The 72,089-nt window shown below is 28.9% G+C and overlaps 4 protein-coding genes across 4 annotated transcripts; 2 read left to right on the top strand and 2 right to left on the bottom strand.

Moving 5' to 3' along the window:
* Positions 1–21,864: 21,864 nt before the first annotated feature.
* On the bottom strand, positions 21,865–24,471 carry LOC113849980 (cytochrome b5, seed isoform-like). Its single transcript, XM_027480265.1, has 3 exons — positions 24,232–24,471; positions 22,590–22,656; positions 21,865–22,356 (listed from the first exon to the last, which is right to left on the bottom strand). Exons 1-3 carry the CDS (start codon positions 24,319–24,321, stop codon positions 22,106–22,108), a joined length of 408 nt encoding a protein of 135 aa, XP_027336066.1. The 5' UTR covers positions 24,322–24,471; the 3' UTR covers positions 21,865–22,105.
* Positions 24,472–41,804: 17,333 nt separating this feature from the next.
* LOC113850759 (proteasome subunit alpha type-1-B-like) lies at positions 41,805–42,335 on the top strand. Its single transcript, XM_027481304.1, has 2 exons — positions 41,805–41,847; positions 42,025–42,335. Exons 1-2 carry the CDS (start codon positions 41,805–41,807, stop codon positions 42,333–42,335), a joined length of 354 nt encoding a protein of 117 aa, XP_027337105.1.
* Positions 42,336–43,658: 1,323 nt separating this feature from the next.
* On the bottom strand, positions 43,659–46,751 carry LOC113850471 (putative pentatricopeptide repeat-containing protein At3g01580). The gene is made up of 2 exons (XM_027481030.1): positions 46,606–46,751; positions 43,659–46,046 (listed from the first exon to the last, which is right to left on the bottom strand). The coding sequence occupies exon 2, from the start codon at positions 45,864–45,866 to the stop codon at positions 43,773–43,775; it is 2,094 nt and encodes a 697-aa protein (XP_027336831.1). The 5' UTR covers positions 45,867–46,046; positions 46,606–46,751; the 3' UTR covers positions 43,659–43,772.
* A 20,200-nt stretch (positions 46,752–66,951) lies between these two features.
* LOC113849336 (60S ribosomal protein L13a-4) lies at positions 66,952–69,089 on the top strand. Its single transcript, XM_027479188.1, has 4 exons — positions 66,952–67,311; positions 67,891–68,007; positions 68,288–68,375; positions 68,651–69,089. Exons 1-4 carry the CDS (start codon positions 67,040–67,042, stop codon positions 68,792–68,794), a joined length of 621 nt encoding a protein of 206 aa, XP_027334989.1. The 5' UTR covers positions 66,952–67,039; the 3' UTR covers positions 68,795–69,089.
* The last annotated feature ends 3,000 nt before the right edge of the window (positions 69,090–72,089 follow it).

The raw sequence follows: 72,089 nt of genomic DNA, 5'->3' as shown, positions 1-72,089 counted from the left end.
TAACATCACACTTTTTTTAAAATATTTATTTTTTCCTAATTCATTCATTTATTAAATAAATTAAAGAAAAAAATAATAGACTAAATCAAAGGTATTTCAAATTACATTCACTTCATTTAAACTTCTCCAAAATGGAGAAATTAAAAAAAAAGTTAAGAAAATTTTAGAAGTTTAAAAATATACCTAACACTTTTTTTTATATTTAATTAACTTTTTATAAGAATAAGTGATTACTAACTTCTCTCATCCTCTTCATTTTCCTTCTCAACATAAAATTTAAACAAAACTTTAAATGTTACAATTTTTTTTGGTTAATTGAGAAACAACAGGAAAATTGAGACACCGGTGTTTTTAGACAAATTATTGATTATTATTAAATTATGATTGAATTATTGTTTAAAAATGCATTCATGCAAGTGAATTATTAAAATTATATTGATCAATGAAGCTTATATTAGATGCAAATGAAATGAAAAATAAAAGAGTGTTGATTTATAATGTTGAATTTAGGAATGGAGTATTATATGTAATTAATAGCATGCTTGGATCTGATTTTAAATATTTTTGGATTCATATTTAGGTTAATATTATTAGCTAATTGTAATTTTTACATTAAATTTATTAATATTTTAACGTAGATCGGAAAACATTTAGCTGATGATGGTTAAAGATTGCTTCTCTAAGCCGCAAACCTGTTCTTCTCACAGGACTCCATTAACTGAGCGTGAAATAATTTTATAACACTTTTGTTTTAGTAGAACAATTACGTTCATCTGTTTGAGATATTCTTTATGGGGTAGTGAAAGGATACAGCCATCATATCATACACTGCATTCCCATAAATTAATATATCACATTGCTAATATCTTTTTTAACACAATTGCAGTGATTTTCTCAAAATTTACCTAATTATTGCATCAATGTATACACCGATTTCATAATTTTTTTAACATTTTACACTATAAAGTGCTAAATTTTTATTTTTTACATTTTTTTAAAAACTATGGTTGTTTATGATAATATCGAAGGCGTTATGTTAAAAATTTGAAAACATTCTCACATTATAAGAGTAATTATACAATAAATTAGTGTAAATTTTACAAAATTGATTGAAGTCATACCCATTGAATTCAACTTATTTCAGTTTTTTTTTTTTAAACATGTCCTGAAAACTATTTACATAAAATCTGATTGAATAATTTTTGATAATTTTTTTAAAAAATGCACTGATTGAATAATTTGAGAGGGAAACTACAAGGTAAAAAAAGCTATCTATAATTGCTACATGTTCTATTTTACGCACATTTTAAATTCTTATCTCTTATTTGTTTGTTACTAATTTGTTAACATTAATTTGTATTTGAGAACTTGGAATTTTTTACACAAATATTATTAAAAAAATAAAAAATTACAGAAATAAACCTAAGAAGAAATTATTTACCAGATTAAAACCATTTCCTGTAGCAAAAAATAGAAGTGTAAAATTCGGTTCCCCGAGAACCGAATTCTGCCTTAGTTTTTTTTTCCGTTTTTAAAATTTATTTTATGATTTTATATAATAAAATAAATATTATTAATTAAAACATATTTATATATTTATATTTTGATAAAATAAATATTTATAATATGTTATTCTAATAAATATTTATAAATAATTTGTTAATTATATGTAATAAAATAATTTTTATTATTTGAATTATGTTCATATTTTTATATTATTTAAAAATAAATAAGTAAAATAATAATATTAATTTAAATATTTATTAAAATATATTTGACATATTTAAAATAATAAATAATATTTTTTCTTATTATATTATTTAATATAATTTTGATTTTTTGAAAATGATATTAATATTATATTTTAAAATTATATTTTTAGTTATTTAATAATATATTATTTAAAAAATAAAAATTACAATAATAATTTATTGAATTTTAAATTTGTATAAAATAAAATTATAATAATAATTTATTTAATTTTATATGTTTATAAAATAAGTAAAAGTATTAAATAATAATTAGTTTATTTATTTATTTTGAGATATTAAGGTTTATTAAAATTTAAACATAATTATTTATTTAAAAAATATAATATTAATATTGATAAACATAATTAAATAATATTATGTAGTATCTTATATATATAATTATATATTTAATATAAATTACAAATACTAAAAATTAAAAAGTTGCAATAACATTCATAAAATTAAAAATTACATTAAGAAAATTTCAAAATAATAACAACAACATAAATCAATGGCGGGAATTAGAAGCTTGAGCGATGTTTGAACATATTTTTCTTGTATGACTAGGAGTATGACAATAAGAACAATTTTTTGCCCGACTTTGTTGTTCTTTAATGTCCATCTCTGTTCTTATCCTACTTGACTTCAGTCGACCCTTTGAAGTTCTTTTCAGCTCTGAATTTGGATACAAAGTTGGGCCTGTGTAAGTTGGCCAATAGTCTTCATGTTTGAGTTCTCCAAACTGACATTCGTATACCTTAGAAACTTGTTGTAAGGTATACACGAGAGATATGTAAATGTCAAAGTTATGATGTGTGTGTAAGCATGAAGCAAGTACATGTGAGCATGAGATATGAACTTTTTGAAACTTGCCACAATCATACCACATTTCATCTAACCGTACTATAAATCTTCCTACGGGTCAAATTTCTGTTGGATGTTGCGTTTCTTCGACTAAAAATCTAGTGTTTGTTCTGTCAAAGGAGATGACTCTATGAGTGTTTGCCTTTGACTGTGCATCTTGAATTACTTTATTTGCAACTTTCGAGTACATATGTCCAGCATTAATCATTGCATCTACTTCCCTGCTTCTATCAATGAAGAACTTATTGCAACGGGTGTATGTTGCCATGACCATTGAGCAAATTGGTAGGGTTCTAATTTTTTTCAAGACCGAATTGATTGACTCCGCTAGGTTTATTGTCATGTGTCTCTAGCGTCGTCCGTTGTCCCATGTCAGTGTCCATTTTTTTCTTGGGATGTTGTCTAAACATTGTGCAGCTTTAAGATTATTATCTTTTACTATATTATAATAGTAAAAGAATCTCGGGTCAGTCATCCCATATGCTGGAAACAAGATTACAAATTAAATTAATATAACTAGCTAAGCAATTGTATAAAATATTAATGATAATATAAAGTATGTAAGAAATTAAAATTACCCATATTAACGACATCTTTCTTCAGTGCAGCATTTTTTAATCGTTGCATAAAGTTTTGTGCAATGTGTCTAATGCAATAGACATAGACAGAATTGTTTTCTGTCCAACCACTTCCATTTCTAGAGTATGCACTTCTTATGACTTCATGACGATTTGAAATGAGGCACAACCCCTCTTGCGGGGTTACGTACCTCTTTAAGTTTTTTAAAAAAAAAAGAATCATGCATCGGTAGTTTCACCTTCAACCACAACAAAAGCAATGGGAATTATGTTGTTACGGCCGTCTTGCGCAACTGCCACTAATAAAGTTCCTTTGTATTTGCCATTCAAAAATATTCCATCCACTTGAACAATTGGTTTGCAGAAGGCAAAACCATCAATGCATGGCTTTAAGGTCCATAACAACCTCTTGAAGAACACATCCCCCTCGTCAAGCAAGCTACTCTTGTATGTCGGTTGTGTACTCAATTTCCATACGAAGCCCGGAACATATGCAACTGTCTAGGTAACTTATGGTATGACTCTTCCCAATTTCTGAAGATATTTTCAATAGCATGTTGTTTCTCCAATCATCCCTTTTTATAGTTGATTGTGTAACTCATTGTGGACTTTATGTGGGCCAAGATGGTTGCGATGGGTGTGGATGGATTAGTCTCAATAATTTCACAAATGGTTTGAGAAATCATTCGTGATGCCGACTTGTTATGATCCTGTGAAATGAGCGGGGATACAGATCAATGTTTGATCACATTTAAGCTAATCAGGTAACTCTTCATAACAAAAATTTAAATTTATATTTATTTTCTTATCTTTTACATATCATCTTAAGTAACAAAGTTAAATTTATTTGTAGTTTTTATGGACGCCATATCAAGACTTGCAAACATCAATACCCATGGAAGCATATAGAGATGTCCAGGTGTGGACTTCATCTACTGTCATCCTTTGTTTTGCAATTGTTGAATGACACCAAACAGATAGAGTCAAATTACAGTTTCGTCTCTTTCAAGAAGTTCCTTCTCTACCGAATAATTTGAATGACCTCCACAAAATTGACATGAGAGGAAGACAAGATGAAAATTGGGTTACAAGACATGCTCAATGGATCGAGATATGGAATAACAGACGTGAGCTAACAATAACGGGTCATCTAATGCAAGGCCCATTATGTCACACACAAGAATACATGGAATGGTATATTGTCAATTCCATATATTTTCTATCTGTGCCACCACTATTACAAGATCCAAAGAAGAGCGATCAACAACTAAGAACTACCAACACATTTGAAATCGGTACGACTTCCACACCATCGTACCATAAGACTACATCAATTCCTCCGAACATTACGCCACAAGCAAACATAATTAACACAAAACATTCGTTTGCAATAACATCAGAAGATTTTTTTTTACAAACTTATTTGGAGTTGATTTTACAACTCCATCTTCAGCACAAACTTACATGCAATCTCTTTACCAACCGAATTTTGCTAATGAATCTGGTAATTCATCAAATGTATTATAACAACTAGACATTCATGATGATCCAAATCCTCCACAAGTTCATCTTGAAATTCCAGAGCAACAACCATAACGACGAAACCTACTACGTCACAGACGTCGCTTTCGTTGTGAAACTGACCATCATTACGAAGATAGTTAATTATTAATGTTGTTATGAATTTGTTATCATCTTTATTAATGCACTTTGTATTCATCAAAGTTACCTTAGTAATATGAAAACGTTCATTTTAAAATATTTGTCTTAAGTATAAATAATTAACTTATAATTTAATATTTTATTTACATTTTAAAAATAAATTTTTTATTTTAAATTAAATTTTATTAAAAATTATAATAATAAAATTTTAGGGTTTAGGGTATTAAAAATTATAATATTAAATAATGTAATTTAAAAAAAATAAATTTAATTAAAATAAATTTTTTATTCAAAATATCATTTTATTACATTAATATTTGAAAATACTAACTCAAAATTATATATTTAAATAAATAAATAAATAGAATAATATTTAATATATTTTTTTAATTTTTACAAATATTATTATTATTATTCTTTATGTATAAATAATTTAAGCATTAACATTACTATCTAAAATAATATACTTATTATTTAAATGTTTTAATTAATTTTAAAAATTATCTAAAATAATATACTTATTATTTAAATGTTTTAATTAATTTTAAAAATATATTTATTATTTTTTCTAAAAAAATATTATTTATTATCGTAAATATATTTGTAAAATTAATATTATTATATTTTTATTCATTTTTAAATAATATAAAAATATAAACATAATTCAAATAATAAAAATTATTTTATTATATACAATAAAAAAATTATTTACAAATATTTATTAGAACAACACATTATAAATATTTATTTTATCAAAATATAAATATATTTTAATTAATAATATTTATTTTATTATATAAAAAGATAAAATAAATTTTAAAAAAAAGTTAAATCAGAATTCGGTTCTTTGGATTTTTGTAATTTTTTATTATTTTAATAATATTTGTATAAAAAATTCTGAGAACTATTTATTTTTCAGCATATTCTTTAATAAATGGAGCACTGCCAACATCAATCATCATCCAATAGGCAAAGGGAAATGGGACATGAGGCTAGAAATTATCGTTAATAGGGGTGATTATAAGCTTAAGTAGGCATAGCGTCCAAAACCAGAAACACCCCTTCTGCCCCTATCACTCAAGTGCCGGCTGATTTATATCTTTAATGATTTTTGAAAAACAAATTTTTAAAATAATGTTTTTTTAAAACATATTCTTTACATTTTTATTTTTTTTTTGTCATTACCTATTTCTTTCACAGTTTAATGAGATTTCTTTTTTTATTTCTTCTTCGTCAAAAGAGATGAAACTCACATAATGTCATTATTTAATAGTTTCACTTCAAACTAGTTTGATAATATGGGTTAGGCATGAATTTTTTTTATAATTTTATATAATAATTATATTTTTTATAAATATTTTTATTTATAGATATTTAAATTAAAAATAACAAAATCTTAACACCATATTTTTTTAATATACACTTTGAATATATTTATAGTTATTAATTAAATTAATTAAAAATTATGTAATTTTTATTTTTATTTTTAAATTAAATATTATAATCGAAGTTTTTTAAACTAGTTTCATGAATTGACTCATATATGACATATAATACAGTTAGGTGAATTTTGTCTTTGAAATAGATGAAATTTACCAGATAAAAATACATGACTTAATTATATGAGTTTTATCTTTACAACAAACGAAATTTATAATATGATAACATATAACACAGTTCTATGAATTTTATTTTTATTAAAAAATTTTAAAAAAAATATTTTATCGAAACAATAGACAAAATATGCAATGATGTAAAAAAAAATCTAAAAAATACGTTTTTAAAAAATATTAAAAAATTAAATCAGCGCTCAAGTGCCATTATGTTTCTGCCTTAATTAATTTACTATGTGGTGATGTAATATGGGAACAAATTATTATTTTTGCGTGATGATTCTGTTAAATTTATTTATTTTTACTATGGTCTCATTTTAACTTAATTTTACATATTTCTAAAATTTAAGTTTAATCTGCTCTTTGGAAGCCAACAAAACAAGAAATTAAGAGTACTAATGAAGTAGGACACACCCATAAGGTTATTAAAAAAGACACACCCTTTAGGAGAAAACTCAAACAAATGGAGACCAAATGACAAAGGATGCGACATGTTCGTTATGCAATCTGCCACTGTATTAGCTTCCAGATAAGCATGGGTTATTTTTTGAACCCAATTTAATATAGTTTTAATAATTAATCAATCGTAATTTATATATTTATTACTAAATTTCTTCCACTAAAATGTTACATAAAATTATTTTTACATTTTTAAATTTTTAAACTATTCTACTTAAAAAGTCGTGTATAATTTTTTATTTTTACTTTCATTTATTACTTTCATTTATTTTTATAAACTTATTTACTTTAGCTTTATGTTTCTTAATCTTTTGTACTCGTTACCTTTTAGCTTTTTTTTCCTTTCTAATTATTAGATATTTTATATTTTTAATAATTAAACTAATATCAACAAATTATTTAGGCACAAAATAAATAATTTAATATGTATTTTTTAAAGTAACTTTTAATACTCTTTTTAAATATATGTTTAACATTAATAAAAATATTTAATATTAATTACAATATAAATGTGCTTAACAGTATATATATATATATAATTTAAGATATTTCATTAGAAGAGTTGCATATTTTTATTTTTATTTTTATTTTTTAATTTTTAAAATTATTTTAAGTTATTACCTTATTAATTTTATTATTATTTATTTATTTATGTTTTAAATTTTCTATTTTTATTCAATACTTATGTTTTTAGTAATTAAGTTAACATGACTAAATTTTAGATACTAAATAAAAATTTAATATTTCTTTCTTAAGTAAATTTTAACAATTTGTATAAAAGATATTGGTCAATTTCATACTTGGTCAAATAAAAAGTAACTTAAATACAGTAATTAGAAGAAAAACTTAGGTCATTCTCTCAAAAACACTTTTATTCATATTCCACTTGGTTTATGGGAACAATACAAAGAGTGTGTTTATTGATAGATAGCCATAAACACAGTGAGAATGATATGAATGAAGATGAAGACATGAGACGTGGGCTTGAGGATGACGAGATGGATCCCATTAAGGAGATAGCAGATCAATACCTTGAGGCCCAAAGGGAGAAGAGGCCCAAGAGGAATGTTGGACAACCCAAGTGGATGGGTTCCATTCGTGGTGGACATTCCAAAACGCAAGAGAAGAGGCAAAGATAGAAAAGATTAGTTAGATTTTAAATTGTTGGGACGTTGCAATTTACCAATTTTTATCTGTTTGTTATATTTTTTGTCTTTTTCTCTTGTAACCAACTATATATGTGCTACTCACTTTTGGTGTGAGGTCATGAATGAATTGATTCCAAATCTTCTCTCTGATTCTCTGAATTTCTCTCTCCCTCTTCCTCGTTTCTTTTTTGGAGGTTACCTACCCTCGAAGCTAGGTGTATCAATTGGTGCTTTCATTGAGAGAATGGTTGGTTCCTCTGCTGAATTCTCCACCCTCGACACCATTGTCGCTGCCATTAAATCCTTAAACACCCATTTCGATACCTTAGAAAAACAAGTCACAGAAAACAAAAATCATGAACTTCTCCACATTGATAATTCCGAACACCCACTTCGACTACCACCTCCATCAAGCTTAACGTGCCCAAGTTCGATGGAACCGATCCTCTTGGATGGATCTTCAAGGCCACCCAATTCTTTGACTACCATCAGACGATCGGAGCTGAACGGTTGCGTATTTCTTCTTTCTACATGGAAGGGGAAGCACTTGCATGGTATCAATGGTTGCATAGCAACAATCAACTCACGAATTGGACGACATTTCTGCGGGAGCTAGAACTTCGATTTTCTTCGTCTGAGTTCAATGACCCTCAAAGGGCTCTGTTCAAGTTGAACCAGACCAGCTCTGTTCGTGCTTACCAGGCTTAATTTGAAACATTGGCAAGTCGAGTAACTAGGCTGACGACGCTGTTTTACCTCAGTTATTTTCTCTCTAGGTTCAAACCTGAAATCAGACGTGAGGTAATCCCTTTTCGCCCTAGTACTCTTTCTGAAGCCATCAGTTTAGCTAAATTGCAGGAAGAGAAACTCACAGCAATGAAACCTAAAATGGGTTATTCCATGGTGAGCACCGCTACAAACAAGGCTCCCACAGCCGGATTGCTTCCTACACTAATGGTTGCTAAACTGTTACTTCCACTACCGAGCACCATCAGTACCCAGATGTGTCAGCTCACCGCCGCCAATTTGCAAGCTCGCTGGGAAAAAGGGCTTTACTACTATTGTGAAGACAAGTTCGTCCACAGCCACTGTTGCAAGAAACAATTCAACTTACTGATTGCTGCTCCAGAAATTCCTTCAGAGGATGATGAAATTCACAGGTTATTTGAGCGTGGCGAACCCAACCTAGTTGCCCCGAATAGACCCGCACCAAACTCACCGAATGCCCAAATCAGTATTCATTCTCTTACGGGTCAAACCACACCCCAAACTTTTCGGATTCGGGGAATTATTAGGCCGTCTCCGGTTACCATCCTTGTGATAGTGAGAGTACCCATAATTTTGTCCAAGATAGAGTAGCTAAGTTTTTGGGCCTCCAACTTCAAACGGCCCACCCGTTTTCAGTGCTAGTGGGAAATGGTGAGGAATTGGCTTGTGACTCTTTTTGTCCAGGGGTGGGCTTAAAAATTGGGCAACACCAGTTTAATGTGGACTTGTATGCCCTACACTTGAGTGGTGCAGACCTTGTCCTTGGCATTCAGTGGCTCAAAACACTTGGGACTATCCTTACGGATTTTAACACCATGACCATGAAGTTTATTAAGGAGGGGCAAATAGTAGAACTCAAGGGAGAGAAGAAGCCCGAACCAACAGAAGCTACAGCGGCCCAGTTCAAGTGTTTAGCATCTACGAGAGCAATTGCAGAGATCTTCCACTTACAAGTCATTCCCTCACCTTCTGATCTTGGCACCGTCACCACTCCTGCGGAACCCATAACCACCTTACTTAATCAGTATCCCAAACTTTTTGAAACACCCACCACCTTACCCCCATCTCGGGCCACAGACCACAAAATTACCTTACTCGAAGAAGCAAACCCCGTCAACATAAGGCCTTATCGCTACCCCCATTACCATAAGCAAGAAATTGAGAAGATGATTCGAGAAATGATGAAGTCTGGCATCATTCAACGCAGCAGTAGTGCGTTCTCTTCGCCAGTATTATTGGTGCGAAAGAAGGATGAGAGTTGGTGTTTTTGCGTTGATTACCGTGCCTTGAATGCGCTCATTTCTAAAGTCCGATTCCCAATTCCTTCCATAGAAGAGTTGTTAGATGAGCTCCACGGCACTCAATGGTTCAGCAAATTGGATCTCAGAGCAGGATACCACCAAATCCGAATAGATGATGCTGATATTCACAAAACGACCTTCTGGACACATGACGGGCACTACGAGTTCCTCGTCATGCCCTTTGGCTTGTGCAACACGCCAGCAACCTTTCAAGCCACCATGAATGTTCTCTTCCAGCCATATTTACGCAGGTTCGTCATTATTTTCTTCAACGACATCTTAATCTACAGTAAAACTTTTGAGGAACATCTCACTCATTTGGGATTGGTTTTTGAATGCTTGTTGTCCAACCAATTCTGCTTGAAACAATCCAAGTGCACCTTCGCCCAAGGCGCAATTGAGTATCTTGGATATATTGTGTCTCGCGACGAAGTTAGGGCTGATCCTGAAAAATTAAGGGCAATGGTGGAGTGGCCAGTTCCTACCAATCTGAAGCAGCTTTGTGGGTTCCTGGGTTTAACAGGATTCTACCGCAAGTTTATTTAAGGGTACGCCTCTATAGCTGAACCACTAACTGCTTTACTGAAGAAAGACTCTTTCAAATGGGGAGAAGGTCCTCAATAGGCTTTCAAAAAATTAAAGCAAGCCATGGTGACTACCCCTGTCCTTAAGTTACCAAATTTTGAGGAAGAATTTGTTATTGAGACTGACGCATCTGGTGGTGGAATGGGCGTCGTATTGTAGCATAATGGCCATCTCATAAGCTTTTTCAGTAAAAAATTCTGCCAAAAACTGTTAAATTCTTCTACTTATGTGCAAGAATTACACGCAATCACCGAAGCAGTGAAGAAGTGGAGGACTTATTTATTGGGGAGGAAATTCGTTATTTACACTGATTAGAGAAGTTTGAGGGAATTGATGAGTCAGGTAATACAAACACCGGAGCAATAATATTATCTCTCGAAGTTGTTAGGCTTCCACTGTGAGATAATGTATAAGCCTGGATCCTCTAACAAGGTGGCTGATGCCTTGTCAAGAATGCCAGTAGAGGATAGGCAATTCTACGGTATTATTGTTCCCCATTTGGACATTTTCTCTAAAATATAGAACCTGTACAATAAAGATCCTCAACTTCAACGATTGCTTGAAGGGGTCAAGACTGATCCGTCACAGTATGAAGACTACAAGGTCATTCAAGGGGTGCTCTTCTATAAAGGGAAAATTTATTTACCATCTGATTGTGAATTCAAGTCCTTGTTGCTTGAAGAGTTTCACTCAACCCCTATGGCTGGCCATGTGAGGATCCTAAGGACGTTTGGTCAGTTATCTGAGAATTTTTACTGGAAAGGTATGAGAGCAGATGTTACTGCTTTTGTTAACAACTGTGCCACTTGTCAATGGGTCAAAAACCCGACACATGCTCCTTGTGGACTCTTACAGCCTATACCAATTCCTTCTGGCGTATGGGAGGATGTCTCCACTGATTTCGTGATAGGACTCCCTTCATTCCAACAACATACGGTAATTATGGTAGTCGTTGATTGCTTGTCAAGGGCGGCTAATTTTGGCACTCTTCGAGGCTCTTTCACTTCTGTTCAAGTAGCCCAATTGTTCTCTACTATGGTTTGCAAGTTACACGGTATGCCAAAAAGTATCTTGTCTGATCGAGACCCTATTTTTGTTAGTCATTTTTTGCGTGAACTATTTCGGTTGAGTGGCACGAAATTGAGAATGACAACATCATACCATCCTCAAGGAGATGGACAGACTGAGGTGGTCAATCGAATACATCAACAGTATTTGAGAGCTTTCTACCATAACCAACCGACTCAATGGGGAAAATACCTTCACTGGGCAGAATGGCACTATAATTCTACTTATCAAACTTTAGCTGGAATAAGTCTATATCAAACAGTATACAGAAAACCACCACCCTCTCTTCCTCAGTATCTGATCGGTTCTAGTGCGTTGGAAGCTGTTCAAGAGGAGCTTAAGAACCGAGAAGCTATACTGGAAAAGTTGAAGAAGAATTTGCTCAAAGCTCAATCCCACATGAAAGAAAATGCGGATAAGAAACAGCTCCCTCATCCTTTCAAAGTTGGTGACATTGTGTTAGTTAAACTCAAACCTTACTGTCAAAGTTAAGTGGCGAGTAAACGTATTTAGAAGCTTGCCGCAAAGTTTTATGGGCCTTATTTGATCACCAAAGCTGTTGGTGAAGTTGCATTTGAACTCGAGCTCCCAGCAAAATAAAAAATCCATCCCGTTTTTCATGTGTCCAAACTTCGACCATTCCTTGGAAATGCTACTGCTGCCCCCCTTTCCTTACCACCCACTACTGCGGCAAACCATCCTCAAATTCAACCAATGGCCGTCATTGCTTCCAAAATGGAAGGAGATCCACCAACTGAGTTTGTGTTGGTACAATGGCATGGACTTTACCCAGAGGACTCTAGTTGGGAGTCACTTACAGAGTTATTAGCTGAATTTCCAGAATTACACCTTGAGGACAAGGTGTTTGTTCCACGGGAGGGAGCTGATATGAATGAAGATGAAGACATGAGACGTGGGCTTGAGGATGACGAGATGGATCCCATTGAGGAGATAGCAGATCAATACCTTGAGGCCCAAAGAGAGAAGAGGCCCAAGAGGAATGTTGGACAACCCAAGTGGATGGGTTCCATTCGTGGTGGACATTCCAAAACGCAAGAGCAGAGGCAAAGATAGAAAAGATTAGTTAGATTCTAAATTGTTGGGACGTTGCAATTTACCAATTCTTATCTGTTTGTTATATTATTTGTCTTTTTCCCTTGTAACCAACTATATATGTGCTACTCACTTTTGGTGTAAGGTCATGAATGAATTGATTCCAAATCTTCTCTTTGATTCTTTGAATTTCTCTCTCCCTCTTCCTCGTTTCTTTTCTGGAGGTTACCTACCCTCGAAGCTAGGTGTATCAGAGAATATAGCAATTATGGAGACTAAGTCCTTGATAGGCAGCAACATTGATATCCACGTTCAGTGCACGTGCCACCCTTAAAAGGATACCCCAAATGGGCCAACCTTAAACAATATTGGAAACAGGCTTTGTGATCTAGACAACTCTCTAACTCTTCGCAAAGTGACCAACCATTCACTCCTCTTACGCTCAATAATTTACATATTTTAGTTTTTCTCAATAAAGAAGTAATGTCAATTGTCACTTGACAGATAAATAAAAATAAATGCAATAATTTAATTCTTTTAATTAAGGAAATTTTTATTAAAAAAAATGAATACAGTAGACAAATTAGAGGTGTCTTATAATAGAATCAAAGTAAATTTTTCCCAAAACTATTTAGAAAAAGGATCCGAGTAGGATAAAATTGAAATTAAAAACAAAAGACTTTTAAGAAGTACATTAAACAATTTCTAAACCATGGAAAGAATTCAAATAAATTGGGAAACTTCTAGTAATCAGGAAAAAAAATAGCAAAATAAGAAATGGTTAATTTAAGAACACCAACACATTGTGCTAAAACAACTTGAATGAAAAATAATTTGTTTTTCTAGTTGATGGGAAAATCAGAATCCTATATAAATTACTGTATATTTCAATAATAATGCAATTTAATTGAGTTATGGACCTAATTTTCTTACCTGAAATAAAAATGAAAGCAATGCATATAATTGCTAAGAATGAGCTTAGACGGATGATTCTCATAATCATTCTGTGAAGGAGACGGATGATTCTCATAATCATTCTGTGAAGATCTCCTTCTTCTTTCTACTTATGTGGGGTAATGTGGAATAGAGCAACACCCTGCTTGAGGTTATTTAAGAACATGTGGGAAATAAATGCAATATTATTAGGGTCAAATCCTTTATTATTATTATTTAATAATTTTAAAGTCTAATTTGGTATATTAGTATTTTTAATTGCTTATTTTATATTAAAATATTTAATATATTATTAAATTTCTTTATAAATAAGTTATTAAATAATATAAATAAATATATTTTTATAAAAGTTATAAAATTTATATTTAAATAAATCATAAAAAAGTAAGATATAAAAATATTAATAAAAAAGATGTATCAGATAATAAATGAAAAGTAATAAATATGTCATTAAATCTTTAAGATGATCTCTTTATGTTACATATCAAATAGTTAAAATAAAATTTTAAAAAATAATAAATAGACTAGCATTATATATATATAGAGGGACGATCTTTTTACATTAGTGTAAGTATAAAAACTATTATATTCGATCTAAGCCTTTTATTTAACTTATATCTAATGAATTATAATTTATTATTTTACTTATATGATATATATCGTCTATGTTCAAGCATGAAAAAATATAAACACATTTCAATGAATTAGTGAGCTTTACTTTTACAATAAACATTTAATGTGATTAGTTATATCTACTTTAAAATTGAATAAAATAAATGTGATTATTACATTTTTAAAATTGTTAACTTACTACGATTTATTATCATTATAATCCATTAAGAAAAAGGACTGAGAATGTATAGTGAAAATAAAATATAACATATGTTTATATACTCTCTTTCACATTAAAAATAAAAACTTAATTTTTTCTTAGATTTAATGTTGAAGATTGCTTATATTATTGCTAAACATTCGATTTACCCTTTAAATGTGTACTGGCATTCATTTTATTCATTCCCAAACATTCATTTAAAAAATAAAAATTCACATTTTTTTAGGTGACTTAATTTTTTATAAACTCATTTATTAAGATTTATATCATCCAGTTTTAGGCATAGAAAATAAATAAACATGTTTTCATGAATTAGTGAGTTTTGCTTTTACAATATTCATTTTATGTGATTAGTTGTAACTGCTTTAAATTTGGACGGATAATAAAAAAGATGGTGCATATATAAGGTGATTATTATATCAATTTTAAAAATTTTAAATTATATTAAATAAGATTTATTATAAATAATTATCTATTAAAAATAAGCAACTCTAAGACATTGAAATTATACAAATATCAATATATGGTGCACTTGATTTATGACTTATTAAAATCGTACACATGGTGTCAAGACACATTTATCACACTAATCTCCTTAACTATTAGAGGAGAAAGCTAATGTGCATAATCTATCCACCAAGAGTAAAATTCACATATAGGAATCAAGCACATCAACATGCTATGAATTAAAGCATCATCTATTTTAGTACTTTACAATACAATCCCTTCTTTTAAAGGTTTAATCAAATCTCATATAGAATACATGAATATGGCGCTTCACTATGATTTTCTTGCCATCAATAGTTGTAAAAACAGCCATATATATATATATATATATATATATATACTTAAAACAAATTCAACACATGAAAAGTGGGGTACATTCATTAGTTCAATCGTTCAAGTAGAGCAATTCTAACGCATACAATATATCTATATTTCTATCTCTACTCGTAGCACCTATAAACATGATCACAGTTAAATAATTTCCTATAACATCCACGTTCAGTAGTTATTTCATCTCAATTTGGTACATCATAACACATATTCATAATATAGTTAATCATGTCAACGACCAAACTCGCATACAAAACTGGCCACATAACATTATGATAAAATATCAAGTATTCATACATAATTTGTAATATCCCATATTTATTGAAATTATTTTTTTAATATAACTATAAAAATATCATCAATTATTTGAGTAAAATAAGTAAAAGATAAATGAATGTAGAAAAGATTTCGTGTATGTAAGATTTGGATTACTGAAATTGAGTAAACTTTTAAAAATTTGCACATACACATTAAAGATTTTCAATTCACAATATAAAGAAAAGTTGAAATGGTTTATTGACAATTAATTACTAAATATTACACATACATTTCTGAATAATTCATTTCAGTAAATTTATCAAAACACTTTAATTTCTAATTAAAAATTTTCATTAGAATCACATATAATTACATATGACAAATAATTTTGAATAAAACTTTTTCAATAATATTATTACAATTCTTCCTTAAATATATTAAACTCTGCAGAACAGTTTCTTTTCCTACCATTACTTGCAAGTATAACCCTAGAATTGATCAACCTTCTTTACCTTAAAATAGTTGTAAGGGTGAGCATCCCTTACTATGAAGCACGGTTGTGCTTACCAGGAAGTATGAATGTGCTTACACTGAAGCATTATTATGCTTCAATTATGCATAAGTGTTGTTATAGTCTAGACTTTGGAAACCTTCATGTTCATCACTTTACAGATTTAATACCTAACATTTTTAACTTCTAAAACCTTAGGGTTTTTATTTATTAAATCCTAAACTATCATACAACATCAAATTAATGACAATCAATCTCATAATTATAGTCATTGGCTAACTTTAATCCTCAAAATTCCTTTCCTAAGGTTAATGCAATTTAGGGAAAACTTCAATGGAGAACTAATCCTTTACAAAGAATCACAAAATTCACAACAAGACTTTAGTACCAACTATTAGATTTTAATCCATTATAAAATTACTATTCTCATTTATCTTGAATTACATGGTTCTCACACAACATACAAGTTCTCTCACTATCAAGGGTTTAGAGAGCACTAACCTAATTCATTATGCTTTAATGTGATCTCCTTTTTGAGGTTCTTGAGCTCTTGATATTTTTTTCAACTTTTCTTTCCTCTTTTAGCTCCCCTCTGATGGTTGAGAGAAAAGTTCTTTTTTGAATACCGTAAGACCGTAAGATAGAGAATTAATGTAACTCTTATTTTGATAACCACTCTTTTATTTTGAATACCGTAAGACAGTAAGATCGTAAGATAGAGTTTCCTCATAATTGTATTTCTAATTATATCCTTTACAATTCTAATATTTTATATTTAACAATCATCACTTTAAATTTTTAATTGTAGTCGAATTATAAGTTACATAAGCCACTACATGAATTATTAAAATAATCCAATATTATAATGCTCAAAGAGTGATACAATAATACCTTAATACATAATCATTACATAGTAGAGCATGCACACTCAAAATAAGTAAACAATATTAAAAATAAAATTTTGTACTAAAATAGTAAAGTAAGACTTTAAATAAACACCAATAAAGGTATATTTTGTCATGAATCAAAGTTAAGAATGATCTTAACAAACTTTAAAATAAGAAAAAAAAAAGCATAATTAAAGAAAACTTGGTGAGATTATAGAAAAAAAAAGTAGAAGGAGAGTAATTGTAACATTCTCATTTTGTAATTTATAATTATTGCAATTAATGTTAGTTGTTTGTGCATGTTATTTGAAATTAGAAGTGTTTAACTGATGTGAACTGTAGAATATCTCGCTGTAGCGAGACAAATCTCACTGTAGCAAGAATGAGACGGTGAAAATTGAACCTTCTGGAGCCCTCTCACTGTAGTTAGAATGACAGACAACAAAGGAAGAAAGTCGCGAGTTTAAGAGATATTTAAAGAACTCTCGTCCTAAAATCTTAATTTTCAACCAAATCACGTATCCCTCTCCATCTTCTTCGTTTTCTCCCTCTCCCTTCTCAGAGAAAACTTCCAATAACTTTGGATCTCCTTCAGATTTGAGTTCAAATATTCGTTCTTCTCGGATCTAAGTAAGTTTCTAGAGCTCATCCCTTGGATCTCCTTCCTATTTCTCTTTTCTCTTTTCTATAATAGAAATATACCTTGTGATGTTAAGAATAACTCTAGTCTTTGGTAGTATGTTAGATCAAGACGTGGAATTTCTCTTTACAGCACACGAAGAACATAGTTTTTGAAATCCATTTCCAGGTAAGGGGAGTATTTCTGAGCCATACTTTTAGTTTTATATGTAGTGACCCCATGAGAGCTAAAGCAACCTATTTAGTAATAATCTATAAAAAAATTTATAAAACTATATGGTAAAAGTGGATTTTTTTAGTATAAAGAAAGGTTATGAGTTTATTTGAAATTACTATAATCAATTTTTTTTTATCAAAAGTCATGAGCTACAACAACATTAAGAAAATTTATAATTATGTTACTTGAGATGTATAGGAGTTAAGTAATAAAAGACAGAAAATACTGAACTCTAAGTTAGAAGATTCTATTGACACTGAGAAAATATGACCTTTGGTGAATTATTATAAAATTGCACGAGTTGGATTGAGTCTGAAGGTGTCCAACCTTCAGCATATTGTTTGGTTGTATGTTGTGAGATTTGTGGTAGACTAATATATTGTACTGACAACTTTCTATGTTAGACTGACATGATGCAATAAGTATATATATGAATTGATAGTTAGAATGTATTCAGATTAATTAAGTTCACATGAATAATTGAAATGTTGATTGATTTTGAAAGTATGTGATGTATGAAAGAGAAGTAATGAGATGCATGATTATGAGGCGTGAGTTAGAATTACTTGAAAGGGTAATTACGATATATATTATAGTACGTTGAAGGTGTATTATAGAATATATTGTGATTCACGGATTTATATAAATCAGAGCTCACGTATTATAACATGTTGATTGATAAAAGAATATGGAAATGAGAAATGCTAAGAAAGAGAAAAAGAACAAGTATAGATAGTATAGAGATACACTGGAGGTATAGAGTTCGGAGAAGATTTGGAAAATCTTGAGGAAATGAGGATGGTGAATGCTAATGATAAAAGGGTGCATAATAATTTGATGAAAAATAGACATTCACAGGCCACACCCTCATTTCCTGATGAAACTCCTGATTATACCTTTGCTAAAAAGGGCCGAGACGGCACACGTGTATCTGTGATATTTCGGCTAACCAACAGCTATCCATACTAGGAAGTCTTCAAGGGCTCCCAGGGACAATTATTATGAAAAGTGTTATAGATGTGATATGGTATAGAATATGTATGATTATAATATATGTATCGTATGTTGTTATAATATATGTTGTAGTACATCGACGGGTGTGACTGGGACACTTGTATTGTGACATATTAATTAAAATGATATGATACGTGTATAATAACATACAAGTCAATATAGAAATGTATGTATAATGATTGAATTGTTGTATATGCTCTAATTGATGGTTGCCTTATTGCATGTGCTTGGATATGATAAGTTTCAATATAAGTTGTTCACTATTAGTAATGAATTTGAATAGGATATTAGGCAATAACTTTAGTTCTTTTAAGATAATTTATAATAAAAGAGACTTAGTGAGACGAGAAATACTCACCCTTACTAATATTTTCAAGTAATGAAAGAAAGGAGACAGAGATGGTTGATCCATTCTAGGTCATACTCGTCAAAGATTATAGAAAAGGAACTGCTCAGATATAATTAAATTAAATGTAATAGATGTATAAATCTTTTGATGTATCTTATTTCATTGATAAACAAATTTTGAATTTGATAAATTTGCTAAATTTTATTAATTGGTATTCCCATATTGTACCATTTTTGCAAAGTTATACAAATTATTACTAATTTTTTTAATAATATTTTAATAATGTAAATTATTTAAAGGAAATTATTTAAAGAAAAAAAGGATATTATAGTAATCGTAGTAGTGGAAGGAAAAAAAAAGTGTCCAAACAAAAAATATATAATAAATAAAACCTCTTAGAATCCTCTTTAGAATTAGGAGAGGGCCTATAAATCCATCTATAATGTATATATTTTTATTATTATATGTATGGTTAAAATGCATTAAATTAACAATATTCGTCGACCTTGTAGCACTTTTTTCTTTGTTGGTCTCAATTAGGTGTTTCAAGGAATAGATGGGACCTCAATTTGCATGAAAATTTTAATAAAAAGATACAAGATCTAACATGATTAAAACATACACTCAAGCTTAAAGATAAACAAATTACATTTCGTTTGGTTTTATTTTTATATAAAAAATCATCGAAACTAAATGTAATATTGAAGTCAAACTAAACTAATCTTTTAAATCAATTTTTACATAACATTTGTTTTCTAAATTTAATTTTTATATCAATTTTTACTCAAACCTTTTTACTTTATTTTTATAATTGTTAGAAAAACAAAGAACAAGAGAAGAGACATTAATCAAAGTGGTAAAATAGTAAAAAATTGATGAATTTGTTGATAAAAAATAAAGAAAATATATTAAGAGGGTAAAAGTCTAGAATAGATAAAAGCACCACATATTTATGTAATTTATAGTAAAATTAAAGAAAAAATATTGTTTATTCAGGAATATTATAGGAAAATTAATATATGAATATACAAGTATGGTTCAGTTTGATTTTATCCGATTTTAACAATCAGAACTGAAAACAAAAATCAAATTACAGTAAAAAATGATTTTTCAGTTCTTAATTATTTTGGTTTAATTGAATTTATTTATTTATTTTGATCAGTTTGGCAGTTTGAAAATAATTTAGTTCAATTTTAACACTCATAAGGAAATGTGCTATCACTTTAATATACTTTTTATTTTAAGCTAAAATTTATTTAAAATCATGAGTCTCACTCCTAATTTAATAATTTTTACTCATATATTTTTAAAATTTAATGAATTTTAGTCAATAAAGAACTGTGCCAGAGAAATGTGTTCTTTTAAGTCTTCACTTAAAATATGCGTAACTCAAAGTTCAAAAAATAGAACTTTTTTCTTAAAAAATAAAAGCAATTCCTAGAATGAAATCTTTTAAGCTTAAGGATAAAATCAAATGAAAATGTGGAAATTAAACAACTAAAACCATATTTGTAATTAATTTAAAGGTCTTGCTAGTTGTAAATTCTGACTAAGAAATAGAAAATATTAAAAATAATATTAAGGATATGAAATAAGTGTATTAACAATAAATTTAGCAAAACTTTGCACGTGTAAATTTTTAACCAGAACACTAGTTAATATTTGTAAATTCTGACTAAGAAATAGAAAATATTAAAAATAATATTAAGGATATGAAATAAGTGTATTAACAATAATTTTAGCAAAACTTCGCAGTGTAAATTTTTAACCAAAACACTAGTTAATATTTACCTTAATTTAAGTGAGTTAAGTTGATAAAGCATTTTATTTCAACAAATTTTTCACTTTAAAAGGATTAAATACAAAAGAAATAATGATATACATAAGAATATTATATAAGAAATGGTAATATACGTGAAGACAGTGGATAGTAGGACTTCTAATCTAGTAGAAAACAAGTTGAAAAAAAATATTAAAAAAATAGATAAATTTATTCAAAAACAATTTTTATCAACCAAATGTCTAAAAATTTAATTTTTGACTAAGCTCTATTACATTATAGATTCATATAATCAACCTCACTTAATAAAATAAAGTTTAGTTGTTGTAGGAGTTAAATACAAATTATATTATCCACTAGAAAGAACAAACTTCAAGAGACTAGAGCATGCTGAGAAGGAACCAAATAAAATACATTATTGCAAAGAATGTCTTCTCCTTTATCCCCTTTATCCCGGAAACACACATGTATCCTGGCTTTTATTGGCATAGTATGCTTATTTTTTGTTCCTTTACTTTGTTTTCTTTTGTGATTCTTAAGAGAGTGTTAAGATTCAAAGAGGATCAAATCCTTCATTGAGCATGCCAATGTAATTCAGAAGTTTACTAAAATGAGTGAGGAAGAAAATAAATGAAAAAAAAAAAATCACAAGTTTCTTACAACCATTAGGATCACAAGTTCACGCTGGAAAATGAAACTTAATAACAAGATGTTTTCAAAAGATAGGTTATTAGTTTATTGAGAACCACCAAAAATTTCCGAAGTTTAAACTGCAGAAAACTGCTCCTTCAGCAAATCATTGAGAGAAAGGCAATCTGATAACAACAAATTACACTGAAAAACAAGCACAATGTCATATGGCATATCCTAGCAACCCCTCATAATTGTAGCACAGAAGAATAAAACAAGATGGGGTCTTTCAACACCAACAAATTATTGCAAATGCCTATATTCATGTGCTCTTGCAGTTTAAATGATCATGTTGATTTGGTGTAGAAGCGAATACCAACTGCCAAACCCAAGATAAACAAGGGAACTAGAAATTGGAGAATCTTGATGATGAACTCTGGTGTCTTGTCCTGATTATAGTGAGGTTGTTTTGGAGGAGTGTACTTAACCTTGGAGGGGATGGTTGATGTGTCGATGTCTCCAACGTAGAACTCGTCCATCATGGCTACCGCACTGGTGCTGTGACCAATGTCGTCAAAATCATTGCTTGCATCTTTCCCTGCAAACACGAGTCATTTGGACCAAATTGAGACATTTACAAAAGTCTCATTTTGTTGAGATCATGAGGCATGATGAAAGATTAGGTGCATGTTTGGTTTAGCTTATTTACAGGAAATAATCGCTTGTTTTTGGCAGTTTTGTGAAAGACCATTCAAAAAATAAGCAATTATTTCCTTGAAAAGAAGCTCAATCAAACATGCACTCTGTGCATTCAGAGACAAGGTTAGATACCTGTGGAAGACAACAGGACCTCATCCCCACCAGGGTGGTCCTCCAAGAACTTTGTCACATTATAAACCTGCACGAAAAAAGATATGATGAGGTAAAGAAACAGAGGCCACCAGCATGACATGGTTCCAAATCCACTAGCATATCAAAAACCCAGCACTCCCAATTTCTACAATAGTTGACTAATCTCTAATTTACCTCAAAAGCTCAAAAAGTCTATAAAATGGCACAATGGTATTTTCTTAAACCCCACTGGCACAAGACTCAATTCTCTCTAGCATACACTCACCACCTGATCATGATCTATGAGAATGAGAAATGAATTCCAACCATTCTGCATCTCATGACTGCGTGTTTCAATGGAGAAAGACATAAAAAATTGATAAATGAGACATGCAGAAAGACAATGTCACTCAAGAGTGAGTACATCCTAGTCACAATTCCAAAGCATTTTTTATTCCTGTATAACAAACAGGATGTGCAACTTGAAAGATGTGAATTACAAAGAAAATCAATGCAAGAGATCTGGAAGATTTTTCTTATTTCCAGAGTTTACAAGTTAACCATGAAGGAAAAGAAGCACAAATTAAGCATGTTTGTTTGCAATTTTTAAAAGAGTTTTCTCTTTTTAAAAACTAAAAATACATGTAATTTTAGTTTTTAATTTAGTTTCTAAAAAGAGAAAAAAATTTTAAAAATTGCAAACAAACATACTTACTTCCTCCTATTTTTCAAAACTACTCTAGTGGTTTAAATTGCAGTCCACAACCACAATTGCAGGTCCAAACATTAAGGATTTTATAATCTATGGTATGCAACCACATTGCGACCGCATGAGCTGCACTTATCTGCAACTTTTTGCACTTTCAAGGGATTATGACATAACCACAACCGCAATTTAAAACCTTCAAGACAATGAATTACTCAGGTATAGTATGAAAGCAGGGTCAACATCCATACCTAACCATTAATTAGTCATCACTCCATATGTCAAATATTCCACCCAAATTCAATTTTATTTCATAGGGTAACCAAAAATCCTCAACATTCCACCATTCAATCACAATCCAGAACACGAAGGTAGGTATCAATTAATTTAATCAGAAAGAAAGCAATAAATCTATTTCAAAAACTTAATCTAATGTGAAATATGGCTACAATATTCAGATTAACAATTCAAAAACTGCACTTCAAAAAACATAAAATAAAATATTATAGCCTTCAGACAACTAAAACCATCAGTCAGTAACCGGGTCAACTTCAACTCAGTATTCTTTCAGCAATAAAAAATATGCTTTGGAAGAAGCACTTTATATTATATGCTTCAAACAAACAATGCTAGCTGCAAAACACAAAATAAAAGCACTAGCAATTTTTCTGTAATTTTCAAAAAAAAAAAAAACTTTACATGCCTGGAGATAAAATAAAATAAAAAAATCACAGCCCTTAAATAGATCTAACTAATCCTACTCCTCTAAGGAAGTGTAGCTCTAACAAAAAGAAAATGAAAAAACCACGTGAATCTCAACCAGTTCAAAAGAACCTCCAATGGTTGAAATATAACTGGTTCCACTCAACTCAAAAACACAAGAACCTCAAAACAATGAAAGAAAAATGGAAACCCCACAAAGCAAAAAGGCAATACCTTGCCATGAATGACAAGCCAACAGTCTTTGGCATTGTTGTGCTGAGAGACTTCGGCCAAAGTGAAAACCTTGCTGCGTTCCCCAGCCATTGTTGTGCTGAAAAATGCAACACTTGTTAATTGTGTGACGCCAAATGCAAATTTTGAAGAGGGTTTGAATAAGAACAAATTGGTGGTTGGTGAGAAATGAATTGCGAAATTTGGTTGTTTGGTTGGTTGGGCGATCGACGATGGTGATGGGGTTGGTAAGGGTGGAAAGGTTTTGTCATACCAACCCCCTAGCCACTTTTAAGTCCAATTATCATTTTTTTATTATAAATAAATTTATAATTTAATTATATTATTATACCATATAATTAAAAATTATTAATTTTTATAAAATCATTTGAATAATTATATTTAAGGTAATTTTTAATTAATTTAGAGTATAAAAATATTTGTGTTGACATTATATCAAAATTAAAATAATAAATTTGTGTGAATTTTATTAAATAATAATAATAATAATAATCTTATTCTTTTTTAATAATTCTTGTTGCTTATTTAATAAATTTATCGTAATTTTATTTAATAATAAAATTTATTATTGTCGAAGTTTTTCCTAGTCAAACTGTCAAAGAGATAAAGTAGTGGTGCAAATTTATTTTTTTTACAAAAAAAAATAATAATAATAATAAATTTATTATTGTCGAAGTTTGGCTATTAATGATGTGTTTTCCGTTTTCCATACTTGCTTTTAATAATATTTTTAAAATTTATTTTGGGTCAGATTTAATAAATATAAATATCAATAAAAAATTCATTTACATTTAGTTTGCGTCAGTTTTAATAATTTTTTTTATTGTTCTTGGCACTCCTTTTCATAACGGGTAACACTGTGTTAAACGAATGAAAATTATTGTTTTGCACCAGCTTGGGAGTTTTTTTTTGTCTTCTTTTTTTTTTGCATCCTATTAAAAAATAATGATTTTTTAAATATCTTTCATGATACAAAAATAAGTTCTTTTTCATTTTTTTATTATTTTCAAATTTAGTTCAAAAATTTATTTCAAAATTCGTTAATAATTCGAAAAATTAATTTCCAGAATGAAAAAGTAATTCTAGAAACTAATTTCATGCTATAAACTGTCAAAATTAAACATGCTCTTGATTTTTAAAAATGTAAACTATTAATTTTGGAAACTTATTTCCAAAAATATAAAATTTTAATTTTAGAAAAATATTTTTTAAAAAATTAATAATTCCATAAATTAATTTCTGAAATTGTAAAATCTTAATTTTGAAAACTTATTTATAGAAACATAAATATTTGATTGTGGAAATTTATTTCTAAAAATAGTTAATAATTCTAAAAATTAAATTCCAGAAGTGTCAAAATATAAATTTATAATTTATTTTAATTTTAAAATTTTATTTTAAGAATCTAATTTTAGAAACTTATTTTTTAAAAATATTAATATTTCAAAATTAATTCTTGAAGGTGGGAAAGTCTATTTCAAAAAATAATTTTGAAATTGTATAATTTAATTTTAAAAACTTATTTTGTTTAAAATGTCGAAGTTAGCATATTGAGAAATAGTGACAAAAAGTCATTTTTAACGGTAAATTAAATTTTTTGTAATACACTTAATACAATTGGCGTATTTGAAGAATAATTATGCTTAAATTACAGCCGAAGAAGGTGGAAATAAAAAAAAAACTAAAACTTAGAACGGTAAGAAGAAGAAAAAAAAATATTATATACATATATATATATATATATATATATATATATATATAATAGAGATGAAATATGAAAATTAATAGAAAAATATTTTAAATTTAAAAATAAAAATTATAAATTATTTAATATAAAAAATATTTATTATTTTATTTAAATAATTTAAACTTTTGTTAGAAATATTTTTTAAAAAATTATTCTCTATATATAGGCTAAAGCATTTACGCAATTTAGTTTTTGTAAACTATTGTATGCTTTCCATAAATTATTGAGTAAGATAAATTGATTTTTTGTATTTCTGGGTGGTCTAAAACTTTTATCTTTTTCAAGGGGTAAAACAAGAATTTTTTACATTGCCAAATTCTTTATATTCCATTATGCAAAACAATAAACAGTTAATATTGAGATATAGAAATTTCTTGTAACTTATTTAATTCTTTAATTTTTGGTGCATTTAAAAATTTAAATTCTATTATTTTTCTTTTATTGCATGACTAATAATTCTTTCATTACAAAAATTACATGGATATAATAATGTTAAAATGGTGTTCTTAATATTATTTGATTTGTCATATTTTTTACCAATACAAAAGATATAGTAAAATATATATTATCTTTACAAATTTTTGCATATGGTAACTTGTATTGTATATTCATTTTTTGAACCATTAACCGAGGCTAATTTTTTTATTGTTTTTGTATAATATTTTGTTGGTATAATTTCTTCTTGTATATAATATGCTCCTAAATCTATTAAAGATATCATATTGAATGTTTCTTTTTCTATTATTAAACTTATTTCACAATACCATCTACTTACTGTCATAAATGTTAATAATTCCATTTTAAAGATTTATGTATCTTTTGTTTGTTGTTCTTTGGATATTTTATTATTTTGTTCTTTTAATAAAGATTTTTCTTGTAATTCAAGTATTTTAAATTCTAATATTGTTTGATTTTGTTTTAATTCATGTATTTCTATTTTTAATACTTTATTTCTTCTTGTAAATCTTTTATTGTAATTATAGGTTGTTTGAATTTTTCAAATACATATTTCATTCTTATTGATTTAATTTCTATAGGCTTTTGTTCTTCTTTTGTAATTAATTCATTTAATTTTTTGATAAAATTATTTCTTAAAGGACCATCTTCTAGTTTTTCTATTAATTTTATCAGATTATCAATTTTATCTTTTGTTAATGTATTAATTTGGGAAACTAAGCAATCCTAACAATTACATATTCTTAGTCCTAGACAATAATTTTCATATTCACTTTCTAATTTTTCAGTTATATTATCTAATTGATAAATTTTATTTTTTTATTGTGTTTTCTTCATTAGAAATTTCATTATCTGATTCCTCTAGTTCAGGACTATTTAGTACTGTAGTTAATACTTGTTTTAATTCTAAGTTTTCTAAGGAATTAATTTTTTGTTCTACTTTATAATTTTCAACATGATGTCCATATTTCTCATATTTCCAACAATTTCCTAAAAATTTGTTTTTATTTTTGTTTTCTTGACCTTTATTTTGATTATTAGAGGGAGTCATGTATATTTTCTTCTTATTATTATTCTGAATTTTATTTTGTTTCTTTATTTGTCTTTTATATTTTCTACTAGGAGCTTGTATAGACTCAATTTCGTATTGTTTACAAACGATTCTTAATTCTCTCTTATTTGTTAAATTTTGTTTTCTTATTTGATTTTGTAATTTAGCATCATTACAAACTTTTAGTCTTGTATCTACTATTATATTATGTATTTGTCCAAGGGTTAATGTTTCATAGTTTATTCTTCCGTCTGATCTAACTTCTAAGTTTTCTAATACTTTTTTACTAAATAGAGTTGGTAAAGCAGTGATAAACCTTTCTTTCCAATAAGGAGCTGTTGCATCTTCTCTAATCATTACTTTTGAAAAAAAATATATATATCTTTATACCATTGATAATTTGACATAGTGGGACATCTTAAGATTGGTAATTGTATTCTTGCTCTTTCTTTAATAATGTAGGATCTCCTATAAAGTTTTGTATTATACTAAAAGTTATTGTTATTACTACATCTGATTCTTGATCTTCTTGTTTTACATGAGATAAAATAAATTCTTTATCAATAGGACTAACATGATTATCTCACCATCCTCTCAATTGTCCTGTAAACCCTTGTATTAAAGCTTCTGCCGTAGCTCTATCTTATAGTTTTTTCAATTTATAGGCAATTGCTGTCATTATCATTTGTTGTGTTAAATATGTAATAGCTTGTTCACTTAAGGCATCTAGATTCCATTCTACTATATCACTTCCTGCGTAAGAGTTTTGTACAAAATTGGGTCTTTATTCTAATAAAACATCTGGTAATGTTGGTCTATTATAATAGAGCTTAATTTTTTTATAACTATTGCTAAAATTTATTTTGTTTATATTTGATTTGATTTCTATAACATTTATTGAAGGTTTTTCTATACTTAGATTTGATATTTTTTTGTTTTAATTCTTCTATATCTAATTCTAGACCTCTTTTTTGTTCAAATTCTTTCAGGGTTTTTGGTGAAAAAGTAGTTATTTTTGTTAGAATTTTCTTAATCCATTGTGTAATTTTCATTATGTAAAATACCTATTATAAAATTACCATTTCCCTCCAGATCTTTAATTACGTTGTTCTCACAATACAATACATGGTTCTCAAACAATTAAGGGTTTAGAGAGCACTAATCTGAATCCATTGTTCCTTGATGTTACTCTCTCTTTGATGTCGTTGATCCATTTATATCTTCCGCAACTCTTCCTTCCTCTTTTAGCTCTTCTCGGATGGTTGAGAGAAAGTTCCTTTCTTGTCTTTACTGTGAGCACACTTAGAGACCGTGAAAGTGATAGAAAATAGAGAATGTTGTAACCCTTATTTGGTAACCGCTCTTTTATTTATCTGAAGGGAGTGAGGAGAGTTTCCTTATAATTGTATTTACAATTATACCCTCTATGATTCTATATTTTATATTTAATCACCATCACATTAAATCATTAATTAGAATCATGCTATAAGTTACATAGGCCACAATAATAAGAATATTAAAATAATCTAACAATTTTATACATTAGTTTTTTGAAATAACTAAAAATTTTGTTATTAGATTTTGAACTACTACTCCCTTCTTCTTTTTGCTCTATTCTTGTTAAATATTTGGTCATGACTTCTAATACTGTATTAAAATAATTTAATTGCTGATGTATTTTATTGATATCTATTTTATCTACAGTCTTATCATTTGAATTTGTCTTTTTAAATGGACTTGCTTCTACTTCTTCATTTTCTATTTTTAATTTAATTTGTTCTATCGGAGGATATTCTGATTCTAATATTTTTCCTAATGTAGTTTTTCATGTCTTAGAGATTTTTTGTAGAGGATTTATTTGTTTTGTGTAAAAATATTCTATATTATTTTTTAAACAATATTGTTCTAACCATGGGAAAAATGAGTATTTATTTCTATTTCTTCTAAATAATTATAGAATCTTGTTTTGATTTTTAATCTTTCTTGTTCTGAAAATTTATTAAAGAACCATTCTTTTAATTCTTGATTATATTCTGCATCTATTTCAGCTTGTATCCATAGTTTATCTATTATGAAAGCTTCTACTTTGGTTATGGTATTAAGTATTTGGGATGATGTTGGACTATAGTTATCTTCACTATTGTTTTCTAGAAATTTATAAATTAGTATTGATATTCCTAGTTTTGACATATTGTCTAATCCTTTTAATTCTATTGTTGAGTTATCTACATAATATCTAGCAATCATCTTCATTATTGTCAGCTAAATCTTCAGTCTTCTAAAAAATTAGGACTGTTATCTTTATCTTCAGAATTATTATTAGTATTGGTGGGAGATAATAAAGCCAGAATGTTATTAAATTCTTGTTCATTTCCTACTGCATATAATTTTGTCAATATTTGGGTTTTTTGAGCAAGGAACTCTTGATTAGCTTTTTCACCTTCCTATATTTTTCTTCGGAGTTTGTCCATGCTGGATCAACCAATGGGCTATCTTTTGTGTATTGAATAAGTCCATATTAAAGTTATTCCACCATTATATTTTGACAGTTCTGACTAGCATTTGTATTGTTAACTTTTCCTCTAGCTTAGCTAAGTCATATTCCTACATTGTAATCCAAGTTACTCCAAAACTTGCTACAAAAGATATTAACTGACATTCTGAAGTAAAATGAGTGTTTTTGATGAAATATTGTAATGAGATCTGTAACACCTTAATTTAATTTTAATAAATACAAAATTTTGCAAATTTTTAAAATAATAAAATTTTCATTTTTAATCCAAGTTTTAGCAAACATTTCGAATAAAGAAAGGAGTTACAAGCTACATCAAACAATTGCTACAAGACTTATTTAAATACAACAGTTTTCAAAATAATATCCTAAGTCCTATAGCAGTTTCATCCACCCCTTCACTGAGTCTGATGCTGATCGTCTTGATTACCTGAAAAATGAATGTAAGGGTGAGTACTCTACACTACCCAAAAACACAGTCAACATAGAGTCTCACCTCCAGCACATTTTCAATACATTAAACAAATACAATTACAAACAGATTATCACATAATTCATGTCAATTTAACACTGATGCACTCGCGGCATCGGCAACATTTCACATCCATGAGTACAATACACAAACCCGTGCATATGTACACTAGCCACACTTATTGTGGCACTGTGATAACAGATTTACACTATAAATAGTCACCGGTTATCCCCCCTCTCACGGATACTACATGAACAGTCACGAGTTGCTCAACAAAGATAGTGGTCAGAGGTCTAGTCAGGAAGAGAGTGTGTGGCCCGTGGTACACCTGTTCCGCAGTCGGTGTCACCACTACTCCCTTTTCCCCCATGGTACTTTTATCGTCCTCATCTCCCACATCCTCAGTGTATCGCTGAACCATTTACAGCACATTACAACGGCGCTAACATGCCCATTCACACATATTCCATCCACACATGCAATATTCATGCTTGCACACGGCACACAGCCTATATTCAATTCACATTACACGGCACATAGCCCACATTTTATCCACAATATACGGCACATGGCCTTCATTCATTCACAATATCATTAATTCATCAATCAATGGCATTCTATCACACACAATCACCCCACGAGGCCTAACTATTCTAGCACACATTACATTATACATCAATTTCCATCAAACACACAATTTCTACTCCTTATCTTAGCCACATAGCACTAATCAACAAAACACATAAAAATTACAACATATTGAGATAGGGTAAAGTCTCCCCCTTATCTCGGATTGACGTCCCACACGCTAATTTCACCAAGAAGTGCTCCCCCTCACATATTTCGTCTTAAACACATGGAGAAACTCCATGAGAACCCATGGAAACCACGAAAATAGAGAAAAGGGGGTGAAAAATCAAAACCCTAACCATTGAAACTCACCTCCAAGCGTTCTCCACTTAATCCAACCTTCAATCAAGCTCCCGAACGGCTTTGGAGGCAATGTAATCAGTGGAAAAGGGTTTGGGAATGAAAGAATCGAAGGGAGAGGGAGAAATAACTCTTCCCGAACCCTAACCCTCTTTAAATTATTTTCTGGTCGTGACACTCTCGCTGCAGTGAAAATCTCAGACGAAACTGCACTTTGGTTTCTGCAAAATCTCGCTACAGCGAGACTGCACCCCAAACTGTCGCTCTATCGCTACAGCGAGAAGGCAACAGTTCTGGTCCTTCCTCCCAATGCCCTCTCGCTGCAGCAAAGACAGCCCAGTGTTACACACTGCCCTTAGGCACTTAGCCCATTTTCAGCCCAACCAGTCCAATCCAATCAATCATACATCCACACATACACACACAGATATATATATATATATATATATATATATATATATACACACACACACACACATATTCATACTCATTACACAGGAAAACACCATCATTATGCATTTAATGCAAATTTACAACATTCATTTACACTTATATACACATATATATGAATTTAGATTTATATAATTAACAATAATTAATATTACAAAATTCAGGGCTTTACAAGGTCTTAGCTGTTTCAGGAAATATTTGTAAAGTTGGTCTAAAATCATGGAACCAATAATGAAACCATCTTAGAAATTAAGAGAAATTCCTTTTCGGAACCAAATAAACTAAGAATGGCTTGTTGGTCATAAATACATTATATTTCTCCAAGCATCGATATAATTAAAGTAATTATATTGTGCTGGTTGATAATTTATTGTAAACAACTTGTAATGGAAAAGAGGACAACCCTAATCCTGTATTGTTAAAATCTTATTTATTTTAAATTTTGAAAATATTATTTCTTGTGTTTGCTCATCTCATTAATGAGTTAGCTCAATGGAGTGGGTGTATACCAAAATAAGCTCATAAAATTCCCTCCTTTGTTGTGCCGAAGAGGGGATAACATAACAATTTTGAGGGAAGATCTTTTTTGCTATTTCATTCTTAGGCAATAAAAATCATTCTGGTTCCATGGCCATTATTGGAATACCTCCTTCTTTTTCAACCTATTGTTTCTCTTGGAGTATATGCTTTGTCACACTAGGAGATCCTAGTACTGTAAATTTATTGGCTGATTGTACAATTTCTAAAGGAGTAATTGGTTTTATAGATTGAGTTGAAGTTTGTAGAACTTGTAAGGTTGTCATCACCTTTTTCCCTTATTCTAGTTTTGGTTTTGAAGGAGTAGGAGGAGAGGGAGGTTGTGAGTCCTCCTTCTTTTTTGGAGTACCATAATAGGAACTAGTCATTTTGGACATATTTATCCTATAAAAATTCTCTTGTAAGATAATCTGGTAAATAATTTTTATTTCCTTTAATATGTTTCTATTTCAAAATCGAAATTAGATAATAAAGCTTGTCACCTGTCAAAAATATGTTTTGAAACTAGGTTCTTGACATCTTTTTGTAAAACTAAAGGGGCTGATTTAAAATCAGTTCTGATTAGAAATTTTTTGTTATATAAATCATCTTAAAACTTTTGCAAACATAAAACAATTGATAAAATCTCTTTTTTTTACAGTACAATATTTCTGTTGTGTAGGATGCCATATTTCTGAATGGTATTGAACTATTTATTCTTTTTCTTGTAATGGTATTGAACTATTTATTCTTTTTCTTGTATTTTTTGCTTTAACACACCCTCATATCCTAAATCTGAGGCATCTATTTCTACTATTAAAAAGGCTTTTGAATCAGGAATTCTTAAACAGGGAAGGGTTTGTACTAAAATTTTTATTTGTTTGACAACATTAGTCACTTCTATAAATTTATTCAAATGTATATGTTGAGAAATATTTTTTAAAAATATTAACACATCATGTAAATAAACAATACAAAATTCTATATATGGATAAAAAAATATTATTTATAATTTCTTGGAACTTACTAGGAGCATTTTTTAACCCTTGTGGCATAATGTCACGGCCTTTTAAAGTAAAATAAAATAAAATAAGATAAAAATTGACAATATGTCCCCTCAACTATGAGACAAAAAATTTATTATTATTTTTTTTTGTAGCCTGTATTGATACAGATAAAATTTTCTAAAAGGACATAGTTCATTTAGTATTACCAATCATAGAATCATTGACATACAACTCAACAACTCCAACAAAAGTAATAAACCAAGCATATATAAAAGCTTATCCAGTACATCAATTTATATCATAGTTTACTCAATATGAAGCTCAACAAAATTTCATAAAAAAAAAAGAGGTACTCAGAAATAGATTACAAAACAAAATACTTTACAACTAGACTGAATTTGTAGCTAAATAGTCTAGGTTAAACCAAAACCAGACTACAAAACATTAAAGCTACAAAGTTTCCAAAATAATGACTTCATTTCTCCAAGCATAGTTGGATCTCCGAACTAAGGAGCGTCCGTATTACCTGTTAAATCTACTTATGTATCCCATACAATCATCGTAGTACACACCCACACCACATAAACAACAATGCAAGGGTGAACTTATGTAAATAAAACCACCTAATGATGATATAATAAAGCATAGTTCAAACCATAATACAGTAGAGAATTCTATTCAATCCAAACCAATATCAAATAATATATATATATAGCCTAAACAGCCTATCTAATTTCAGCATCTCAGTTCCAATTGGTTCCAGCAGTTCAACCAAAAGGACTTACAAATAGTGTCCGATTTGGGCGCGACCCAACCCCGGTACCTGGATCCAGATATAGCTCAACACAGTATGATCTCTACCATCACACATCTAATCACCTAAAATTGTGGTTTAGCTATATGATATTTCAATTTAACATTTCAACACGGTACAACCATATTCATAAATATAGACAGTATAGTAATTATAATTCACAACCAATTGACGAGTACACAACATTTATCATTTTCTCAGCTCACACAGCACATATAATTTTAAAACAGCTATAATATCATTCATAAAAGAGAGAATTCCACTTATAACATATCTTTGAATTCTATCCTAGGATTTATTCACATATTAAATAATCTCAATATTTTCATTACATAATATCCATATAAGTAAATCATTTACATATGAAATAGAATTGAAATTTATATAAGCTTCCCTTACCTTATTACTTCAATGGGGTCAAAATCACCAAAAAGTCGCGTTTGTCCAAAATTATTCCCGTGAATTTTTTTTCTACTCCTATGTCACCTAAATGTACAATTATAACGTTAAAAAATCTCATTAAAATTGTAAACCTTAGTTATCCCTAAAATTCCTTTCCTATTTAGGAGATATTTTCTAGTAAACGGAGGAAAATAAAACCTATTTTGAATTTTAATACTTTAAGAACCATAAAAAATAAGTATTTTCCCGCGACAACTGTTAAAGATATTAACACTCAAAGAGCTATACTAATTCTTTCAATTCTCATTTTATGTCATATGAAAGCTAAGACAATGAACTACAATTTTTATGAAGACATAAAATTCTAAAAAGACCTTTTTTCTAGCTTAAAATATAAAAAATCGCAACATAATTTCCTAGTCCTGATAGCTTGACCTTTGCTCACTAAAATGGGCATATCTCATAATTGACAACTCCTTTTTAGGTGGTTCGAAAGCCATTGTAAAGCTAACATCAAAATCTACAACTTTCATGAGATACAAAAAGCTAAATCAGTCGTTTAAAAGGTCTAAATCACCATGCAATTGCACGAATTTGAGGGCCAAAGCTGGAGACAGCAACTACACTTTAATTTCAAAAATTTCAAAATCCTTGGACAGCCACCACTCCCTAAAATCTACCAAATTCTAACTCATACAAGACATAAATTAAGCTCAAAATTCCATTCCTCACTCCCCACAAATTATCCACTTAGATTAAAGTTTTCAGCTGAAAATTTAACAAAAAGAATCAACTTAAAAATTCTAGCACCTCGAGCCATATATGGCAACCAAACTTGCAAGAAAACTTAAATTTTAGGGCTAAACAAATTAAGGTTTTACCCTACACAAAGGAAGCCTTCTTTAAGGCTTTGAGAAGTTTGAATTCTTGTCCAACAATTTTAGCCACACGTACAGGAGAAGCAAATTGGATTTCAAGTGAACTTTGGTGCAAAAATGGCTTTTCCTCCCCCTCTTCACGTAGATTTTGTTTCTAATGAGAACAAGAAAGCTTGGCTGAAATAAGATAGGACAACTAACTAATTATGGACAAAAATGTCCCTCAACTAAACACTAACTAGACTAGCTTGCCTTCCGGTTACATCCTTATTTACAAAAATGTCATTTTAGCTATAAAATGTGAGTTTTCTTCACTTTTAGTTTAGTTTCTTTGACAGTAAATGGCTAGAATATTTTTCTCATCTTATTACAATCATGTGTAATAATTAATTATACACTCATAGTATTAATTATTTCAGTTAACTTGAATAATTAGTATAATTTAATAGAATAACTTTTTATGCAACAATTTCACAACTCAAACATTAAAATATGTTAATTATCATACTCGTTTTATTGCACATATTCTAATATGTAGTCTTATAGAAAATACACATCAAATAAATTACCATACACACAAAATTAAACTCACAACTACTATTTAGAATAGAACTATAAAAACCTTGTATGACACATAACATTCCATTCATAATGCCCAAAAGGTACTACAAAAGTTGTTTTGTATCTATCTTCTTCTTTTACAGATATTTGATAATATCCTGATTTCATATCAAATTTTAAAAATATTTTAGCATATATTAGTCTTTTAATTAAATCTTGTTTATTAGGTATAGGATACTTAATCCATTTCAAGATTTTATTTAATGGTTTATAGTTAATGACTAGTCTTGGAGTTCCCCTTTCTTATTCTGAAGCTTTATTTACACAAAATCATGTATAACTCTATGGAGATTTTGATGCTCTTATTAATCCTTTCTGTAAATATTCTACTAATTCTTGTTTATAATATTTTAATTGTTCATTATTCATTTGTATTAGTTTAGCTTTGGTTGGAATATTATCTTCATTAAATCCTTCTTTATAAGGTAAACTTATTTCATATTTTTTTTTCTAAAATGAAAAGGTATTGGATTTGTTTTACAAATTTCTCTTTCAATTCTTTTTTCATAGTTTTTAACAATATTTTGTATATTGTAGCTTTTTAATTGTTGTTATATCTTTTTATAACTTATTTCTTTGTTAATCAATTTAATTTGGTTTTGTTTGTTTTTTAATAAAGAGGAATTTTGAAGCCTATTTAACTCTTTAATTTTAGGTATATCTAAAATTTAAATTCTAATAGTTTTTCTTTTATTGTATAGCTTATTATTTCGTTATTATTAATATTACACGGATATAGTAATGTCAGAAATGAGGTTCCTAGTATCATCTGTGTTGTCATATCTTTTACTAATACAAAAGATGTTGTAAAACATATTTTATCTTTACAGACTTTTACATAAGATAACTTATATTGTATATTCATTTTTTTATCCATTAGCTTAAGTTAAATTTTCTGTAGTTTTAAAGTAATATTTAGTTGGTATAATTCCCTCATGTATGCAATTTATATAAAGTCCTGACTCTATAAGAGCTATCATATTTGTACTTTTCTTGTTCTACTATTAGTTTTATTTTACAATACCACCTATGTATTATTACTGGATTTAATACTTCTTTATGATTAGAATCCTTTCTTTGATTATTAATTTCTTGTTTTATTGTTTTTATTTCATATTGTAGATCTTTTATAGTTAGGGCTCTATCTTTCTTGAAGAAGAATTCTAAAGTGGTTAATTGTTTAATAAAATCTATTTTTATTGGGTTTTCTAATTTTTCTATTAATTTTTTACATTTTTGTTTTTTCTGCTGTATTATTACATTTATTTGTGGAGTATTTTGTTTTTTAAATAATTTTTTTATCTTCTTTAAAGTTTTTCCTATTTTTCTACTAATTTTTGAGGTTTTGTTTATGCTTTTTAATTTGTTTTGTTTTATCGGAGGATATTCAAATTTTAATATTTCTCCTAATGTTGTTTTCTTTTGTAAAAAATATTCTATGTTGTTTTTTAAACAATATTGTTCTAACTATGGAAAAATAGTATTTATTTCTATTTCTTTTAAATAACTATAGAATCTTGTTCTAATCTCTATTCTTTCTTGTTCTGAATTTTTTTTGAAAAACCATTCTTTTAGTTCTTTATTATACTCTGCATCTATTTCAGCTTTTATCCATAGTTTATTTATTATGAAAGGTTTTACTCTAGTTATTATATTAAGTATTTGAGATGTTGTTGGACTATAATTATTCTCACTATTGTTTTTTATAGATTTGTAAATTGGTATTGATATTCCTAATTTTGATATATTGCCTAATCCTTTTAATTTTATTGTTGAATTATCTACAGAGTAACTAGGAGGTTCTCTCAGGGTATGAGGCTTTGTTATTTTGACGGATGAAGACCTATTCATTCTTAATCTTATCTTCCCATCAGATTCTATTATGTCTCTTATTTTTGTGTTGATAATTTTTTCTTGTTTTTTACAGGAATTGTTAATTCATTATGTTTTAACTTTTTAGGCATTTGTACTAGACTTCTTTATAAATTAGCTTGTATTACTATTGTTTCACTAGTTGAAATTTTGTAAAGAGCTTTGTAGTTATAGTCTACTCTTGTAACTTTGTAATAGACCCTATATATTAAATGAAAAGGATCATACAAGTTGTCTACTATATTATATGGTGTTTTAATAAAGATTTTTATTACTTTTTCTGTTTTCTCATTATTGAGACTCATAGCAAAGTTAGGATAATAATTAAATAAAGCTGGTCCATCATGTAAATTTATTTTTAAAGCTGCTATTATTGAATCTTGTACTTTATTAAATTTCATATCTCTTAATAATACTAGGATAGGAAAGTCTATTCCTAATCTAGTTTTTGATCCTAAATGAATAAAATTAAATCCATCTTTTTTATGTTTTTCTAGTAAACTGTTTTCTAATAACTGTATATCTTTTTTACTCTGGGTTCCTAGATATAAATATTCTATTTTGTGGATTTGTTCATTATTACCAAAATTCCATAGAGTTCTTTTACTGTAAACATCTTTTTCTTTTATTATTGGTATTGACCAATTATGTAAAGATTGTTCTATTTTTTCTATAGTGATCTGCTGTGGGACTGATTTAGAGGTTGAACTAGAGTTGAAGTTTCCTCCTCATTCCTCTTTTTACTGTTTGGTTATTTCTTCCTAAGTTTAATTTACTCATTGTTCTTAACAAACTAGCCATACTGTAACGGGACCACCATAGCTGACCAACGGTTTTACTGCCACTCCCTTGGACTTACTACCGGGACCACTACACAACACAGCTGACCAACGTCTAAACAGCTCTCGCTGCTACACTCAGACATTTCTTTCTTAAAAATGAACAGTTTTATAGGAACTCTAAGAAAATTATCCCCAGAAAGAGTATAACCTCTTAGTAATAAGAAAGATGAAGTATCATTTTCAATACTTGCTTTTAATTATAATTTTAAAATTTATTTTGAGTCAGTTTTAAGGAATGTCAATAAAAAACTTATTTATACTTATGTTGAATACTAGTTAAATATTTTTTATATAATGGGCCTAATTCAATGTTTAATGAATGGCAAAACATAAACACTGAAATTCAATATGATTTTTAAATATTGAAGGTGGTAAGAGAATTAGTCCCTGGTCTGTTTTATAAGAAATAAAATAGAGCATTTTCTTGATCCTTATTATAAGAAATAAATGATAGATTCAAAATGCATTAATTGCTAAATTTTTTTATATCCCTTTTATTAGTATCATTACATATACAAAATACTAACTACACCATTTAATATCATGGATATTTTTAAAATAAAATTTATATTTATAAAAAATATAACAGAATTAATTGCTTTTCCTGGTCCCGATGATTTAGTCTTTCAATTCTTATAAAAAGGACCGGAAGGAGTATTTAATAACATTATATAACGCTTGCATTAGAATAAATGATATTAAATTCAATATTGTCGGATGGATGCTATTTTTTCTCTCTGAAATTGTTATTAACTTAAAGATTAATTTGTAATAAATGAAATTTGTTTAGGGTATTGACATTTTGATTTTTTTTTTCTAATACATTTTGGTTAATTTTTAATTAATTATAAACTTAACTTTTAGATTGAAAAAATTAATATTTTAATATTTTATTTCTCTTTTTTTTTTTAAAAAAAATGATCATCCAAAATTTAGCATACCCAAATTTCCAAATTTACTTTTTTTTTCCTTTTCTTCTTTTAAACGTCTTAACTCCACTTAACCCTTTAGTACTTAGGAAAAATGCTATCACATTCTTTAAAATTTAACAAAATTATACCTGATGCTTTAAACTTTCTTTTTACCGTATATAAATATATTTTATTTTATAGAATAACTAGAATGTTAATATGTACGATGTTATAGGCGAGTTAACTGTCAAATAATAGTATTAATAAGTTTAGTTTTTTTTATCAAAATATCAATGATAATAGGCTGTACTCAACTAAATAAGTATAATTAATTTTTATAATTTTAAAAATTAAAATGCACATAGTTTAAAAGGTTAAAAAATATATAAGTAAGCAACATATCAATAAAAATAAAAGAAAAATATGATATAAATATAATTAAAATGATTCAAGATTATTAAAATAATAATAATAAAAGATGTCATTAATTATATTATAAATACAAATAAAAAATAAAGTTGGCAATACATTCAAAGAAATATTAAATTTACACAACTATTCTTAACATGGCTCACCTTGATTTACTGAATTTATCTCTCTTTTTATCAAAATAGGGCACTGGTGATTAGCTAACGAGGAATACCTTAAATCTCTTAAAATTCGACTTAATTATAATAAGGATGTAACTTTTTTTCACAAAACTTGAATTTGGGATGATTCTAAAATACGATAGAACTTCATATTTTGAACTATAAATTTGGACAAGAATTACTGTAATAAAATGTGGATGACATAATATATGATTAGAAGTTAATTCAAAAATATATATAGAGTTTTTGATTAAGAGGCTATGAACCATATGAAAAGTTGAAAAAAATAAAATTGATATCTTAGAACATAATTAGAGGGCGAAAAGATAATAAGAATGGTGTCATAAACAAGAATGCTTGATAAGTAGGAGATTGTCACAAGAATTAATAAAATTTTTAATAAGATTAATAGGCACAAGGAAGAATCCTAATAAAAAAAACACACTCAATGTATTTGATTATAAAAAATGTGTGTTATTTCCTCATATGATCGCCAATTGTTTTAGTACAATACAATGTAGGAGCTTGTTCGTTTGTACTTAATAAAACTAGAAATAAACCCTTTTTAGTACAAGCATCATTTATATATTCTAGTGGTTAAAGGGACATATTGATATTTTGAGCTCTTCTCCTCTCATTCTAAGTAAGCTATGCATGTGTACACTCTTGAGCCTAGGCTTCTCCCATTATAACTTCATAATTCCTCCTTCTTGAGAAACATTTATTTTTAAATATTTTAATCCATCACTTGCATTATATAAAAATAAATTAGTCACACTCAATCTTGGCACACACTTGAAAATATTCATCTTCTCTTAACATTAAACTTTGAAATGGAAAGATTTCCTTCCTAAAGTATAATCATACACAATGACTTGATTCAAATGTTGCCTTTCTCCTACCTTTCTTGGCATGTTTAGCATACCTTTCTATTTTTTTGAGTTTGGGTCATGCTTAATCTTTTTCTATTCAAATTTATCATTGAATTAAAAAGACTAAAGCCTCACTTTAGTTCCTGAGAGATTTTGAGTCTAACATTTTAGTCCCTAAAACATTTAAAATGTCACATTAGTCCTAAACTCACTTCTCTGTCATTCACTCTAGTCCCTGAGCCCAAACTCTATTAAGAAATAGTAACAAAAGGTTGAGTTATCATGTTAAATGTCACGTCAGAAGCCAAGTTGGCAGAAACAATATCATTTTAGGAAGCTAACATAGTACCTTGAATGACCAAACGACGTCATTTTGATTGAAGCCCTTTGTCTCAAAGAAGAACCCTAAGTGCATGTAGAATCTCGCCCAAATTCTTGTTCGTAGTTGTGTTTAGTGGTAAAATATTTAGAGATTGAAGTTTGTTATAGTGGAAGAAGAACCAACAGATAGAGAATTCGATAAAAATAATTTCTTAATTCATTATGATTCATTTTGGATTTTGGGGACGACGAACCCTAAGTGTTTAATGTTTTAAGGATGACAAACCTTAGATGTACAGGTGGGATAAAGTTAAAATTTGGGCTGATGTTTATGGTACAAAATCATGCTTGTGATTTAGTTGTCGAAAGTTGGATCGTGGGGTATGGTAGGCAAATCTTGTGTTTGTATATGTAGAATTACATAATAAAGAAAGAATGTGTCTACATAATTTATTAGAACTTAAAATATTTCTTTCTCATCAGTATTTGTGATGCAATTCTGAATGGCAAGTTTGCACCCAGCAATCATGGAAACGTCCTTATGGGGTTGGTCTCCTAGTAGCTGACAATTGTTTGAGTGGAAACTATTTTGACTACCAGGCTTTTGCAATTAGCTCTCGCTCACAAGCTGCAAAGACATATTTGGAATGCAAGTTTGAGAACTTTACTAGCTCCTTACATAAAGATCTTATCAAAGATACACTTATTGTAACTAGGGAGTCTGTGCAAGGTGAAAAGCACAGTAGTTCTGTATGCATTGTTGCTATGGTTGGAGTTGGTGAGCCATTCCATATTTTGGATCAGGAAAATCTCAACAGTTGATTGATACTGTTGAGATTGTAAGAGAGGAAGTAGGGTACTGCCACAAATCAAGGTGGTGCTAAAAGGGTAAAAAAGGCTTCAATCAGGATGACGTCGTTTGGTCATTCAGGGTATCATGTTAGCTTCCCAAAAATGACGTGCTAATTAGGCTTTTGGCATGACACTTAACATAACAACTCAGTCTTCTGTTACTATTTTTTAATAGAGTTTGAACTCAAGGACTAAAGTGAATGTTGAAGAAGAAAGTTGTGGACTAACGTGATATTTTAAATGTCTCATAGACTAAAACGCTGGACTCAAATTCTCTCAAAGACTAAATTAAGAGATTAGTAAATTAAAAAAGAGACAATTACATTAAAGATACAAAAGTGTAATAAACATTTTTTTAATAAAATTTTACTATTTTCAAATATTTGAACTCAAATCTAAAAGTTAGGATAAATAAAAACCATCTTGAAAACATATTTTACTTATTTTTAAAAATATAATTTTATTTTTATAAATTATTTTTGTTTTAATAATAATAATGCATTACCAAAAAAATAAATTTTATTTGCCAAAAATAACTGTTAAGAAATTATTATAAGTTAATATCAATTTTTCAATATTTGTTTACACAAAAATACTTTTAATTGTTAATAATTTTATATTTTTAATATTTATATATTTCTATTGGAAATTCAAAAATTTATAGTCAAATTTAATTTTAAGGATAGTTTTATGATTTTAGTATAATTTATTTATTTATCTCAAACATTGAATAGAATAACATAATATTATATGTTTTTATTATTTTATTGTAACTAATAGTAGAATAGGATAAGGATTTATTTTACTCCTTTTATATCCTATTTTTATTTAATTTTCACATCTTGTGATTTGTTATCCTATCATATTCACAAACTCTTAATATTATTTCATTCTGTCTTTACCGAGAAAGAGAGATTATATGACATTTTAGGCTAGTGGATTGAATGGAATTTTGCTCATTCTGATAGGGTTTTGAAGGGCAAGGCCGAAATTCATATGGTCGCTTGTGGAAAAAGCAAACAAAAACGTAAAATTGCTCCATGAAGTCTGTCATATTGCTCCCATGGAATAACCTTCATTTGCTATTGCTTCTTTTGCAATAACGTTTTGCTTTCAATGTATATAGATATTTATGGGTCTCACCAGAGCAGAGGAGGCTGGGCTAAACACATAGTTCAATCTTCGATAATTTTTATTTTAAATCCCATAAAAGGAGTGTGAAATAGCTAAATAGAAAGGTTGGGGAGACTAAAGAAGGAAAAAGTACAAAAATATGATCGATTCTGTAATAAAATAAGAAAAGAGATGCACGATTAAGAGACTCACAGTCAAGATTTAAATGGGACACCTTCCACATTATATATTTACATGTTCCACGCAGGCAAGATTAAGACTCACATTTTCCAGTTACTGTACTATAGAATCATAATTTTCTCTCATTTTTGCATCTAATCTTCTCAGCAATTCATAAATCTGATCACAATCATCATGAAATCTATCACCAGCAACGAAACTGTGAACCTCATTCTTTAATCCAACCACACTTTGACCAACAACCTTCTTCAACCTATTCTCCTTTATCAATGTCCTGAGTTTTGCAGCATTATGCCAATTATTGTCCTCACAATAAATATTTGATAAGAGTACATAATAGCCTGCATGACTAGGGTCTAATGGGAAAAGATTCTTAGCTGCAACCTCCCCCATCTTTGTATTTTGATGTATGCGGCATGCACCAAGCAAGGCACCCCATACATCAGGCCCAGCTTGCATAGGCATGCCATTAATTATTTCCAAGGCAGTATTCAACTCTCCCATTCGACCAAGAAGATCAACCATTATCCCATAATGCTGTGAGTTTGGCATCAATTGGTAATCATTCACCATCATATCAAACATCTTTATCCCTTCTTTAATCAAACCTGCATGACTGCAAGCAGATAGAATTGAGATGAAGGTTACATCGTTAGGCTTAACACCTGAATGATCAGCCATTTCATAAAATAATTTCAAAGCCTCTTCCCCTTGCCCATGGGATCCATAAGCCGCAATTATCGAGCTCCAGATTACAACATTCTTACATACCATTTCCTTGAAAACCTTGTTAGCATTATCTATGCTACTACATTTTGCATACAATTCTATGAGCGATGCTCCAACAAATTCATTGTTGTTGAACCCACTTTTAGTAACAAAAGCATGAAGGCATAAAGCTTGTTGAAGAATCCCCAATTTTGAACTAGTAGAAAGAATCTTCACTACAGCAACAGCATCAGGTTGAGTTCCACTAGATAACATGTTGCAGAAAACCTCCATGGACTTGTGTGCCATTCCAATTTCAGCATAGCCACCATACAAAACAGCCCAAGAAACTACATCTTTCTCGGGCATTCGGTTGAAAAGGTCAACTGCATTTTCAGGTGAGAAGCACTTCATGTACATGTCGATCAGAGCAGTAGAGACAGCTATATCCAACTCAAAACTGTAATTGACCGCTAATTTATGAATCTTTATACCTTCTTCCAAATTTGAACTTGAAGCACATGCTCGCAATGCACTAACCACAGTAACCTTGTTGGGTTCAATTCTCTTATCTCTCATTTCATTGAAAAGATGTAAAGCACTGCTTTCAGCTCCATTATCACCATAACAGGCAACCATTGAGCTCCAAGATATAATATCCTTATTAGGCATTTCTCTGAACAAATTGGCTGCACTCTTGATGGAACCAGTTTTTCCATACAAATTTAGCAGTGAATTGGCCAAGCATAACTTAGTGTCAAAACCCCTTCTTTTTACAACTCCATGTACACTTCTTCCAAGCTTAAAATCAGATAACTGAGCACAAGCAGAAGCAGCACTAACAAGTGTCACTGGGTCAGGACTCTGTTGCTCCAACACAACCATTCGGGAGAAAAATTTGAGTGCAAGCTCAGGCATTCCACTCTGCTCATAACCAGTAATTATTGAAGTCCACAAAACCACATCTGGTTTTGGATACTCCATAAACACCTTCGCAGCATCATCCATTTGTCCACATTCTGAATACAGCTCAATCAAGGCAGACCCCACAAACATGTCATTATCTATCTTCTTCTTCTTCTTGAGAAACCCATGAATCATTTTACCCATCCCAAGCTTCTGCAAGCCTATACATGCTTTCAAAGCAATAGACACTGAATAATTGTCAGGTCTTTCCTCAGTTGATACAGCATCTGCGCTCATTCGACGGATTAGAGATAATGTCTCTACCCATTCTCCTTCCAAACAATAGCTCCTAAGCAAAGCATTCCACAGATAGACAGTTTTATGAGGCGTTTCCTCAAACAGCTTATGTGCATGGCAAATTGATGCATGTCTGGCATACAAAACGTTAAGCTTTGTCACAATGAAACTGTCATGGGCAAGACCTACTTTCAAACACTGAGAATGCAACAGTGCAACCGATATCTTACTGCAGCAAGTTTCCAATAACCTAACTAAAAGATTCCTCCTTTTCATGTACAATCACTAATCACTTTTATAACTTTTCAAAGCAATTTCAGCTGTCAAGTTTTAGGAATTAATGATCCTATCCGTCAAATCTCAATCAGCATCTTCTAGGGTTCAAATTTCAATCTCTCAATCACTTTCTTCTATTTATACAATCAGCTCTTCTTTAGGCAGCTTCAGCAGTAAGTCCTGTTGAATAAACCATGTAAATGAAACAATTAGTTTGTTGAAATAAAGAACAGAGAGATATGAACCAATAAAGAATTAGTTGCATGACATCAATTAACAAGTTAAACAAAAACTATTTCATACCATAGAGTTACATTTGTTTAAACAAATAAATAAAAACTAGAATCAACGCAAAATGGAGAAATAAAAAGAACCAAAGAGTTTCCCACAACAAAGCATATCAAGTGTTCTTTACCAATGAATAATATAATGACTCTCAACCGTTTGAATCATTCTTGAAAAGTGAAAACATTGTTAACATGATAAATGCTGCAAACGTACAGAGTCATTTAATAAAACACCCAAAAGGCAGTTAATGGCTACGGAGACAGTTGCAGTAATTGGCCAAATAAAAAGCAGAAAAACCCAGCAAAAAGCACGGAGAAGATTCACACGTTCTCAAACACACATTCCCAGTTTGAACAGAAGAAGTGGCAGCCCAAAAATAGACACAAATCAAGTGACATTTTTCAATAACATGCATATCATGATACTCAGTGAAAAACATGAAAAGGCAAACCATTTCGTTGTCGTCGACGATGCCACCATCATCATCCCGCAACCATTGTGAAGTTGTGAAGCATTCAGCCTCAATCTCCCTCTCTGCATGTCACTGTGAGGGGAAATTTTCTCAGCCGCGGTCACTCGTTCCTTCTGTGAAGCGATATGTTTTACTTTGATTTAAAAAATTTTAAGTTAAAATTGAAAAAACAAAAGCTCTCAAGTAAAAAAAGTACTAATTTCCAAATTAAAATAATTTTATTTATAGCAACGATAATATTAATTTATATAAAAAAATATCATTAATATTTTATTTTGTATAATAATAAACAATATAATAACTTTTTAAATGTAAAAGTTATATAATTCAAATGTTAAATTATATAACATTATATTTATAACTATCTATATTAAATTTTATATAAATTAAACAATTTTATTTATATTACTTTTTTTCCTAGATTATATTATCTTTTACAAGCAATCATGTTCAAACTTAATAAAATTACTACATATGATAAAATTTTTAAAAAATATTTAATATTATATGAAATTTTAATTTTAATATTACAAGTAAAATAAAATACTTTTAAACTAGTCGATCCATGTTAAAATAAAATTAGTTAACGAACTATTAAGTAATTTATAAATTTATTACATACTAAAAATAATTAATTCCTTTATCACTTGTCAAGTTTTCTTAGTAACATATTTCTTTTGTTCTTTCATTCTGCTGTTACTTAAACATTAGATTTTTCATAATATTATCATTGACTTTTATAGGTAATTTTTCAGTTATGTTTTTTTTTCTTAGTTTTCATTACATAAGTTTGTATAAATGTTTATAATAAATTGTCATTTTGTTACTTTATGTATGAAATTTTAACATATTTTATAATTAAAATTGTTATATTATTAATTGAATTGAATAAGTTTTTCTTGTTTTATTGTAAAAAATAGTTACAAAGAAACTTAATTATAATTAAAAAATTGCATAAAATAGTAAAAAATAAGTAGAATCATTAAAGAGTTTGAAAAGAGTATAAGCAAGATATACTAGCCTCAACACATTTATGCTCCATTTGCATACAACATTCTCAATAAGGCATGTTTAATTCCAGTACAGTTTGTGCTAAGGGGGGGGCAAATACACCCCTTAACTTTCATAAACTTTTTTTATACTTTTGCACCCCCTAATTTTATACTTTTGCACCTTTTATGTCCTTTTATGTTTTTGCACCTCATGACCTTAGGGTCCTGGATCTGTCACTGGCACCTCAACATTAAAGTGACAAGCACGTTTGGGCTCCATTCCAACACAACTAGTGTTGAAAGTAAAGAAGTCTCTTTCCAATGTGTGCTTAAGGGGAGCAAGCCTCATGCTAGGGCTCATAAGTGTTGAATAGAAGAAATTATAAGATTTTTAAAGAGCACTTTTGGTCTTTTGAAATTGATTTTTCAACCTATCTCTCTCTCTTTGCCTCCTCTGCACAAAAACTTTACACATCGATTATCAAACCTTTCAACCATTCACATTACATCTTCTTTTTCTATTATTTTAATCATTATTTTTATTGAGATGTGCGAACAAAGTCCCACATTTGTTAAAAATGGAGAATAATCAAAGATATATAAGTATGGTAGATATCTCTATTAGTGTGAGGCATTTTAGATGATATCCAAAAATAAAACTATGACGGCTTAGGTCCAAAGTGGACAATATCATACTAATGTGGAGATATACTAAAAAGTTCATACTTATTATAACAAATGGTATCATAGCTCGAATCTCCAAGTAGGACTAGTGCCACATTGGATGTGGATGTGGGTGTGCAAGGTGAACCCTAGGTGTGTAGTGATGACTGCGGATCCCATGGGAGGGCCCAGTATGGGTGGACCTTCAAGAATAGGCGAGGGTGCCTCCAATATCATACTTATATGCCCTTGATTTGGGACAATATCATATTAGTGTGGAGATATTACAAAAAGTCCATACTTATTTTAACAATTTTCATAAAATCCCACTAAACTAGGTTAGGTGTAGCAAAATGACAAAATGAAAGGTTTCAATCTTCAATACAACTCTTAAACAATAAAAAAATATAAGTTTAGACTTATTAGCCTTTTTAAACATAATTTTTTTATATTTATTTAAAAAATTATTATAAAAGCTTAGCTGAAATTTTTCAAAAAGTCACATTAAGCTTTAAAATATAACTTATATTAAATAAATATGTCAACTAGAATCACAAAAGACATTATTTTATCAATTTCTCTAACCAATGTCATATTGCATACAATAAAAATTAATAAATTAAAATTTTCATTGAAAATTATCATATTTAATAGTACCAATACACTTAATTATATTAAATTTTATAATTTTTTAATAAAAACTTATTAAATATATATTTTCATTATGTGTAATATTGCACAATATAAAAAATGTTTTTTATTTTTATTTTTTATATACATATCTAAATTGTTAAACTCCTTTGTACATAATTTAATTAATTAATTAAACTCCAAGTCGATCCATACAGTAGCATGGATAACTTCCTCATTATATAAAATTTTGTAAATTTATTTAGTTAATGTATCTTAATTCAATGATTAAATTGATTCAATTAAGTAAATCTTTTCTAATAATAATAATAATATTATTATTATTATCATTATTGTTATTGTTATTATTTAATTATAAAAAATTAGCATCTTAAGAATTTATTTTAGTAAAAGAAACTTCTTAATTTTTCTTTCATGAGTAAACAGTCAACTATAAGTTAAGGTAAAATAAAGAACTTAATTTTGTCATGCATTCCATGTATGCTTAGTTTAATTAAACATCGATTTTCATGCATTTATTTCTGGTAGATGAAAATATCATACATTTATAATTATTATAATAACAAAAAAGGTTAGCGTAATTTTTAATGCATTTCGTTGTTCAAAGTTAGGCTACCCTGACGTAATAATTTTAAAAGCACAATAAATTGTGGGAGTTTTTTCTATTTCATTAATTTATTTAATATTTTTTTTCATCTGAGTTGATTTGTATTTGACCTGAATCAGACATCTGGATGTAGTGAGTAAGTCTATCACTGAAAATTTTTGTATACATAAAAATTCAAATTCGAAACCTTACTTAAATGATACTAAGCCGCTTGCTACTTAGACCAACATTCATGAGTAATTTATTTAATATTTTCAAACATACTTCTTGGAGTAAAAATATTTAAGAAAGTTTAGGGTAGCTAATGAAAAACATTAAAATTATTTTAACTCCTTAATTTAGATCTTATCCATAAAAAGAGCATTTTTCCTATGAATAAATGTCAAACATAATCACGAGATTAATGGAAAGTGTGAAAAACACAACATATGGTTGATAAATGAATGTCAACCACTTTTTATTTTTTTTAAAAAGCATATCTTAGTTTTAAAATGGGAAACATTCTTAATCGTGAATACTATTATCTTCTTTTGTTCTTTTTTTTTTTAAGAAAACTAAAAATAAAAAAATTAGCAAAAAGGAACCCCTAAAATCTTTCAAGACACATTTCTAATTAAACATCATAGATAAACTAGAATAATATAATAAGAAAATAAGGAGCAGCGTTAACTCATTTAAAGAACAAGTGGTCAAAGCATTAGAAATGTTGTAATTTTTAATGAGAAAAAGTACGATGAGACTCTTATTGACTGTGTGTGATTATTTGATACTTGATTGTATACACAAAAATTAAAGATATATTTTAAAATTTATGAAAATAAAGACCTTTTATAATAATGTTATAGATATTTAATTTTAATAAAATTTGGCATAAATAATCTTAATAATAATTATAATTCATCGGTTGAATTAATGAAAATTAATTTCTCTGTTGTGCATGTAAGCATCGTTGGTCATTGGTCACTTTTTATTTATATTAATGTTATAAATGTTTTATTTTGATAAAATTTTACATAAATAATCTTGATAATATATAATTATAATTTAAAGCTTAAATCAATAAAAATTATTTTTTCATTAAATTATTAACGGTGTAAGATTAATTAAATTATAGTAGTGTAAGTTACACTCACTTTTGTATTGTTTAATAAATATTTGTTGAATAATTTAATCTTAAAATTAACCATTAGATTAAAATTTCAATCACATAAATTTGAGATTGATTTAAAATAATTTGATATTATTTATAAACATAAAAATTAATATAATATATACTTTTAAAATTTATGAAAATAAGGACCATTTGATAACAACCTTATAAATATTTGATTTTGATAAAATTTGTCACAAATAATCTAAATAATATATAATTATAACAACGGTTGGATAGATGAAAGTTAATTGGTGCGTGATCTGGTACTCACAAGGGGTACCAGATACCTTTTCTACGTGAATAAAAATGATTGGTTTAAGTAATTTAAAATTATTTTTATTATAAATTAATTTTTATTATGAAAAAACTCTTTATATTTATTTTAATACAAAAGTTCCTTTTGAAAAAAAAATATTAAGTTTTGCTTCATTTTCTTTACTAAAATTTTTGGAGTTTTTTTTTTTTCATTTCTTCTTTTTCACTCCAACTTTTGTATTTTTTTAAGTTTAAACGAGTACTTTCTTTCTTCATATGTTAACCATGAAAAGATGCAATGGTATATTTTTCACATAGAACCTCGATCAAGTACTCCTTTTCACACTTATATCAGAAACACTAGAGCATAGTTCTATTTCATCCTCTTTGCTTAAACTTTTGGGTTCTATTTTTTTTTCGTTTCTTCTTCTTCCCGCAAAATTTAGGGTTAGCTTTTTTGTTTCCTTTTATTACCACTGATTTTATACTTAAATTTCCTAACAATGTTTATTTAATTTTTAAATGTTGAAATATAACTTAATTCCTTTGGTGCTAGAGTTTTGGATTCAAAGTTTGAAGAGCAAAAAACTAAAAATGAAGGATAGCAATGCCTTTAACAGTTTCCCTGTACCTAAATCTTTGCAACTAGTAATTATTAATTGAAGTTTTGAAATTTTCAAATTTTCTCAATTTCTCATTGCTTGGAAATTTTTCATGGTTTCAAGGATGAGAGGTTTTTGAAGGAGGAGCGGTATATGTGGTTCAAGGATTATTCCTATTTTCACTATCTCATTCAACTGTATCTCACTTCCTATTCTTCTGTATGCATTCCATGTTGAAATTTTGGTTAATGACAGGAGAAGTTGCATACATATTTGCAGGTGTTGGAGCTTGGATGGGGAAACTCCCAAATGTGTAAAGAGTTGCATATTGTATTGACCTTTCATTTGTTGCAGTTCACAACATGCAAAAACAGTTACTTTTTTGGAGATTTAAAGGTCAGCTTGCAAGTTCATAATAATTAATGTACATTAACCATGTGTGATTTGTTATATATATGTTCTTTTATTTGTAATGCATGAGAACAAGCAAAAGAGATTCACCATTGTTGTAATGCATGAAAATAAGCAAAACATATTCACCATTTTATCTGTCTTCACCATTAGAAAGGATATACACAATTCTATAGATATATAGAATTATATATATATATATATATATATATATATATTCAAAACATATTCAAAATAAGCAACTTTGAATGGAAAGCTTTAAAAATTATATATATATATATATATATATATGTATATATGTATATATAGAATATGTTTTGGATAATGCTACTAACATTATCCAAAACATATTCTTTTTCTTTTATGTGTATGAATAGTCAGATCCTCGTGATTCTTCAATACAATGCTTAATCGGGAGTAACAAAAACACTCCTCCATATCTTTTGAACTTTGGTCTGGTTTCAATATTCATGTAAGTTTAGTGCTGAAATTTTTTTTTTTTTTAAGATAAGAGATATCAAATTTTTCATTCTAAATTACTCTTAAAACTTTCTATTTGTAATTAGGAATGTTGAATTGCAAGTTTTTTTAATATTTTAATGTCATTTACATAGCATCATCATTTATCATTTATTTTTAATATTTTATTAACTGCGGATGAGCATTGCATTTGGCAATTGGTAGAGGATGTGCGATTCCAGATTGATTCAAATTTTGTAAGTGCAAATCATTGCTGAATATATAAGATGAGAGTTACTACAAAAAATATAGAGAATACAACATCAATATTCTTGAAAGATACAAGGTTGTGGATTCTTTTTTGAACCTAAGTCTCCTCATCCCTTATCCTACTTAAGCAGAAGTAAACAATTTTTTTTCTTTTTTTTCTTAATATTCTAATTTTTGTAAAGCTTTGTTCAACACAAATGGAACTTACCTTAACTGGGAAAAGTTAAAAAAGAATGGTGCTGCTGTGAAAGTCTGCCATGGTGATATCATATCATTTTCTGCTCCTCCACAACATGGTAATATGGATCCTTCTGATGACTCAATATCTTTATTCTTCTCTAATTCCTATTCCACCTTTTCTTACAATAGTTGTAGCACTTATAGATTTTTTTTACTCACTAGTGCTTCAGGATTGAGCAATATTTCCCTATATCTTTTCTTTTATTTGTTAGAATAAATTAATAAATAAAAGATATAGTCATATATAAAATATTTTCTTTGTTATGGATGCTGTTTATTTTTTAAAAAAATGGGACCATAACTGTAATTATTTTGTGTAATGTCGAGAAATTTCTGCTTTTGAGTATTTGTTGCCTTTTGTGCATATTAAGTCTTTGTAGTGTGGATTTGTTCTATTTTCAAATTATTATAATTTGGTTTACAATATATATCGAGAGGTGCTCGTGTCCACCCCATGCCAGTGCATATATTTACATTTTTTTAATCATTATTGCATTCTACTATGATTTATGCATGATAGTGGAATTCAAGCTTCTAATTTTATGTATACATTTATATTTTAATGTCATTTACATAGTAGTTGTCTGCAAGTTTATTTTTATGGTTTCCTTATTTTACATGGCAGGAAGAATTTCATTTATTCAAGACAAATAAGAAAGAGAGCTTTTTTCTTCCAAAAAAGTTAATATTGTATTTTCTGCTTCTACTTTAGCCGGCTAACTAATTAGTTACTCTTAACTGCTTTCCTAACAATCCTATACAAACTTTTCCTTACAAAAATGTTGGTTGGTTCAATGTAACTTGGTACAATTGTGCCTGACTACAATAGTTTACTGGAGCAAAGTATGCATTTTTTTTTCTGTGAGTGGATGTGTTCCTATTCCTGGTTGTGCTGCCCCAAGGCTTCTCTGTATTAATTCCTATTTGTGCTAAAAATCATGCATCCATTTATTGCCTTTCATTATAATTGACTGCCTATATTAAGATAAACATGGACTTCTTATCTAATACCTTGAATTACATGTAAATTATTCATTATGATTATCTCCTTCAGTGGTCACAAGGTTGTAACTTACTTGAATTTGAAATGAATTTTGTGAGATGATGTTCGCAGGAATGCTATTCCTTTACTAGTCAGGAAGAAAGCATTGTTATTCCATTCTTCAAATGCCTTTTAAGATATTTTGCTGATAAAATCTTGCATGAAATAATAAATTGCTATGAAATACATGAATTTGCTGCTGTATTATGATTAAACTAGAAAGATACTATTTTCTTCCAAAGGACAATGAATATATAATAAAAGAAACTTAAAGTGACCTATGCTTTTTTGTTATTATTTAGGGCTACAGGTAGATAAGTAACAGTAGATATTCTGAATTTTTATGCAGGGTTAGGTTGTATATTTGAGACATTGCAGCTAAGAAAACTTTTAATTATAGTCATAAATGAAGATTTAATGGATAGTCATCAAAGTAAGCTTTTTTTCTCCCAAAAAACTTAATACTGTATAAGAATAAAACCGGTTTTAACTAAAACTAGATTTAAAACCAATTTTAACTAAAACTGGATTTAAAACTAATTTTAAATCAAATCCAAATTTTAAATGTCATATTTCTATCTACAATATTTTGCTTACCTATACTCATTTTTAAATGTCATAATCAGGGGGTCTTGCAAAAAGAATGTCAAATTTCCAAGGAAATAATTTTTTCATTGTAGCTGAGATTGCACAAAAAGTTATTGATGTTCCTCTACACTAGAGTTTTAATTGTTACAAGGTGGCTAACTGAAAACAAGCAAAATATTATGTTATCTTTAATTGTTGAGTACACTAGAATTGTTGTTGTTCCTTTGCCAAACAAACAAATGATCTACTTTTGCCAATAAATTTCATTTAGATTTTGCTAACATAAACTTATGTTCATCTATTTACTTGGTTATAAAAAGTTGTCACGATATAAATTGTAATGTTTTGACATAATGTTCAAGTAAGAAGCAAATAAACTGACTAGTTTTGCTATTTAATATCGAAGATGTAGCTAAAGGTTGATATAAATTGCAAAACTAAGAAATAATATAATCCAAAATATTCATAACAAATAAAAGAATTACACCTAACAGAAATATCTATTAGACAATACAAATTAATAGTCTAACATAATGTCAATAGTATATGAAATATGATGGTTTAATAATTTACATCTATTCTTTAATCTTTTTCAAGTGCTCAAATGACCTTGTGATCATATTGTTACATTGTAGGGCTTTAAAGTCAAATCTAAGGCAATTTGCAATCTTGTTCCATCGTCAACCTATAAACAAAAATGTCTTTCAATAATTGTTACTATTAGGTTACAATTACAAAATATCATGAAAAACATTTAAACTCACTTGTATTCTATATTCATTCATATTTATTTCCATCATCCAACTTGCTACCCAAAACCACAATCATTCCTGTGTTTATAGATTAGATTAAGTAATTTTTATTTTCTATTAAACAACTGTAAATAGTCAACAGATTAAAGTATAATAAATTACACTTACGAGTCAAACCTTTGAATGTCTATCCCTTTAGGATGCATAATTCTACATTCTGAGATTGAATATCTTTATGATAAATCATATTTGTAAAATGATTCATGTTAGAGTAGTTCTTCCATATATATAACCTACAAGATCTAAATTTTATTTCTTCCACAAAAAAACATTAAAGTAGTGGAATTGTATTGACAATGAGAGTGGATAATAATTACCACTTTCTTCACACTTCTCTTACGTGATTCTGATTTTGATTGAACTGAGAATGAGTTAGGTAGAACTAGCTCTCTTTTTAGGATGTTAATAACAACTAAGAACTAATGAATGTTTTCTTCATTTATAGGGACAAATATCTATTTATGTATAAAAAATAATCATCATCACATTGTTAAGAAGGGATAATACATCAATATTAAAATATTTTATATCACTTGTCACCTTTGATATGAAATTAGCTTTACCCATAAAAGAATGTTAATAATATTCTATCAATTCATTTGGGTGTTTAGTCCATGTAAGAACATATTGCTACAAAATTGAAAATATGTTAGCATTGTTACAAAAAAATAAAATCATATTTAGACTAAATTAATTCATTTGTCAAATATAAAAGAACAAGTTCAAACAATACCGAAAAAGTGGTAGGCATGAACTAAATTCTTGGGTCTTCAAATGTTGATCTTTCTTGATATGTCATCATACAAACTACCAAATCAAGCACCTATATAAAAATAATTACAAGTAATATTAATGAATATAACCTATATGATAATAATTGCTAGTAATATTAATGAATATAAATACAACTTAAAATAAAAACTTAGTTAGATAGAGATATTGTTACATCTTGAAAAATCATTTCTTTAGGCTTTAAAGCTTGTAATATTTTTCTATCAGCAGTACACCAATTGTCGTGTGTATGTATGAAAACTTCTTTCCTAAAATATTAGCAAAATAAATTTAAAACAAAAAATCATATAAAATGAAAGTGATGACTTAAATAGTCTACCATTCAATGTCTATATATATAATGAATTTGCGATTGGTTTAAGTCATAGACTTGTGTTCTTTAACTCAGTCCACTCTCTTTATGTGTTTTTTTTTTTTACCCCGTAGGCTCTCTTTATTACAAATCAACTGTCGCATGATAATATTTCCTATAGTATCACGATCAATATCATCCTTTCTAACCACAAATCTAATGAAATTTTGCATAATTTTGATAAAATTCACATGCTTTAAACTCATATGCACATTCAAGACCAAATATGTCTTCAGTTGTTAACTCATTTATTTTTTATAAACTCCATCTTCAATTTCATTGTTAACTTCAATGTTCTTCACACAATTATCAACTCCAACAACATCTTTTCCTTCACTATTCTGACTACCATTATTGTTAGTAAATTCCATCAAATTCAAATTTAGTTCATCATCAAAATTAATACAATCTTTATCATTATTTGTCATTTGTAATAATCTGTAAATATATTGGTCACAATAATATAACATATTATGACTCAAAATCAAAGCAAATAAATTGAAATAAACCAACACATAAAGAAAGAGAAAAATATTTATAAGCAACATTCTCTCTTCCTTAGAAAAGCTTTCAAACCTTGAATAATTAGACTTTCTTTCAACAATTTATCAAGGAAGATTCCTTGACAATTAACTCATCTCACTATTCTATCATTCTTTAACATGTCTTTTAACAATCTCTCAGGTCCTTTAACTATAAGAATGCATCACAATTATGTTCAAAATTCTTATCTATATCATTGACTCTCTTATTTATTTTATTGTTTTTCTTGATTTCATTTCTCTGTATCGTTTTGTTTAGGAGAAAAATTCAAAAACCCAAAGAAATAATTGCAAGAAATTCTAAATCAAGCAAGAAGGGGATAATCGCTTCATATTAATAATCAAATAAAAAAATAGAGAAAGAAATTGATATACATATGTGTGGGAATTCCAGTCAAATTAGTGCTCCTTAAATGAAGAAGCTCAAGTCTACATGATTTTTTTTTCTTGAAAGAGGAGGGAGAATTCCAAAGAAGAGAACTACCTGTAGTTTGCAAAATTTTGAAAGTATTTCCCGAAGACATTCTTGGTTTACCACCTGAGAGAGAAATATAATTTCTCATAGATCTTATTCCAGGAGCTAGACCTATTTCTGTGCCTCCATACTGGATGTTGCCTATGGAATTGGCCAAATTGAAGAAGCAGATAGAAGAGTTGTTAGAGAAGAAGTTGATATTTCCTAGTGTATCTCCATGGGATGCTCCAATTTTGCTTGTGAAGAAGAAAGATGGCAATATGAGATTATGCGTAGATTATCAGCAATTGAATAAAGTAACCATTAAGGATAAATACACACTTCCTAGAATAGATGACCTCATAGATCAATCAAAGGGGGCAACAATATTCTCAAAAATTGACTTAAGCTCTGGGTACTATCAAATAAGAGTTAAGCCTAAGGATATTCTAAAAACAGCCGTTAGGACTCGATATGGCCATTACAAGTATCTAATGATGCCTTTTAGAGTAACCAATGCCCTAGCAGTGTTTATGGACTACATGAATAGAATTTCCACCTATACCTTGATAAGTTTGTGATAATCTTTATTGATGATATTTTAGTATATTCTAAGAATCTGGAAGATCATGAGGAACACCTTAGGATTGTGTTGCAAGGATTAAAGGATAAAGGACTTTATGCCAAACTGTCTAAGTGTGAGTTTTGAAGTGAGGAAGTAAAATTTTTGGGGCATGTAATATCAAAGGAAGGTATTTTTGTGGATCCCTCTAAGGTAGAAGCTATTTTAGTGTGGGAAAGACCTAAGAGTGTGACTGAGATTCAAAGTTTCCTAAAATCTTTGCACATCGCAAGTATGATGGTCAGAGAGTTAGAGATGATAGAGAAATTTAGAGATCTTAACTTCGCCATAGAAGTGAATCCTAATAGTGTCAAGTTGGGAATGCTAAGAATCTCAAATGACTTCATGAAGCAAATTCGACAATCGCAAGAAGAAGATCCAAGTCTCACTAAAAGGAGAAAAGCCATGGATTTAGAAATTGAAGATAGATTTAAAGTAAAAAGTGATGGAATTTTAAGATTTAAAGATAGAGTTTCAATCCCTAATAACCTAGAACTGAAGAGAATGATCCTTGAGGAAGCACATAAGAGCAAGTTGAGTATTCACCCTAGTACCACAAAAATGTATCAAGACTTAAAGAAATTGTTTTGGTGGTCTGAAATGAAGCGAGAAATTGCGGAATATGTTTCATCATGCTTAGTTTGTCAGAAAGTCAAGATAGAGCACCAACGACCCTATGGAGATTTACCACCTTTAGATATTCTTGAATGGAAATGGGACAACATCGCTATGGATTTTGTAACAAATCTACCCAAAACACCTAATGGAAATGATGCAGTGTGGATAATTGTAGATAGACTGAACAAATCTACTCACTTTTTACCTGTGAGTATAAGGAGTTCTTTGAGAAGTTAACTCAGCTTTACTTGAAAGAGATCATTCGACTTCATGGTGTGCCTTCGAGTATCATATTTGACAGAGGTCCCAGATTCACTTCGAGGTTCTGGAATAGTTTGCACCAAGCTTTAGGAACCAAACTTAAGCTTAGTTCAGCGTATCATCCCCAAACTGCGCGAACCATTCAAACAATGGAAGATCTCTTAGAAGCTTGTACTCTTGATTATCAAGGAAGTTGGGATAAATTCTTACCTTTGGTAGAATTTACTTATAACAACAGTACACATTTGAGTATTGGCATGGCACCTTACAAAGCATTGTATGGAAGGCGATGTAGAACCCCGTTATGTTGGAGTGAGGTAGGAGAAAGTTTGATTTTAGGTCCTGAATTGGTACAACAAATAACGGAGCAAATCAAGTTGATTCGAGAAAGAATGAAGGCTTCACAAGATCGGCAGAAAAGTTATCATGATAAGAGGAGAAAACCTCTTGAATTTCAAGAAGGTGAACATGTATTCTTGAAAGTTATACCTATGACTGGAATTGGCAGAGCAATGAAACCTCATAAACTCACCCCTCGATACATTGCCCCATTTCAAATACTTAGGAAAATTGGTTCAATATCCTACCAATAGCCCTACCTCCCTTTCTGTCAAATCTTTATAATGTTTTCCATGTATCTCAACTTTGTATATATGTTTTTTATCCTTCACACATATTGGAAACTGATATAATACAACTAAAAGAAAATCTAACTTATGAGGCAAGACCTGTAAAGATTCTAGATCAAGTTACAAAACGATTACGAGGGAAAGACATACCTTTGGTCAAAGTTAGCTAGGAAGATCTAAAAGGAGAAACAACTACATGGGAATGAAAAGAAGACATGTGAAGATACTACCCTCAACTGTTTTAATAGATACGTGAAAAATTTTGAGGACAAAATTTTTATTAGTGGGAGAGTAATGTAATATCTCAATTTTTGTGATTAGTGTATACTGTATGTACAAAAAAAATAATTTAAATTAATTAAATAAAAAACATATATATATATTCATTAAATTGTTGTTTGCAAATTTACATACGATTAATTATTTTAAGAGTTTATGACAATTTTTGTTGACAAATATTTACGCAGAGAAATGACTTTATAATTTTATATAAAGTTCTATGAGAAAGATTTAATTCCTTTCGAGTTTTCAAATTTTAAAAATTTGAAATGATAATATTAACTATTATTATCATTAGTAGTAATATTTTATATGATGAAATTTGTTACGTTAAAATAATGTCGTATACGTAATTTAGCAATTCGATTCTCTTATCTCTTTTAAAACCAATTAATTCTCCATTGAGTGAGTCGTATTAGGATACAATTGTCAAGACACTTCAACCATAAAATTTTATCCTCTTGAGTACATAATTATAATGACTCTACTTGATTAATCCTTTCCCCTAAATTAACCTAAGCCTAATCTTCTAATTCTTCTTATCTCATAATCTCCATTAAAGTTTTTACCTTATTTCTCCAAAGAATGACACCTTGCCATGCAGCTGCCACCTCATATCTTCCACTCCCCAACTCCACTCACCAGATTTACAAGGCTTGACCTTCCACTCACACTCTACCCATTTCACCAAATTCCACTTTAATGTTGCAAGAGGGAGAATTCTATGAACTTCTGCAAATTAAGAAAAATTTCTCTTCTCCTCTTCATACAAAAGTGAACCACTCCTTCCCATGGCCAACCAAAATTTTCCCAAATGCTACATGCAAATGCACCACTAGATTCCTCTCTACTTCTACGATTTTAGATTTCTCAAAAAAGTGCAGTAACAACTAGGCAGCTGGGAGCTGATTTTTCTTAGATCCTTGGACACTAAAAAAAATCATTCCTTCTCTGTTTTGAACTTCTGAGCTAAAGGGGAGGGGTTTGATTGACAAGGGAGTTACCAATGTATATATATTTGTTATGTTGTGAAGTTGATTTGCTGTAGTTGTGATAGAACTCTGTTTGGGTAAATTTGTGTGCTTTGTGTTAGTTATTTTGAGCTAGAATCTGTATTGTAATGAACTATAGTATGTGTGTGCATACCATGAAGAATTTCGTGTTAATTGGACTCCATTTAGTTGATGAAATCATAAAGAATTATTCTTGTCTGTATACGGTTGGGTGGTGCTATTTAAATCTGTGAATTGGTTGATTTAATTCTCCTTATCATGATGGAATTGGATTCTAAAATTCTGTATGATGAAATGAATCTGTGTCATTGAATTGTATTAAAAAATTTACATTAAAATAAATCAGTTTTGAATTTATACAAATTTTTGAAGTGAAGCTGTTCTGTTCATTCCCTATTCTGTCCTGAAAAATTTCACATTTTTTTCTATGCCTAGTAACGTACTTTGGTGCAAAAGAAATTATGACATTATTATAAACATGTTGAAATTTTATTTTGGAAAGTTTGGTGTCATTTGGCCTCACGTAGAATTTTTCATAAATAATTTACTTGAGTTAATCCTTCTGTAGTTGTAACTGGAACCTTGTTGAGAAGCAGTGAATTGAGGAGCTGATTTACCCAGGTTACCCATGCTGATAAATTCTAGGAAAATTTATATTTGGATCCTGATTTATTTTAATTGATCTCTGCAAAAATTTGGGTTTTTGTGTTGCCTGTAGAATTTTTCAAAGGAACCCTGTGCCAAAATCTCATAATTCTAGCCTGTGAAGCATTGCTTCACAAAAATCAAATTCATACCTAGAATTTGCTCAGACCAAAGCTCAATTTTATTCTCAATACACTTAGGAATTAATATGAAAGATTTCAGAATTTATTAAGCCAGTCTCAATTTATAATGAATTTTCTAAGCTGATCATAATTAGTAGGTATCTCATTTCTGCCTTTTCAAAAGCTTAAGGTATAATACATAAGAATCCCTCCCAATAAGGCAAAGTCCTAGTTTGACCTATAATGTTTTCTAAAGTGTTGACTGATTCTTATGCTTTACATTTCTTAATTAAAATTTGTTTAATAGCGGAAGTTAATTAATTTTCCTAAAAGGAGTACAAGCTAATTACTAAAAGAACCTATGTTATTAATTATGCATACTTAAATATAACTAATATAGTTAAGATACTATTATTTTTTTAACATCTCTTGGTCAATACAAAAATTCAATCCTTATACTCTTTGCCTGATCCTAAGCATCCCAAAGTTGGTATTTGTTGAAAGAGTACCTTTGTAGGAGAATGTTATGTTTAAATAGTACTTGTGTTGTTCATATATATGTATATTCTCAATTATTACGTGTTGTAAAATTTAGGAAAATGTACTTGTTGTTGTTGACCTTTGCGAGGTACAAGAGAAATCTAGGGGACAGCCTGGTTGCGAGGATACTTCGAGACACATGGTGAGAAGTATACCTATAGGCCTATAGGGGTATGTGCGCTGAGTTTGGAATTTCCAATGGCTTGGGGTTGCTCCTTGTAATTGGGAAATTTCATGTTCGGACTTAGTCGCCTCGACAATTCTCTGATGATTATCATATTGGCTAGCAGTTTCTATTGTTGTTTTAACGATGTAGTTGTGCATGTTTAAGAAACTTGACTACAGAACATTCATGTTGTTTCATAAGAGTCTACATTTTATTATAATTTTGTGATTACTTATATTGTAAATTGTTAAGGTATTATGATTGCTTGTTAATGAATATATATATATATATATATCTAACTGATCCTTGTATTAGTTAAACCTCACCCTTTTCTGTTGTATTACTGTATGGATACGACAGTTAGAGTTAAAAATGATAGACTCGCAAGTACGGATCACTATCGAGGTTGAGGGGGAGGCTGAAGAAGGAACCACCAATAGTCTTATTGTAGATATCCATGTTGTCGTAAAACCCGTTCAGAGTAGCACTAGTATGCCAGCAGACACACCCATTACTCCATTACCAACTCTTATTATTATCTCTTCATCCTCTGATCTGAGCCAGATTCCCCACTGCCTGACCCTTCCACCCACACTACTCTCCATTAGGGTTCCTTGTTCATACTTATACTACTCCGTCACCTCTACCTAGAACTAGTTAACCCACTCCTAAATTGCTTAAGGTTACCTTACCTATTTCATCAACTCACCGTAAGGTTACCCATTATAGGAAAAATGAAAGAGGACCTGTCCGCATGACCACCCCTATGAAAAAGGTTAGACCCATTCCCAGCCCCATCTTATTTATTGTCCCACCCACTCCCAGTGAGAGCCCCATACAGTCTAGTGACATCTCTCCAGATTCTGATCCCTCTGAAGATGCGGATGAAGACATAGTGATTGTAGTGGATTAGAATTCCATTTCTAATGATGGAGTATCTTTTGAATGGGTGTATATTTATTTTACTTTTTGAAAAACTTATGCTGCTCACTTATGTATATATGTTCAGCATGTTGGCCTTTTGTAGTTCTATTAAGGATGGATCCACATTGTAGATGTCTTCATAATAGTCTATATGTTGAATTATGTCCATAGCTTCCAACTTGAATTAATGCATGCATATGTGAATGTCTATATCTAACACGTATATTGATTTATAGTTAGATCAATTTTTGAGAAGAGATCTTTAATTGCCTTGCAATATATTCAAAAAAAAAAATATACCAATTTTATTCAACTCTCTAAAACTCATTGCAAGTCACCAAACGAGTATATCGTAAGCCAATTAAAGACCTAGTCTTGACAATAAGGACAAGTAAAAATATTTCAAAGGTACACTGGAAGTGTGAAAAATGGAGACAATTGAGAAATCTTGGAAAAATGAGAGTGATTGATGCTCTTCTTGAATTACGCATAACAAATGAGAGTAAGAGCACCACAAGTCTCACACTTGTTTCTTGACTTATACTCCTAACCACACTTTTGCTAAAAAGGGTCGGATCGGCATAGGTTGTATTCGTGTAGCTGCGACTATCTAGCAACTATCTATGCTAAGGAAGACTTCGAGGGATTCCAGGAGCAGTGAAAGTGTGAAATGAAAACTCCAAGTATTAAGAGAGAGAGAGAAAGAGTAATAAGCTGAATAATTAATAATTGTTGCATGTATATGAACATGATTGATTGTTGTATTACCTTTGCTGTATTGTTAATTTAATTGTGAATGTATGCTTAGTAATGTGGTAAAAGCTCATCCTTACATAACTTTTCAGGGAACCAAAATGACAGCACCTAGAGAGAGGATTAGACTTATAGATAGTTCTGTACATAATAGGCTTAATTTTGTATTTAATGAATATCAATTATCAAAGGACTTTTATTTCAAATTTGTTGTGCATGTAGATGATATACCTAGGAATATAATTATGATGGAAATTGACCTATATTATAATCTGCCTTTATATTTCCCTGTAAATGATAGAATCCACTACACCCTATACATTTACCCCTATCAAGACACAATTAGAACTCCAACAGTTATGACTTACCGGTTCACATACCATGACTACAATCATCTTGGAAAGCCAACTCTTTGAACTTTTGAGCGAGTTACTGGCATGGAGGCCATTATGAATTTTGGTGATCGTTTTCTTGGATTCGATGATGATCTTGATTCGGAAACCTTGCAGAAATAGAGGGATGACATGGGGACGACTAAGATTGCCTTCAGTCTTTTTGGTTGACAGACTGCTCACTAAGACTTATTATATTTCATATTTTGTAAATGATATAAACGAATTCTAATGTATTTTGAGTTATATTGTGTAATTATCAAATTCTTATAAATTTGTTAGAACAATGTATATTAATGTTATTTCATATTTTTTTAATTGGTTTGATTCCCATTATTTATTATTTATATTTTGTAAAATTGAGAAAGAATCAACAAAATGCTTTATGTGTCCAAGTGTTATAAATTAAATTGATTGAAGATGGGTAAATCATTGTTTTTTTCTTAACATTCCTTACCTTAGACAATAATCTAAATATAAACTAAGCATTTTAAATCCATGACATACCGGTTGGGATCAAAATATATGAGAAAAGCATTTACACATCCAACTCTAAAACAATTATTCTTAAAAATTTATTACTTTTAAATGAATAAAAAAAGGTAATTATGTGGTGTAACTCTTTTCCAAAATTTTATTATTTCTAGATGTTATTATTTTTTAATTAGAAAATTACCAACTTTTTATATTTTTTCTTTTTATCTGGAAATTGGCATACTTAAACAATTTTTAAAATATATATTTCAATTTTTTTTAAAATTTAAATTACAAGTCTCAGTTTTTTGGAGAAATTTTTTAATAGAAATATATATATTTTCTTTACGAACAATTTTAAAAAAGTATTTTTTGTATAGGAAAGCAGCATGCACAATTTTGTTTTAAGTGAGAAATTAGCATAAATAAGAAATAATTTCTTTTAATAAATGCTAAGTCCACATTAGAGTAGAGCAAAAGGTCACAAGACAATTTTAAACAATACTGGTAACATAGGTCCCGTTTGAATTCTTTTTGAAGATTTTTTGTCTAAAAATAAATAAACTTGTTTGATTGATTATTTTGGGTTAAATTAATTTAATTTTTTTACAAAATCATATTTTTAAAAGAACAACTTTTACATATTCTTATTTTTTAAATATTTATTTTCTTTGAAAAAACACACAACAACAATTTATAAAATATTATCCATTTATGATATAATAAGTACAAGAAAATATTTTTTTTACATAAATCCTAATCTTCTTGGTGAAGTTAGAGATTATTCTTTTAAAGAGAGGTGACAACATTTTTGTTTATTATTTTTTTTTTGTGGTATGACTTAAATTTTGTTTGAGTAAATTTAGTGGCAAGTCTTTGTAAAAAAATTAATATAAAAAATAAATAAAACTTCTTTCATAATTTAAAAATAATTTATTTTTTCAAAATTTTTAAAAAATATGTGACAGAATTTTTTAAAACTTTTTTTAAGAAAATATAAATTATTTCTAACTTATAAGAGAAATATTTATATTTTATATTAATTTTTTCAATAAAAACTTCTAAAAAAATTTATTCAAGTACAACCCTATTTAATTGTGATTAATTGATTACAATTTGTCTTTATTTTTACATTGTTATTTTTGTATACATAAAACTTAAGCGTAAATTTTATGTAATTAATATTATTTTTAATTAAACTTAAATTTTTATTTTAATAATGTGCGATAACATCATATACTTCCGAATGATTATTCTTTATTTTTGTGTCAGTATTTTAATTTATTATTTAATAAATTATATAATAATATAAATATATAATTATTATTTTTAATTATACTTTAATCATGATTAACATAATAAAATTATAAACTGATACCTTCCCTAATTTTATGTGGAGTTCATTTCTGAATCATTGAAGAAAATGGAAATTCTAAAAGTCTTCCCTTCCGTATAAGACTTCAAACAAAAAATAGTACTATTTAATAATCGCTTAATTAAATTTTTACTCTTAAAATTTTATTAATTTTTTATTAGTCTTTCAAATTTATTTTTTATATATTTTTATTATATATATTTTTATCAAACGGTACTCTTATGATTTTTATTTCTTACTTAATCTTTTTAAAGATTATATTTTTTTTATTCTGTTTAAATATTATGAATCATTCATTTTATCTTTATAAATGTTATAACTTTTACCTTTAATTTAGAGTGATTACATAAAAAAAATGCAAAAACGTATTTTATATATATAAAAAAAACTATTTATTAAAGACTCATTTAAAAAGTAAAAATATGAATGAAACAAATAAATCTTATTACAAGTTTGTAATTATTACTTATCGACAGTAATCAGTATTAAAGCAACAAAAAGAAGAGAAAAAAGTAAAAAACACGCATAGCTAAAAAAAGAATAAAACACACGAGCGTTGGGCTAGGCCCAAAAGGCCCAATCCTCACTCGGCTTGGGAAAACCCTAATGAGGAGCTCAATATATCCCTAACCACGAAATTCTCGCGCAACGAGTAGCAGCAGCAACACAAAACCAAAACACGCGAAGGGTACTGCGTTGTGTTGCGGCGGCGAAGATGGTGTCAGGTTCAGGGATCTGCGCGAAGAGGGTGGTAGTGGACGCACGGCACCACATGCTGGGTCGTTTGGCTTCGATCGTTGCGAAGGAGCTTCTAAACGGCCAGAAGGTTGTTGTCGTTCGCTGCGAGGAGATTTGTATCTCTGGTGGCCTCGTTAGACAGAAGATGAAGTATATGAGGTTCCTCCGCAAACGCATGAACACCAAACCCTCTCACGGTCCCATCCATTTCCGTGCACCCGCCAAGATTTTCTGGCGCACAGTTCGTGGGTATGTATCTGAATCAAATGTTGTTTTATTTCTAGACTTTTATGTTTTATGTTGTTTCGTTTGAAATGTTTTGTCTTAGGTAGTCTTTTAAATTCTATAAATTACATAGTGACTTAAGGTTTCATTAAGTTCACATGTGCGAGGTTCATCAATTTAACAGCAAGTTTTATGTTTAAAATTACCGTGTGGAAATTTTCCACGAACCACGAGCGAAGATTAATCTTCGATTGTATGAGATGAAATGAGGGACTAACAGAAAGGTTTTATAATCGAATAAAATGTTCGGCTTATACAACGAAAGTTCTCATTAAAATGTGGTAGTTGTTGTTCGTGGTTAAGTTGTTGAATGGATTTTGTTCTGTAAAGACAAAAAAATGAATTGATACATTGCGATCTTTTGAGAGAAGTAACATTGATGCAGGAACTGAAACTATAAATTTCATGCAAGTTTTTGTAGGAAGGTACTATTAGGAGGTTTTTATTAGCTGGGCTTTTCCCATATATTGCTGTTAACTATTTAGGAAAAAAAGGGATCAATTTACTTTGTTGTGGGAAGTTCTGAAATTTATGTTGTCATAGAATGATACCGCACAAGACAAAGCGTGGGGAAGCTGCACTTGCTCGTTTGAAGGTTTATGAGGGAATCCCTCCTCCATATGACAAGATGAAGAGGATGGTTGTACCTGATGCTCTGAAGTAAGTTTTCTGTTTTACTGAACTTATTTTTATTGTATTATTCAGTCATTAGACATATATCGAGGCAAAAGCTAAACGTTACCCTTGGGTTACTTAACAAATAAAAAATGAGTTTTTATTTGGGAAGTGTAACAATGCATTTCTTTCCACCATGTTTTTTTTATAAGCATTTTTATTAATTTATTTCTCAACTAGTGTTGTAAGAGCACTGATTCTTCTATACTATATGAACTGTCTTTCTTTTATGATTGTTGAACTAAGTAGTGAAAAATGATACCAGGGTGTTGAGGCTTCAGAAAGGGCATAAATTCTGCCTACTGGGTAGGTTGTCATCTGAAGTTGGGTGGAACTACTATGATACCATCAGGGTAAGTTCATCATTTCTGAACTTTTGCATAGCAAGAATTTGACATGTGCATTTTCTACAAGTGATCAGCGAACTTCTAAATAGCACACACTGTATTTGTCTTATAGTTGTCAATTTCTATTATATGTTTGTGCAATTCTGTTTCCCTATTCATGTACAATCTTGAATGGGAGTGAAAATTTGATTGTTAGTTGTATACTATGAATTGTGCTTTCAAAAAGGGGGAAAAAAGTAATTGTGTTTGCTGAAGTGAGTAATTGTTTTATTTGCTCACAGGAGCTGGAAAAGAAGAGAAAGGAAAAAGCACATTTGGTTTACGAGAGAAAGAAGCAGCTCAACAAACTAAGGGTGAAAGCTGAGAAGGTTGCTGATGAGAAGCTTGGTACCCAACTTGATATCCTTGCTCAAGTTAAATACTAAGTAGAAGTCTTTGTTAGTTTTTTAAAATTTTTTATGTGACTTGTACCAAATTGAACTCCCTTTCAATTTTGCTGGAGGTTGTATTTGTCATTGGATCATAGATCTGATAATCTTGGAAGCTGTTTATTTATTTACTTGTGTGCTTTGTAGAATTTTCATGCCAACCATATAATTTCCATTTCCTTAAAAATTTCACTTACCCTTAGTTTTCTATTCAATGGAGTAATTTATCGAAGTTATTTCAACTTCGATGGAGAATCCTGCTAATTTGTTTCTGATAATAACAAAGCGTTTTGATAATCTGGTAGAATGGTCCCTAACGTGAACAAAGCACTTGATTATTATTCTAGGTAGTTATTGGTTCTATGTTTGTGTTCTGTATTGTATAACACTAGTAAAACTGAAAGAAAGTAGGGTACCTATTGAAAAAATGGCGTAACTTAATCTTATTTTGATCCTTGTGTTCATGTTTGAATTCCAGTTGTGATTTGCGGATGTCAATATTCACGCTGGATGGCAATAAGCCAATACTTGAACTACATGTGCATGTGATATTTGTTACCAAGTAATTTACACCGCACCAAACATCAATGATTTAACGGTGATTAAAAGTTGATTATGTCCTAGCCCATGAGCTAATCTATTAAGTTCTCTGAATATAAGTGAATGTCAAATTTTGTCTTAACGATCATATTTACTAATTTTTGTGCCCTTGGGCAGACATTAGTCTGGTATGGTTTTCAATTTATGGTTTATTAGGTAAATAGTTTAATCAACTAATTATTCGATTAATATCCTTTTTAGTACACCAGAATGTATTTTAAGAATCTAATCATAAGATTTATTTATATTTTTGGCTTTTGGAGCACACTGGGGTCGTAGGACATATTGATATAAGTCTGATGATGTTGCCTCACGTTATGATTGGAAAGCAGAACTCGACCAAAAGAGAAAAAAGAAAGCACTAATTCCAGCAAAAATTTAAAATGTGAATATTGATTTAGTCCAAGTTCTTTTCGGAAATACTGATTCCAGCAATATTTTCAACATTCAAAATCTGAATCCAATAACGTCCAACAAAAAAAACTCTGAATCTTAGAATTAATTTTCTATTTAATTTAATGCAATGTATTATTACTCTCACACGAAAGAGTTACTCTAACACGACGTCCAAAAAGTTGAATCATCTACCATAATAATACATTTAGAATCGTGGTATTCCTCACATAGGAGGGGTAACTATTGTGTTGTAAAATTTAAAACAATTTTAAAGAAGAATTGGATATATTTTAGTTTTTAATATTTTTTTAAAATTATATATATTATGGTTTTGTCCCTTATATATTTGGAATTTAAGTGTTTTAATTTGTTTTTATTAATGTGATCACTCAATCAATGTGTGACAATCTTTTGTTATCAATATTATTATTTATAAGTTCTTAGGGATTAAAATTGTTGATTTTTTAAAATATAAAAATCTAAAACTATAAAAAAAAAATTAGAAAATTTTTAAAAAATTATTAAAATGTAAAATTTTAAAATATATTAAAATCTTTAATAAAGTATAGTGTTTGGATGTAGTTTATAAACAAGGGTAGATAGTATTGTTGAGCTATTAGTAAACCTTTAGAATATCTTTAAGAGTTGAGTTTATGAGGGAAAGGGAGGATAAGGGAGGAGTTTGAGAGGTTTAATTGTTGTTTTGAAGTTAATTAATTTGGAGGAAAGGGTTAAGAGTAGAACTGATAAAAAGTCTAATTGACCCGACCCTAACTCTTATTTTTCTAAATTTTCCAAAACTCTTCCAACCTTGATTTTATGAGTTCTTCCATTTTGGGAGGTTTTTATTATATTAGAATATTTTTTTTCATATTAATTATTAAATGAATAAAATAGAAAAAATATTTTTAAAAAAAGTGTGATGTTAATTTTTTAAAAAAATAAAAAATATTTTTTTAAAAAATATTAATTTTTAGAGTGAGAATTTTTTTAAAATATAAAAAAATAGAAATATGATTTTTAAAAATATTAATTTTTAGAGGGAGAAAAATATATAATTTATGTATTTTTTAAAATAATTTAAGAAAAGAATAATAGTAAATTTTTATTCAAAATATATTAATTTTAAGAGCGATATTTTTAAAAAAGTTTATAAAAATAAAAACATAATTTTTAAAATATATTTCTAGAGTGATAGTGTCAAAATATAATAATTTTTAAATAAAAATATAAATAAAAAGTATAAAAAGCAATAATATCATTTATATATTTAAATTTTCTATCATCCTCTCCTCTTCAAATTAAACATCCAAACAAGAAAGGGAGTTTAATCCCCTTTTCCATCCTTACCCCTTCTTTTTTTCCCTCTTCAAATCCTTTCCTTCCATTTTTTTTCAAAATTTTAAACAAAGCTTTAATCAAAATTGTGACTGAATTATATGAGTGTACACATGTATAATTTGTTTTACAAAATAAATAAACTTTAAGTTTGATTATATTATTATATCTTATTCAATTTTTATAAATTTATTATTAATGAGTGAGAATAATTTCTACGTAATAAAAGTAGTATGTTAGTGAAAGTTATTATTACTTGACTTTTATCTCTCTATCAATTTTTCTTTTAGTTTTTACCTTAATTTCTCTTAACCTAAATATTTCTATCATATAAATATCAACTTTTGCCTGATAGTAGAAGACGTAACATGGAGTAGAAACAACATATGTGTGGCAAAAACACAGAAAGAAAAACGTACATATGTTATTTTTAATTAAAGAGATTCCTTTGTTATCATTTTTTTTAGCTTTTATAGATGTTATTCAATTGAAATAATATTTACGCATTAAAGATAAATGCTTGAAAAATTTTGGAAACTGATTCTCCGATATAAAGTAAAATAACTTGAATATTTTTGTTAATGTAACTTCAAAATAAGTAATTAATTATAGTTCGTATATCTTTTTTTTAACATATCTTGAAAAGTGGTAGCATGAGGGTCTTGTGACAGAATATGCAACATAATAAAGTAATTTAATTACAAGTTTGTTTTAATATTATACTTTGAAAAAAATCTTTTCACACTAATATAAGTTTAAAAATACTTACAATCGATTTAAGTCTTTCATTTAACTTATATCTAACAGTTAGTGAATTAATAAATTATAACATGATAGATATAAGTTAAATAAAAGATTTAAATCGAGTGTAAAAAATTTTAAACTTATACTAGTGTAAGAAAATCTTACCCCTTATACTTTTGATTATTTATAATATTTAATTTTAATATTTTAAATA

This window comes from Abrus precatorius, unplaced genomic scaffold (assembly GCF_003935025.1).
Source record: "Abrus precatorius isolate BTA unplaced genomic scaffold, Abrus_2018 Scaffold9, whole genome shotgun sequence".
In the NCBI taxonomy this organism is placed as follows: domain Eukaryota; kingdom Viridiplantae; phylum Streptophyta; class Magnoliopsida; order Fabales; family Fabaceae; genus Abrus; species Abrus precatorius.
This window is presented reverse-complemented; position numbering and strand designations above follow the sequence as displayed.

Excerpts from the sequence above, each read along its gene's own strand:
- LOC113849980 (XM_027480265.1), bottom strand. The coding sequence starts at position 24,321 with ATGGCTGGGGAACGCAGCAAGGTTTTCACTTTGGCCGAAGTCTCTCAG. Across the intron at positions 22,657-24,231 it reads GGCTTGTCATTCATGGCAAG|GTTTATAATGTGACAAAGTT; the intron begins GTATTGCCTTTT and ends TTTTTCGTGCAG. Across the intron at positions 22,357-22,589 it reads GGTCCTGTTGTCTTCCACAG|GGAAAGATGCAAGCAATGAT; the intron begins GTATCTAACCTT and ends TCGTGTTTGCAG.
- LOC113849336 (XM_027479188.1), top strand. The coding sequence starts at position 67,040 with ATGGTGTCAGGTTCAGGGATCTGCGCGAAGAGGGTGGTAGTGGACGCA. Across the intron at positions 68,008-68,287 it reads GTTGTACCTGATGCTCTGAA|GGTGTTGAGGCTTCAGAAAG; the intron begins GTAAGTTTTCTG and ends AAATGATACCAG. Across the intron at positions 68,376-68,650 it reads ACTACTATGATACCATCAGG|GAGCTGGAAAAGAAGAGAAA; the intron begins GTAAGTTCATCA and ends ATTTGCTCACAG.
- LOC113850471 (XM_027481030.1), bottom strand. The coding sequence starts at position 45,866 with ATGAAAAGGAGGAATCTTTTAGTTAGGTTATTGGAAACTTGCTGCAGT.
- LOC113850759 (XM_027481304.1), top strand. The coding sequence starts at position 41,805 with ATGTACAGGTGGGATAAAGTTAAAATTTGGGCTGATGTTTATG. Across the intron at positions 41,848-42,024 it reads AATTTGGGCTGATGTTTATG|TTTGCACCCAGCAATCATGG; the intron begins GTACAAAATCAT and ends CTGAATGGCAAG.